Source organism: Gopherus evgoodei, chromosome 6, assembly GCF_007399415.2.
Source record: "Gopherus evgoodei ecotype Sinaloan lineage chromosome 6, rGopEvg1_v1.p, whole genome shotgun sequence".
NCBI lineage: Eukaryota > Metazoa > Chordata > Testudines > Testudinidae > Gopherus > Gopherus evgoodei.
This window is the reverse complement of record NC_044327.1, coordinates 70,962,637-71,034,725: the sequence shown is the minus strand read 5'-3', so window position 1 is coordinate 71,034,725 and position 72,089 is coordinate 70,962,637. Positions and strand designations below refer to the sequence as shown.

General features: G+C 40.3%; 1 protein-coding gene across 1 annotated transcript; it reads right to left on the bottom strand.

The window, feature by feature from the left end:
• Positions 1–21,230: 21,230 nt before the first annotated feature.
• LOC115653958 lies at positions 21,231–68,831 on the bottom strand. The gene is made up of 12 exons (XM_030567789.1): positions 68,556–68,831; positions 64,860–67,409; positions 60,787–60,978; positions 53,399–53,566; positions 52,420–52,521; positions 47,866–47,976; positions 44,445–44,623; positions 29,801–29,958; positions 27,954–27,996; positions 24,449–24,635; positions 22,129–22,264; positions 21,231–21,422 (listed from the first exon to the last, which is right to left on the bottom strand). Exons 1-12 carry the CDS (start codon positions 68,611–68,613, stop codon positions 21,323–21,325), a joined length of 3,984 nt encoding a protein of 1,327 aa, XP_030423649.1. The 5' UTR covers positions 68,614–68,831; the 3' UTR covers positions 21,231–21,322.
• Between the last annotated feature and the right edge of the window lie 3,258 nt (positions 68,832–72,089).

Genomic DNA, 72,089 nt, shown 5'->3' with positions numbered 1-72,089 from the left:
TGCCTTTGCCAGCAGTCTCTTGGCTGTCTTTATCCAAACTGTCTTTACGAACTTTACCTTCCCATTGCTTTCTGGGTACTTGGGAAGATGTTTTGTTCTCAAATTCTCATTTTTGGCATTGGAACATTTAAATGTTGATGCAGTGTCCATTGTCTGAGCATAGTGTGTTGGGTATTCTATAAGAACATAAGAATGGCTGTACCAGGTAAGAACAAAGGTCCATCTAGCCCAGTATCTGTCTACCGACAGTGGCCAATGCCAGGTGCCCCAGAGGGAGTGAACCTAACAGGAAATGATCAAGTGATCTCTCTCTTGCCATCCATCTCCAACCTCTGACAAATAGAGGCTAGGGGCACTATTCCTTACCCATCCTGGCTAATAGCCATTTATGGACTTAACCACCATGAATTTATCCAGTTCTCTTTTAAACGCTGTTATAGTCCTAGCCTTCACAACCCCCTCAGGTAAGGAGTTCCACAAGTTGACTGTGTGCTGCTTGAAGAAGAACTTCCTTTTATTTGTTTTAAACCTGGAGCCTATTAATTTCATTTGGTGACCCCTAGTTCTTGTATTATGGGAACAAGTAAATAACTTTTCGTTATCCACTTTCTCCACATCACTCATGATTTTATATACCTCTATCATATTCCCCCTTAGTCTCCTCTTTTCCAGGTTGAAGAGTCCTAGCCTCTTTAATCTTTCGTCATATGGGACCCATTCCAAACCCCTAATCATTTTAGTTGCTCTTTTCTGAACCTTTTCTAATGCCAGTATATTTTTTTTGAGGTGAGGAGATCACATCTGTACACAGTATTCAAGATGTGGGCGTACCATGGATTTATATAAGGGCAATAATATATTCTCCATCTTATTCTCTATCCCCTTTTTAATGATTCCTAACATCCTGTTTGCTTTTTTGACCGCCTCTGCACACTGCTTGGACATCTTCAGAGAACTGTTCATGATGACTCCAAGATCTTTTTCCTGACTCGTTGTAGCTAAATTGCATGTATAGTTGGGGTTATTTTTTCCAATGTGCATTACTTTACATTTATTCACATTAAATTTCATTTGCCATTTTGTTGCCCAATCACTTAGTTTTGTGAGATCTTTTTGAAGTTCTTCACAGTCTGCTTTGGTCTTAACTATCTTGAGCAGTTTAGTGTCATCTGCAAACTTTGCCACCTCACTGTTTACCCCTTTCTCCAGATCATTTATGAATAAATTTGAATAGGATCGGTCCTAGGACTGACCCTTGGGGAACACCACTAGTTACCCCTCTCCATTCTGAGAATTTACCATTAATTCCTACCCTTTGTTGCCTGTTTTTTAACCAGTTCTCAATCCATGAAAGGACCTTCCCTTTTATCCCATGACAGCTTAATTTACGTAACAGCCTTTGGTGAGGGACCTTGTCAAAGGCTTTCTGGAAATCTAAGTATACTATGTCCATTGGATCCCTCTTGTCCACATGTTTGTTAAGCCCTTCAAAGAACTCTAATAGATTAGTAATACACGATTTCCCTTTACAGAAACCATGTTGACTATTGCTCAACAGTTTGTTTTTCTGTGTGTCTGACAATTTTATTCTTAACTATTGTTTTGACTAATTTGCCCGGTACCGACGTTAGACTTACTGGTCTGTAATTGCCGGGATCACCTCTAGAGCCCTTTTTAAATATTGGCATTATATTAGCTAACTTCCAGTCATTGGGTACCGAAGCTGATTTAAAGGATGGGTTACAAATCTTAGTTAATAGTTCCGCAACTTCACATTTGAGTTCTTTCAGAATTCTTAGGTGAATGCCATCTGGTCCTGGTGACTTGTTAATGTTGAGTTTATCAATTAATTCCAAAACCTCCTCTAGTGACACTTCAATCTGTGACAGTTCCTCAGATTTTTCACCTACAAAAGCCAGCTCAGGTTTGGGAATCTCGCTAACATCTTCAGCCGTGAAGACTGAAGCAAAGAATCCATTTAGTTTCTCTGCAATGACTTTATTGTCTTTAAGCGCTCCTTTTGTATTTCGATCATCCAGGGGCCCCACTGGTTGTTTAGCAGGCTTCCTGCTTCTGATGTACTTAAAAAACATTTTGTTATTACCTTTTGGAGTTTTTGGCTAGCTGTTCTTCAAACTCCTCTTTGGCTTTTCTTATTATACTCTTTTACTTAATTTCGCAGTGTTTATGCTCCTTTCTATTTGCCTTACTAGGATTTGACTTCCACTTTTTAAAGGAAGTCTTTTTATCTCTGTCGTAAACAGATAGTTAACGGTTAATGTCTCTTTCACCTGTAAAGGGTTAACAAACAGTGAACCTGGAACACCTGACCAGAGGACCAATCAGGAGACAAGATACTTTAAAATGTCGGTGGAGGGAGGTCTTTGTTTGCGTGTTTCTTTGTCTGTTGTTCTCTCTGGGTTCTGAGAGGGTAACCAGACGTACCTACAGGCTCTCTAATTTTCTATTCAAATAGTAAGTAACAGTAGAAGGCGGTTTAGTCTTTTTGATTGTTTTCTTTATTTGCAAATGTATTTTTGATGGAATGATTTTAATGTGTATTTGTGCTGGAGGGAAGACTCCTCTCTAGTGTCTATAAGCTGAAAGACCCTGTAATATTTACCATCTAAATTACAGAGACAACTTTTACTTTTTTTTTCTTTTTATTAAAAGTTTTGCTTTTTAAGACCTGATTGATTTTTTTCCCCTTGTTGAGGCTCAAGGGAATTGAGTCTGTACTCACCAGGGAATTGGTGGGAGACAGGGAGAGAGAAGGGAGGGGGGAAAGGTGGAATTCCTTTGTTTTAGATTCACGGAGCTTGAATCTGTATTACCTCTTGGGGAGGGGGAAAGAGGAGGGCGAAAGGTGCATTCCTCTCTGTTTTAAGATTCAAGGAGTTTGAATCACAGTGATCTTCCAGGGCAACCCAGGGAGGGAAAGCCTGGGAGAGGCAATGGTGAGGGAAAGGGTTTACTTTCCTTGTGTAAGATCCAGGGGGTCTGGGTCTTGGGGTCCTCTGAGAAGGTTTTTGGGGGACCAGAGTTTACCAGGCACTGCAAGTCCTGGTTGGTGGCAGCACTACAAGATCTAAGCTGGTAATTAAGCTTAGGGGGATTCATGCTGGTACCCCATCTTTTGGACGCTAAGGTTCAGAGAGGGGATTTATGCCATGACATGGTGTGCAGCGTTGGGATCAGAATCCAAAAGCCAGTGAGTTAAAAGCAAAAGCCAGTAAGATTATTATTTTTCTTTTTTCTCTGCTAGCTGCTTATAAGCAGAGAGAAGGGGGGGTTTTAAACTACAGCCAGAACAATTTTTTTTTCTTTTCTCCTTTCTGGTTGTGCAGAAAGACTGCCTGAAGGCAAAGACATTAGTTTAACAAGGGTCTTTTGTTAAACAAAGCAGGCTTAAGCTGTGAACAGGAGAGGCCAGCAAAACATATTTGCAAATCAAAGGGTTTCCTTTTTTTTACTCTGTCCGGGAAAGGCTAGTTCAAAAGTGTTAAAAAAGACTCTGATGCTAAGCAACCCCAAGGAGGCAACAGAGAAGCAGCAGTTCAGGCAATAAACATCAGAGGGCACCCCAACACAAGAAAGCAGGAACCATGACTACCAAGGACGCACTGAAACAGGAACAAATCAAAGATGCAGACCACAAACGAGACATGGAAAGAAAACAGAAAGAAATAGAAATAAGAGAAAAAGAGGTGGAGCTGAGAGAAAGAGAAGAAAAAACCAAACAGGCAGCCCACAAAAGAGAACAAGAAGCAAAAGATGCGGCCCACCAACGAGAAATGGAAAAACAACAAAAACAGAGTGAAGAGAGGGAAAAAGAGAGAAAGCATGAAATGGACTTGGTGCAGGCCAGGCAGCAAGCTCCAGCCAACCCTAACAACCCTTCTCCAATTATGGTTCCACATCACAAGAAATTTCCCACCTACAAGGCAGGTGATGACACTGAGGCCTTCTTAGAAAATTTTGAAAGAGCCTGCCTTGGGTACAGCATCTCTGAAGACCAGTACATGATAGAATTGAGGCCACAGCTCGGTCTACCCTTAGCAGAGGTGGCGGCTGAAATGCCTAAGCAGAACATGAACGATTATAAACTTTTTCAAACCAAGGCCAGAATCAGAATGGGGATAACACCTGAGCATGCCCGCCGGCGGTTCAGAGCCCTAAGATGGAAACCAGATGTGTCATTCCCCCGACACGCCTACCACATTGGGAAGAATTATGAGGCCTGGATATCAGGAACAAAGGTTAACAATATGGATGAGCTACACCTCCTAATACAAATGGAGCAGTTCTTTGAGGGTGTTCCTGAGGAAATAGAAAGGTACATCCTAGATGGGAAACCCAAAACTGTAACCGAGGTGGGGGAGATTGGAGCCAAATGGATGGAAGTGACAGAAAAGAAAAAAGCTACTGTCAAGGGGAGCAAATACCACAGGGGGCCCATCGACAATAAATCCTATAACCGAGGGCAACCCAAGACCCCACCTACAACCCAAGGAAAGCCCCAGACTCCCTATTATCCCACCTCACCAGTCTCCAGTAACCCACCTCGGCCCAGTGACCAGTCAGCTGGACGATGCTTTAAATGTAATGAACTAGGACATATAAAGGCCAACTGCCCCAAGAACCCCAACCGAGTGCAGTTCACTACCATCACACCAACGATCCCCAGGCCCAGGTGCCTCTCAAATACCCTTGGAGCGAAGGGAAATTTTGAGAGTGGGCGGAAAGAAGGTTATCGCGTGGAGAGACACGGGGGCACAAGTGTCAGCTATCCACCAATCCTTGGTGGACCCCAAATTCATCAACCCAGAGGCCCAAGTAACAACTTACCCCTTCATGTCAAAAGCTGTAAACTTGCCTACAGCTGAACTGCCTGTCCAGTACAAAGGCTGGTCAGGAATGTGGACTTTTGCAGTCTATGACAATTATTCCATCCCCATGCTATTGAGGGAAGACTTGGCCAACCAGGTGAAGTGGGCCAAGAGAGTAGGAATGGTTACACGCAGCCAAACCAGGCAAGCTTCCACACCCATCCCTGTTCCTGAACCGTCCACAGAGGCCCCGTCTGTGTTAGCAGAGACCCAGACAGAGGTAGTGGACCCGGATCCCCTGCCTACGACTGCAACAGCCACAGTACCTCCAGTCCCAGACCCGGACCTGGAAAAGCAACCAGCACCAGAATCATTGCCAGCACTGATGCCAGCACTTGAAAATGCATCTTCAACCCCAATGCCAGAGGACGCCAGCGAACCTCAACTGGCAGAAGCAGCAGACAACCATACCAAAGAGGCTTAGCCAGAGCCTGAAATACCACCTGGTGCACCAGCGGAGAGCGGTTCACCAGCAACGAAAATAACCCCATCACCTACATCGCTTCCAGAGGGACCAAGCCCAAGTCCACAGTCTAAGGAAGAACTGGTGTCTCCAGCCTCAAGGGAACAGTTCCAGACTGAGCAGGAAGCAGATGACAGCCTTCAGAAAGCTTGGGCGGTGGCACGGAGCACCCCACCGCCTCTCAGCTCTTCTAACTGATCCCGGTTTGTTATAGAACAAGGACTTTTATACAAGAGACTCTTTCTGGTGGACACCAGGAAGACTGGCATCCGCAAAAACAGTTGGTGGTTCCAACTAAGTACCGGGGAAAGCTCTTAAGCTTAGCCCATGATAATCCCAGTGGCCATGCTGGGGTGAACAGAACCAAAGATAGGTTGGGGAAGTCCTTCCACTGGGAGGGGATGGGCAAGGACGTTGCCAAGTATGTCCGGTCTTGTGAGGTGTGCCAAAGAGTGGGAAAGCCCCAAGACCAGGTCAAGGCCCCTCTCCAGCCACTCCCCATAATTGAGGTCCCATTTCAGCAAGTAGCTGTAGATATTCTGGGTCCTTTCCCAAAAAAGACACCCAGAGGAAAGCAGTACATACTGACTTTCATGAACTTTGCTACCCGATGGCCGGAAGCAGTAGCTCTAGGCAACACCATGGCTAAAGCTGTGTGCCAGGCCCTGACAGACATTTTTGCCAGGATAGGTTGGCCCTCCGACATCCTTACAGATTCAGGATCCAATTTCCTGGCAGGGACCATGAAAGAACTGTGGGAAACTCATAGGGTGAATCACTTGGTTGCCACCCCTTACCACCATCAAACCAATGGCCTGGTGGAGAGGTTTAATGGAACTTTGGGGGCCATGATACGTAAATTCGTCAATGAACACTCCAATGACTGGGACAGTTGCTTTTTGCCTACAGGGCTGTACCACATCCCAGTTTAGGGTTTTCACAGTTTGAACTTGTGTATGGCCACGAGGTTAAGGGGCCATTACAGTTGGTAAAGCAGCAATGGGACGGGTTTACGCCTTCTCCAGGAACTAACATTCTAGACTTTGTAAGTAACCTACAAAGCACCCTCTGACACTCTTTAGTCCTTGCTAAAGAAAACCTCAAGGATGCTCAGGAAGAGCAAAAGGCCTGATATGATAGACATACCAGGGAGCGTTCCTTCCAGCAAAGAGTCCTGTGGCACCTTATAGACTAACAGACGTATTAGAGCATGAGCTTTCGTGGGTGAATACCCACTTCGTCGGATGCAGGTAGTGGAAATTTCCAGGGGCAGGTGTGTGTGTGTGTATGTGTGTGTATGTATGTGTGTGTGTATATATATATATGCAAGCAAGAAGTAGGCTAGAGATAACAAGTTATATATATGCAAGCAAGAAGAGGCTAGAGATAACAAGTTTGTTATCTATAGTCTGCTTCTTGCTTGCATATATATACCTGCCCCTGGAAATTTCCACTACCTCTTCCCGCCCTGCCCTGCCCCTGCTCTGCCCCAGCCCCACCCCAACTCCCCGCAAGCCTGGGAGCCAGGGGAGCAGAGTAGGTTGGGGCCCCAGACCTCTGCGGGGAACCAGGGGGAGGGGGGCTGGCCACTTTCTGTGGGAAGTGGAGTTACCCAGACCCAGCCTGCTCCGCTCTCCTGCTGTGGAGGCCTAGGGCTGGGACCCCCACAGCTCCCCCGCGGAGGCCTGGGGTCAGCCCCCATCCTTTCACCTGTGGAAGCCTGGGGCCCCACACAGCCCCCCTGCGGGGGGATGCCTAGTGCACCAAAATAGCTAGGAATAGCCCTGTCTGCCTCCCCCCTGCCCCCGCCTGAGAGCAGCATGGGGCCTGTGGTGCCACAGGGGGCAAGCCTGCGGGCTGGATCCAAAGTCCTGAGAGGTGGGATCCAGCCTGTGGGCTGTAGTTTGCCCATCCCTGGTCTAGATAATACTTAGTCCTGCCACAAGTGCAGGTGACTGGACTTACATGACCTCTCAAGGTCCCTTCCAGTTCTACAATTCTATTTTCTTGTACATATCAGCTATGACCTGGCTGGCTGGGGTTCCCTCTAGGATAGGTGCTGGAACTAGAGGTGCTGTGGGTGCTGCTGCACTCCCTGGCTTCAAGTGGTTTCCATCATATACAGGGCTTACAGTTTGGTTCAATGGCTCTCAGCACATCCACTATAAAAATTGTTCCAGCAACACTACCCTCTAGTGCCTATTTCAATTTCCGCTGGAACACCTCTTGGACTGGGCTGATGCCCATAGGTATTCGCACTCAATGGTACCTTCCAAAAGATGTGGAAAAAATTGTCAGGTGGCTGGCTCATCTAGCTTAATATGCCAGAATCCATTCTTGACATCACAAATAGTTACTATTTTTGGCCTGGATAAATCAGGTAGTATGTACTCAGTCATTGGTAATATATAGTGACTTCTTTTCAATGCAGGTCCTCAATTTACCTAAAGGTTTTTTTTTTTAACACAACTAGGCTTCTGGTTCACTCTGTGCTAGTTTCAATGTGTGTAATGATGCCTCTTGTTTACAGTCTTGCCAACTCCTCCTTCAGTGGCTCCCCCAGAATTCTGCATTTTAGTAGTCTAGCAAGCTGCACATGAGGGTCTATTTATAATTTTGTCTTGCCCCCTAGGTGTTAGTCTCCTTAAAATATGCCCTTATATTGTTAGACCGCTGGACAGGACCAGGGGCAGCTCTAGGTATTTTGCTGCCCCAAGCACGGCAGGCAGGCTGCCTTCGGTGGCTTGCCTGCGGGAGGTCCCCGGTCCCATGGATTTGGCGGCACACAGGCATGTCGCTGAAGGTAACCTACCTGCTGCCCTCGGGGTGACTGGCAGAGCGCTGCCCCAGGCACGTGCTTGGCATGCTGGTGCCTGGAGCCACCCCGGGACAGGACCCAGGGTGACAGTTCTCACTCCTCTCTCAAGTAGAGGATATTGTAGTGTTGTATTTGCTCATTGCCCTCAAAATGGTTTTGTTGTAACTTACCAGCACCTAGTTACATTCCTCCAATCTAATTTGCTGCTTATCAAGGTTGTTGGGATTATGTTTCAACTGGTTCTGCAATCCATCTGGAATCAAATTAGTTGTTAATCCAATAGCAGATATAGCAATAGAATGGCTGGTAATTTTCTTAGAATCATAGAATATTAGGATTGGAAGGGACCTCAGGAGGCCATCTAGTCCAACCCCCTGCTCAAAGCAGGACCAATTCCCAGATTTTTACCCCAGTTCCCCGAATGGCCCCCTCAAGGATTGAATTCACAACCCTGGGTTTAGCAGGCCAATGCTCAAATCAGTGAGCTACCCCTCCCCCCCCAGTGCATGTACATTGAGAGTTTTTGATCTGCTCAAGTCATGTTGCAAGATAGTCTACCGTTCATTGGAAGTCTCTATATTATCAGTCACTGCTTGTACTGCTGTTTTTATTTCATAAGGTTACTGTGGCATAGTGTTTCTGTTTCTCACATCCCTTACACCATTGCCCATAGGCCCAGCATTTTTCCATCTTTTGTATTGCTTTCCAAAATCTATACACTGGACCATGATGTAGCTGATGTAATGGCTGCAGCATTCTAATCAAGCATGACTGCTTTTCAGTGGTGGATAAATGACCTTGACTGCCTTTATACAGAGTTTGGGACTCTTATATAAAGTATGTAGTTCTTCTTCATGAGCCAATTATAATTTTTGGACTTATTTTTTATATACAGGTATGAGTTCTAGTCATAGTGGGTCACATTCATGCATGAATTTACTGCACTGTGAACATACTGCAGGATATAGGCTCAGGGTTTTTCAAATGTCTTAGTGTGGATCACAACTTAATGGAGGGTGTATTTCTTTTTGGCTCTTCCTCTTCCCTTCATGACCAAGTTGTCCATGTCCACCTATCAGTGATCACACCCAATCCTTGTGGTAACTACAGTTGTGTAACCCCTTTGGGGTTTAGAGAGCATGGCCCCTTTAAATCTTTTTCCTAGGGAGGAGGAGAAGAGTGACAAAAAAGGAGGGAAACTCCAGTGGTGGCTCTGGAGCTCAGAGGGAGAAAGAGGCAGCAGCCTGCAGGCCCTCGCAAAGGAAGCAGCAGAGAATCTGCCTGAAGCCTGAGAAGGACAGGGTGGCCAATCAGGGACACCCCAGGACAGGAGCCAGGAGGAGCACTGGGCCAGGGAGGAATCGCTTGAGAAGGACAGGCCGGAGCTGGACCCAGTATCATGGCTGCCCGGAGCTGCATGAGGCTCTGAGTACTGGGGCTTGTGACTCTGCATTGGGAACAAGGAAGGAGGTTGCTAGATAGTTAAGTGGGGAAGTGGTCGCTCTGTGTGGCTTTGCAGAGAGCGGCAGAAGAGGGCACCAGAGGGCTTTGTTGGGGGAAAGTTCACTGGTGCCAAAGACGACCAGGAGCACCCAAGACTCATCCCTGGATTGGAACTTTGCACAGGCCTCCTGAACTCTGTGTGCAGACACATTGCTCGGTGTCTGCCCTTCCAGACTGTGCTACCACTGGGCCCGTGGGGCCTTGGTTTGGATGCAATCCTGTTTTACTGCTCCCCCTATATTTCCCCAAGTTGTTTTTCTCCTCTCATTCCTCTGGAAATAAATATCTCCCTTTGTTATATCCATTGTACTTTTCATGTGTGTGTGTGTGTTCGTGTGTGTGTGTGTGTTCGTATTCGTGTTCATGGTCGTTCACTCTGGGGGGTTTGGAACAGGTGCCCCAGGGGTGGAAGGGATTTTTCCTGCTGCATTCCTGTGCACGCCTTCTCTTGACCAGAGCTGCCTGCAGAGCAGACTCCATCTTGGCCATGAGGGCACTAAAGTTACACTTGCTTATATAGAGAAGTAATAGTTGGACATATATTTAATTAGTTTATCTTTTAATGATAAAGCAGTCTAAAGCCACTGGCAAGTACTCCACAGTTTGAGACCTATTGACCTTGGCTTTTTGGCTATCACATGTGTGATGATGGACTCTTTGCAATTAAATCATTGCAATGTGCTATATTCATTTACAATTCCAATATGTTAACTTATACTCCCAAAGCGTCACGAGCATAACAGCAGTTCTGTCTAAACGCTGGGAAAGACAAAAGCTAAGGTTCTGTTTTAGTCTCTATCATCTCTGGCTTAATTTTGGATAATTGAATGGACAGAGTGGTCCAGATTTTGAGCGGCAGGAGTTTAATGTAGCTCTGACTAAAGGAGGTGGAGCTATGATGTCTAATACCAGCTGAGGATCTGGACCAGTGTAGTTGGCAAAATATATATCCCAAACTGAGTCAACTGATTTGTCTGTGTTGCATATTGTGTGTTCTATGATTCTTTTCTTGTAGAACTGATAAATGAAATTGTTTTCAATTGTTCACTTTATTAATGTAACATCTGTGCACCATTCACTACACTTGCCTATACTGTAACTTCTGTTCTCACTCCATTATGTAAAAGCTTCTTCCAACCTTCATTTTTGGAAACCCTGCTGTAATCTTATTAGTTTAGTTTAGATGTGTGAATGAGGTATGTATGGATGACGGAATCAACCTCCAGCCCCAGCCTGTCCTGATGACATAAAGTTCAAATACCAACGGCTGAAGACCTAGACAACAGCCCTAAACAAAGTAAGAAGCATCCACCCTAAAAAGAAAAGGACAACAGAACAACAGAAGGAAGATCAAAGCCAGGTCCAAGGCTGAAAGTCACGCCTGCAATTGATGGGTGATCAATCTAAACCCAGAGGCAGCGTGACACAGCAAGACCTATAGACTTTGAATCCAAACTAAAAGCCTATAAAAAAGAAGGGTGAGATGAGAGACTCTGGGTAACATTTTGCTGTCAACATGGAAGAACATCAGTGCCTGCCCAACAGAGATCCAGCTTGTCCTTGTGCCCGGCTTTCCTGGCCAGTTAGCTGCCACAAGCTACGAACCCAAGCTGCAAAATCAAGCCATGAACTTAAGTTATCTTCAGGACTGGTAACTATGCAGCAGCTGCAGAACACCTGATGAATATGTGTGTGTGTGTGTGTGTGTGTGTGTGTGTATATAGGTAATAGGTATAATGTGTGTGTATAAGAATTAAGATATTAGTTATTAGTCATAAATCATCATAATAAATGTGGCATCTTTGCCTTGTCCCCTTTAATAAGATCCTGCTGGTTTTTACTGGTCTAATATAATTGGTACAACATTCTCTGCCAAGGAATATGAAGGTAGAGAATGCCAGAATGCAGCGTTCATCTTTCTTTCTCTTACCAGCTGAGGCCTCCAGAGATTAGAGAGTTCTTGAATTGTGACTTTGTTTAGCTAATATCTGAGGAGGCATTTTTACGTGTGAAATTCTGAAAGATTATTCTGGGAAATTATTCCTGCTCTCTGATGGCTTATTTCCATATGTGTCCTGAAATGGAAACATTTATGACCTACCTGTTAAAAAAGAAGTGTTTGATGAGATGTGACCAGCAATAAAATAGCTAGGCAGTATTATGTCTCAGTAAAATTAGCTATCATCTTATTATTACTTAAAATGCCTGTGATTGTGACCGCTAGATCCTTCTTTACAAATTCAAAAGCCTCTCTAATAATAATATGTACTTGTAGGGTGACAAGTTTCATCATATTGCATCAACCTAATGAACCTCTAAGTGGTTTATTAATTATGAGGGAGACCTTAATAGAAACAGTAATTAACTAAAGGCCTCGGAATGTCACTGTTTAACACTTTGCACATGACATGCCTTTCTCTTTTCATGCTCAAAATTCTAGGCACCAAGACACTCTAGAAAAGAAAACAGAAGGTGAAGACCCTCATTGATACTATAACACTTAAGTATCAGCAGTGAGCCCTTATTCTGAAGTGTCTAGCCAACCCATTTTAGCATTATTTGCCTCTGAGAGGATCTTCCTGAATAAGCGATGTTAATTCCTGTTCACTGCAGACAATCCACCTGTAAACCTTTGGCTGCCTCTACTTTCTTAAAATTAGCATGCTATCATGCCAGCATAACAGATGTGCATAAGTGCTGGTATATAAGATAAGTCTGAGTATTAGGCAATCTGATTTCCATCCAAGAATGCTGCAGTGTCAGAGGTTTGGCTATTCCATCATTCCTGCAGTTTAGCACTAGATTAACTCTGGTAAATCAAGCTGAGGGAGCTGACAGAGAGGTGGAGAGGGGGAAAACAGAACCAAACAAATAACTGTCCTTGACCAGCCCTCTACTGCTGGCAATAATGTACTTGGCAAAAATGTTTTTGTGGTGCAACTATGTTTCCTGCTAATTGCTCAGCCCAATGTTGGAAATACATAGGTGACCTTCTGTGGCTTCCCCTTGTGTATATTTTCTGCTGAATAGGGCAGAAAAAGAGTTTCAGCTGGAAGGTAGCAAACCTGATGAATAAATTATGCTTCAAGAACATGACCTACAATATCATACTCTGCTAATGGAAGCATTCTTGTTTCAATATAGCTATCTTTTTCCTGGCAGAGATAAGAAAACCTTGACTATGGATGAATTTTAGCAATAACTATAAATTCTTGAAGGCAAACAAATGAGACAATATGAAGCACTGACAATGTAGTAATTGCACAGCAATGCCAGTCCGTGCTGCCCTGAAAACACCATCAAACTTAACTTGCATCTTCCCCAAAGTTTCATTTTAGAAACTTAATTGCAACAAAAAACTAACATGCTATTTTGTTTCTCTTCCTCCTCCCTTAAAAATTAAAAACCTAACGTAGAACTGAATCAAAACTTGGACTCCAAGCACCTCCACTATTGGGAAAGCCTGGATTGGGAACTGATATTCCTGGCTGACTGCTATTTCTATCCAATTCTGGTTCCACACACTGTCAACAGTCTAATGGCTGACTAGTGGTACAACAGCAGGGAGACCAGTACCTTTGTAATGCACCTATCTTCTTCTAATAAAAAATGGAGTGTCATGATTGCTTTCAAATTTGGACCCACATTACATTGGCTTGGTACTTTGACTATTAGATATTTTTGTAACCCTTCTGCCAGGTGCAGCCTTTAGCAACCAGGGCCAGGTTCAATATCTAGGGGTTCCTTTTCAACAATACAACACAGAACCAGCTTGAGCCCCCACTCAGTAAACCTGGGAAAATTACATACCACCCCTGGGTGCCTTAGAGGCAATACGTCCCCACTCATGAGCAGAGAGTCTGAGTGTGGAAAAGAAACTTTTAATGAAAGGAGGGAAGTCACCCAACATTAATTAGGGAAAATGTCACAAGCAGGCTTCATAATCATAAAAACTATGAACAGGACACCTACGCCAGAGTGTGTGGGGCAGCGCCTTCTGCCTCATGTTCTTGAGTTCTACAACCAAAAGTTCCCTCTCTGCTCCCTCACTATACCCCACTCACGGTGGTTGCCCTTGGACAGTGAGGACCCAACTCTCTGTGAGTTCACCTTTCACCTGGGGAAGAAGGCACCTTGCTTGATGGCCAATCTGAGCATTTGCTTGGGCTGGTCGCTCAGCCAGCCACTGTTCCTCAGCCAACTGCTTGCCACTCCAGATGGCCACCCATCAGTAACCTCCTGCTGCCACCTGTCTCTCTGCTGTGACTTCTGTAGGTCAGTCTCTTAGTGATTTTTAGATCTCAGCGGACTGAGCAGAAACACTGCCCCACCACAGTGATTTCAGCTCTTATTGAGTACTTAGGATGACAAAAGGCTCCTAATTAAGCCTATTTATTTCTCTCTTTGAACCGTGGGGATGACCAGGCTCAACCAAACTGGGGACCTTTAGAGTCCACATTGCCTGACTGGTACATCTGTCCCCACCCCTCTTACTTTTACAGGAGTCTGACATTAGAGCCCCTGGTTTAAAGAGGTCCTTTCAGCTGAGGGTGAGCTCCTCATTTGGGACAGGTGAAGCACAGGTCTGTTCCCCTTTATTTATACAATAAAGACAACAACATTTACTACCCCTACATTCAGTACTAAAGTGATTGGTAACTCACTTTGAGCAACACCGCTCTATCTGCTGGATATCTTGGCAGAGTAGATGGGTTCCTATAAATACAATTTGCTCCTGAAATCTCCCCCTCGCCCCCAAGATAGCTGTCAGGGAAGAACTCTGTCAGACCCTGCTTACCTTTTAAAACTTCTTATCTCAATGTTGTTACTGTTGTTGACTTGGACTGATATAGTCATGATGCTTTTAATTCCAAATGTATGGGTTGACAACCACTAACAAGTTTATTAGTACATGTTTAATTTATTTATCACCAAATTAGAGAATTGGTTCATGAGTAGTAGATCATGTAACAGAAAAGCAAGATATGGCAGAAGGGGTGGCTAATTTATTCATTTCAATGTCTATGAGTGCCTATCCAAGGCTTCAGTCACTTTGCACACTATACAGTACTAAAATATTAAAAGACTATATAATATAATCAAATGCCTACCTATCTGTTAAATTAATAAAATAATAATGCATTCCACAGCTAATCAAGTCTTCTGGCCTCCTACCCACAATGGCTTCAATGCAAGTGCTGTTCAAGAGCAGACATAAGCATACTGTTTCCTATATTGAACAAGTGTCTGCCCTCATCTGGACCACTGTCTCTAGTGATGAAACCCGCCCTGCCCTCCGCATTAGGGAAAGTGTAGTGGATGCTGAAAAGGTCCAGCGGCAGGCAATGATGACGTCTTAGGTAAATGGGAAAGTTAATGTGGTGTTGTGAGCTGGCTTAAACTTGATGGATTGAGTTAAAAACTTGTGGAGCTTGAGGGGTGTCTGATGTGAATGTATGCTTCACATAACTGTAAAGTTGAGTTAATTGCAAGCCCCCACCTTAGACAAAAGGAGTATGTGAACCCACACAGATTGTGTGGGTAGAGGGTTGATTTTGGGGTTTATTTGGTCTGAGTATTGTTTTAGAAAAGTGTGTGGAGGTGAGAGACAGAGAGAAGGCAGAACGCAGGTACAAAGAGCAATAGAGACAGCCTGAAGAAAGCTGTATGCTAGGTGAAGCCACAAGGGAGTATTTTGAGTCTGATGCTAGGCAAAGAAGCTATCTCTGCTTCTTAGTTCTTCCTGTGTTCAGAGAAGCAGGACTTTGTACATTCTTTGTAAATTAACAAGAGTGCATCAAAGTAAATACCAGGCTCCATCAATTTCTTCTCCCAGCTGGAACATCCCCAAGGCCCTAACTTTGACTAGCTACTTGGGTCGAAAAAGGGTAACAGTATGATGAGACATAACAACTACGACTATTTAGCAGGGAAAGGAGAAGACTCAGAGGGGACTAAACTGAAGTATTCAGGATTCTGAAGGGGAGACAAAAAAGTTACTAAGCCCTCCCTAGGTTATTCTGTCTTCCTAACTCAAGAAGGGTGGTCTTTTGATTAAATAAATGGCCATTAAAGCTAGAAAATTTAAACAGGAATGCTTCCTCCAACAACATGCAATCTGTGCACTTCACTGCCACAGGAGGTTAGAGAGTTAACTACTTTAGCTGGATTTCTAAAAGGATTGGCTAACTTTATGATCATGACTAACATTTTATGTTACAGTTCTATGAATGCTAAACTAAGGGAATCATATCTCATGATTCAAGGTGTAACCTGATTGCTACAAGGGTGAGCGTTGTTTTCTTTTGTTTGTTTTGTTTTTTTGTTGTGTGAAGCAGTGCACAATTGACAGGATACAATTTTTTCCCCCTTTCTCTGAAGCAACACAAGCAGGATTCTGGACTCGACGAATGAAAGGTCTGATAAATCCCATGCTACTAATTATGTGTTAATTTCTTTTAGTGAGCGAGCTGCAATAATGTCAAACTAATGCAGAAAACACACACACACTTGCAATAATATAAATGGATTTTTTTCAACCTCCTCCAACTTTTCAAATATAATTAAAATGATGAGGCATATTAAAAAAAATACCAAAACAAACCAAAATCAACCTCTACAGCCAGAGAGAAACATTGAAAAATCCTTAATCTCCCCTTCAGGTATCTAGGAGAAAAAACTCTTGAGAGAAAAATGTAATAAACACAACTTGACAAGTACCATCAATACATTTCAGTGACAAAAGGAACTCATAATTAAGCTGACTCAAATGTATGAATGCAGAATTACATACTGCTATTTATAATTACAGTTGTCCAATTAGAATTAGATTACACATGTAATTACAACTCCAGATGAAGGTGAAAAGTCAGATTGAGAAATTTGTGTGTGTTGAGGGAACATGTATTAAGAAAAATTCCTTTTGGACATCTGCAAGGGGAGGGAGAAAAAGTCCCAGGAGGAACCACTCAAACAAAATATATATCAGATAAGAGTGTTGTGAATACTTTAAAAAATGAAAATAAAATCAGCTACATTGATGACAGTTAAGTATGATCCTGACCCATTAACTAAACCTCTCTGGCATGGGGTCACCAGTTGGCATAGAGAGCTCCTTCCTATGCTAGCCTTCTCGATCCAAACACCATTGTCCCCAGCAGTGTTAGGAATGGGAAGGTGTGTGCACTGCTCTATGACAATTCCTGGCTGGCAAATTTCCACTCAGGCAATGCTTCCATTTGCCACTTGACATAAATTAGAACTCCTCCCAGAATTCTGTGATCTATGCAGGTATTAGTGCTGAGATAGAACCAGCTCTGACTCAGAGGAACGTGACAAGCCATCTTTTGGATCCTCTTCCTTTGTGTCCTGTAGAACCTGGCTGCAGCAGAGAGCTGGCTTGTTACTTTTAAAAGCAGTGACATATTTTTTGACAGATGATTTGTATTTATGATCATTGGGAGAAAAATGAAATGGTGATACTTTTCCCTTCAATTTGTTACTGATTTTGCTTCCATTTCAAAGCATCAGAATCACAAAATATAAAGAGTCAGATCCTGAAGCTATACTTATTTACACCAGCTAAGAATCTAGTCTTGATTCTACAGCATGGAAGTGTAAATCTCAACAATAAAACTAGTGAGCTAGACTTTTCTTTCATTTACACAGGTTTTATACCAGTGTAACTCCATTGACTTATGTTGAGTGAGACTATTTTTTGAGTTCTGAAATATTTGCAGTAGAACGTATGTGAAAATAAATAAAAAACATAGTAACGTAACACTAGTATGCTTCAGAGATGATGCCAAGTGTGGAGGAAAAGCGATGTGTCTAATTTGTAAGGCATCTATTCGGGGGCAAAGTCTGGTAAGGTCATAAGAGAAAAAGCCCAATTCTGTGACCGCTCACTCAGACTGAGTAGCATATACTCATGGAAGTATTTGTATTGAAGTCATTGAGCCCCATGTTTTGTGACCTTTATATCAATTCTCTGTGCCCCGTGGCCTAGCATTATTACTTTCATATGGGACTTAAGTGGTTTATACAACCATGAAATCTGATTCTGACATCACTTACACCAGTGAATCACTTCAGTGGCAGTATTTACACAAGAAGGGAGTATTCAACCTGAGTAAGGGTTGAAGGAAGAACTGGAACCAAACCAGGCATAAGATGATCAGGATTGTGAGGACCCTCGTGCCCTGCTGTCTCACATATCAATTTTTTTTGCAATTGTTTTTGAATTTCTGTTTAGTTTTTCTGCTTATTAATATGGTGCAATTTTTTCCTTCATGATTTTTCATTGCAGCTTCTCTACTTGCTAGATCTCGATGCTAGTTCTCAGGAAGTATTTGCAGTTGTCAGTCTCAAGCCAGTTGCACTGACCCAAGTAAGGCAATGCCTAGAAGTGCTATTTTGATATCTATGCAGAAAACAATAACAAAAAGGAATAATTTATGATCTTTCCATTACCTGCTCTAAAAGTTGTACAGAAATATAAATTCCATGGCTGTGCATCAAAGGAGTACAACATTATCACTAGACATGACCATTTCCTCAGAGATCATTTGTTTTCAAAAACACTTGTACCATTTACTTTTATATAAACTATGCTCTGTGGAAGAATTTGTTAGCATGAGCAGAAGATGTTACAAAAGATTGGTGCAAGAAAATGGATCATACAGCGGATTGCCTGTAATATTTCATTAAATATGGTGATTTCTGTATTCAACCGTTCAAACCATTGTAGCAACCCATTTGGAATGTTTAACAACTTTCCTTCCTGGGTGAACTGCAAACTAGCTACCTCAAGCATTCAAATATCAGAAGCTAGATCCACCCAAAAATCATTATTTTAAAGCAAAACATTCAGAGCTTTTGTCACTTGCCTTCTGGCTTTGCCTTGTCTAGGCTTTATGTTTTTTAATTTATTATCCACAATCCGAGGGCTAGAAACTTACTTTTGATTTAAAATTAAAGCTGAGCTCCTGATGTATTCAGATGATCCCAAGGTCTAAAGCCTTTGAGAAAAAGACCAAATATCACAAGATTCGCAATGAAATCTCTAGAGTTGGTAACTTTGCAACTGTTCTTCTTTCAGTTAAGTGATTGTAACAGTTATATATGTGTACCCACATCCAATTCACACTTATACTTCTGTTTTTACAACAGCTGCAAATTGCAAGGCTCCTGTCTAAAATTAGAGGTAAAGTCACCACTAGAACTGAGTGAATAACTGTGAAAAATCTTATATTTGTGAAAAATCATAAATTAATTGGCTAGCTCTATACACTGGAAGAGTGATTGATTCAGACTTTTCTATAGGTCCTTACATCCGAACTACAATAAAACCTAGCAGATTCTTTCTGCATAACATCTCTGTATTATGGCCTTTTCTGTTTCTCTACACAGCTAAAACTAGGGTGACCAGATAGTAATTGTGAAAAAATGGGATGGGGGTGGAGGATAATAGGCAGCTATATAAGAAAAAGTCCCCAAAAATGGGACTGTCCCTATTAAAATGGGACATTTGGTCACTCTAGCTAAAACTTTCATCCAGGCTTTCATCATCTTGCACCTTGGTAAATGCAACATCCTTTACTCGGGTCTTGATTAATGCAGTCTTAGCCAGCTCATATCCATTCAGCGTACAGCTGCAATGACCACTTTCCTAGCCCTTCACTTTGACTACATCACTCCTCTGTTTGCATCCCTTCCACTGTTTTCCCCGGCTCCCCCTTCTCTATTGCACCAAACATAAGCCATTTGTCTTCACTTTAAAGGCCCTTCACAGCCTCACTCACCCTGTCTATCATCTCTCATTCAGTACTGAGAGGCTGAATCTTGCCTCTGATCAGCCCATGATGCCAGCTTCCATTACCAACTTTTAAAATTTTCGAACAAGCACCATTGTGCTTTCTCTCATGCTTTCCTCTCACAGTTGAGAGGGATGTCCCATAAATATCCACTAAGTGACCTAATTATCCTCCAGAACCCTCTTTAAAGTTCTCCTTTTCAGTGACGCCTACCAAAAACTTGACAGTGGTTATGCCACTGGTGTGCTGAGACCACTGCCTATCATGTTGTCCAGTACTGGCTCATTGTTTCCTTGTCTCCCCCTTCCGTCTGTATCCATCTGTTGTCTCTTGTCTTAGCCTGTACTCCAAAGAGCTCACAGTCTGTTTGTTCTGTGTCTGTGCAGCACCAATGTGGTGCTGGTCCATGACTGGGTCTCTTAGGTGCTATGGTAATACAAAAAATTAACTATAATCATACTTCTGTAAAAATTAGAATTTAGAATATTACATCATTGAATAAATTATTAGATGACTATTTTTGACTCACTTGATGTAGGGTTATGGTGCTCTCTCTCATCCGTAGGTTGAGAAGAATATTTCCTCTGAGCCTCAAATCCATTCCTCTCCATAAATGTGGTGAGCTGTGATAGCAGTTGGCCAGACCAAAAATACTTTACAATTAAAATTTACATTAATATAGAGTGAACATGAACAACAACAAAATAATATACATTCAATTCCATATACACAGCATTGCCCTAGTGGATATGGGGCCTTTGGCCTCCCCATCAGTCCTCTCTGTCAAAATTCCTCTGACGTCAGTCAAAATGCCTCACAATGGTATTTTGAGCTTCTCTCTTTCATCAATAGAAGTTGGTCCATTAGAAGATATTACCTCACCCATGTTGTCTTTCTAATATCCTGGGAGCAACTTGGTTACAACTTCACTGCATGCTCAATTTAAATCTTTTCTGGCCCCAGCCCCATCTTTGAGTTAGACGCAGTCCATATATTTCAGAGAAAACCCAACTGAGAGATCATCTTATAAAAGTAAATCTTCACAAGGATTACGTGTGCATGATAAAAACAATATATGCATAAAAAAACAGAGTAAAATGTATACTGAAAGTCAGTGCTTTCTCCCTTGAGATAAATACAACAGAACTTCAGAGTTACGAACACCAGAGTTATGAACTGACCAGTCAACCACACACCTCATTTGGAATGGGAAGTATGCAATCAGGCAGCAGCAGAAACCAAAAAGGAAAAGCATATATACTGTATTACTGTGTTAAATGTTAACTACTAAAAAAATAAAGGAAAACTTTAAAAAATAATATTTGACAAGGTAAGGAAACTGTTTCTGTGCTTGTTTCATTTAAATTAAGATGGTTAAAAGCAGCATTTTTCTTCTGCATAGTAAAAAGTTTCAAAGATGTGTTAAGTCAATGTTCAGTTGCAAACTTTTGAAAAACATACCATAATGTTTTGTTCAGAGTTACAAACATTTCAGAGTTACAAATAACCTCAATTCCTGGGGTGTTTGTATCTGAGGTTCTACTGTACTATGATGCAGCAAGAAGTGTAGTTTATCAATTAAGGCAAAATCCCTGTTCACTGATATAAATCCAAAGTGACTCTGCTTAAGTTAGGGAACCACGGACCACAAATAGAAACATAAAAAGACCATCCACAATGCAGGTAACATAAATTAACTTTTATTTACTAATGTTTACAAAAGATGTGTGGTACATACCACTGCTAAAGTTCACCTGCTACTAAAATATCTGTGTGGGAGATATTGTCTTGAAATGTATTTAAAGAAAAGTATGAAGAAAAACTAGATTTTTTTTCACATCTTTGTCTCTTCCAGGGGTCGGTTCATGAAGTCTTGAATGGCCTGGTGTAGGGTTACCCATTTATTAATTGAGGTTTTCAAAGCAGTAATCCATCTGAAAGAAAGGAAAGACCAACAACTGCCACTGAATGGGAGTCATATGTTCACTTGGAAGATTAACTTCTCCTGAAATTGGTTTTTATAAATCTGTTGTACTGTCATGTCACTAAAAGTGCTAATAATAAGTGGACTGGAGAGGTGGGAAGGGAACAATTGGCTGTAAGAGCAACATATCTGGGCACAAGTTTCCAAATTATTTAATAGCTTCTCATTATAAGTCAAATCCTACAACTTTTAGTCTTAGAGACATCATTGTGAGTTTTTTTCTGCACCAAGACTACAGAATGTAGCCTTTAGAAAATGACTTCATAGGCTATTTTTTTAATTATGATGATCAGTGTTGGAAGTAATTCATCTGTGAGAACTAGAAGTACCTACTTTTCACTTAGTCTGACCTATCATGAAAGGCACTCAGGTGCCATTCCACCCACACATCCTTATGAAAGACACCATGACAAGGTTCCTTCTTGAACTGCTGCAATTCAGCCTTGCTATAACTCCAGTGATGACAGTAACAGAACTCACGACTCACAGATGCCAGCATATTTTGCTGCAGTGCGACTAAAACTAGCGTTACGGAGAGATGAAAGTACACAGGTGAAAACAAAATGGAAAGATGTTAGCAAATGTTCTTGAACCACAGTGTTCTTACTTGATTTAAGAGTGTGGCAAAGAGAAGTGAAACAAAGATCTCCATTTACCGTTTGTTTTCATTTACATTCTCTGCACATAGGTAGAAGGTTTGAAACTCTTCGGATGGGGGTTTCATTTCAATTACAGATCTTCTGGAGCCAAGCGACTGTTCGCTTACAGTGTAACCTTGCAGGTAAATCCCACCTAGAGAAAGGGAAACAGCACAAATAGAGAGTAGCATGAACCACTTGTTGGTCTACTATAAACTGCATATGTGACAAATTCTTTCCTTCTACTTAGCAGCGGAAAGGTTTTTACATTCTCTTTTCAGAGACCTAGGCAGTGATGCTTCCAAAAATCATGCAACAGAGAATTAAAATACACATAAATAGTTTGTGAAAAACCATTAATATCCATTTTTACTTTGAAAAGTGACTGGAGAAATGGCAGTTCCTCAATTGCAATGATTTTCAGATCAAATGTATTCAGTTTACATGTAAAACAAATATTTGTTTTTCTTATCTGCTAGCCCTGCAATTCAACCTGAGATATGAGAGTCAAATTGAGTTCTTTTAATTTTGTACATCATCACCATCAATGAAGGTTCTACAAATATTTGGATGAGAAACACTATACAACTGCTAAATATTTTTATTATTACAGTCCAAATTTTGCCCTCTGTTACACCTGTGCTCTCCATGGTGTTGCACAGATTAAACTGATCTGTCACTTATTGGAACTTAGTAAATAATTTTGTTGCTACATGAAAAGTATTGAAACTCAGCTCAGTCCCTTCTGGCTGTATTGACTCTACAGGGATAATGGAAATAAAAAGCATTAGAAAGGTACTTACGTCACCCAGGTCAGCAGATATGAATACACAGATAGCTGTTCCTTTGAGTAAGAAAATGCCATTTTTACATAGCCACTTTTCAAAGTGAAACTGGGCACCAGGGCTCTGACTTGAAGTGTCAATAATAGAGATATAAAGTTAAGACTTAAAATGATTATGAGTTCAAATACTCAGAATAGCCTCAACCCAAATTCTACATTCATACACAGAAAATCATGTAGCCAGCTTTCTGAATACACAGGTTTGGGCAAACTTCAAAATGTGCGTGTGTAATTTTGGTCGTGAGAATTTAGAAGTTGCTTTTGCAAATGTGGATCATTTTGTCAAGCACTTTAGACACACCATTTTACCTGCTTTCAGATACTTATTACCTGGTGACATTTTTCAAATTCATGTTGAATTCACCAAATTGTTTTTTCCAACTGAAATACCAAACCCAAACATTCCTTCCCAAAATGAAAACCTTTCATTTTGACATTTTTTTAAACTAACAATTTCAATTTGTTGATTTAAAAGGACTTTTCATTTCAAATTTTACTTTAATTTTATTTTAAAAGATTTTAAAAAATCCTCAAAAATGAAATGTTTTGTTCAACCCAAAAGGAAATTTTGAGATTTTCAATTTGCTGGAAAATTTAAAAAGTTTTTGTTTCAGGTCAACCTGAACTGTTCAGCTACTGAACTAAAACATATGCTGTTTACACAACTCTACTTAAATGTCCCAGGAAGCTGATCCAAAGTTTATTAAAGTTTGTCTTCCAGATTGTGAGTCCTATATTAATAGTCCTACTGACATCATATCAGGTATCAAGGAGACACCAGTTATTACAGTGACAGCGGACACTGTGTTTGTAAGGTACTATCTGCAATAAGAGTGGAGCAGTTCAGAAAAGGAGTTAGGGTAGCAAGTGAAGATCCACTACAATGTCAGAGAAAGCTGGTTTGGTTTATTTTAAACAATAGTGTATTTAAAGACCAGAAAGGCATGATACTGAGCAGTTAGAACACAGAACTAACCTCCCAAAATACCTGATAACTAATTCTAGTTCTGCTATTGATTCACTGTATGACTTTGGGCAAGTTTCTGTCTCAGTTTTCAACCTCAGAGAGATGTTGTAAGCACTAGTTATTTCATTGTTGTACAACCCTTTGAAGCTAAAGAGTGCTATATAAATGCTAAAGATGGAAGTTCCACTCCTCCAGTGGATAGAGGCGTTTCCCTGCCTACATAATTGGGAAATACCATAATCACAGGGACACCTGCTCCAAGCAATAACTCAGGGTAGTTTGCAGCAGAATGTGCCGTCGGTGCAACGAAGTTAAGGAACTTGAGCAATTTTTGACCTGCTCTGGCAGAGTGGCTCTTGTCACTAACATTCAGCCAATGCTGCTTCACTCTCCAACCTGCCAACCCCAATATGCTTTCTGCCAGTAAGGGCACTATTTCACTTTAGAATAATAAAATACTTGCATTAAATTAGTGTACACTCTTTCATGTTAATATGAATCATTTAAAAACAAAGAGTATCACCTACCTATGGCATGTGTGGAGCGAATGCCAGCATAAAAATACAAACAGCCATCCTTCAGAATGCAGTAGTGCTGAGTCCACATGTCCCTGGTTTTATCCAGTTGGTGGAGGAGACCCAGGCACTCTGGGTTTTTGATAGCGAGGGGTGGAAGGCTTGTGTTGTGCAGGGTGACATCTACCCATACATGATTCTATAGAGTTAACACAAAATAGTTTCATGAGGAGCGTGCTTTTATTCTGCAAAGACGTTAGCCCCAAATCCCTTATTCTAAAAATAGCTTTTATTGCCACAGTGATTTGGAATGTCAAGGGTTCTGGAAACGCAATTAACAAGCACACATTTTATAGCAACTACTCATTTCCTTCTCATTCCTTCTTAAAGGAATTATTTGTCTTTTTCTGCACTTCAAGTTTTGCTGGTACTAACAAGAATGGACCAAAGTTGTACTAAGAGGACTATCATGCTAGCTGTTTTGGAAGTTGCCTGATTTCATTTCTTCTTATGTATTACTTCAGTTCTCACTGTTGCCAAAGCTGGCACTACGGATCACATCCTGTCCTCAGATACTTGCACATCAACAGGAGTTTCACAGAAGTATCTGAGAACAGAATATGGCAATGAGACTTGGATGAATGCATGACCATGTGCTCGATGTCTGTGACATTTCTAGAAGATGTAAATGTCCAGGTGCTCATATTATAGAACAGGCCAAAGAAAGATAGCAGAGCTAGTAAAAATTAGGAGGAAATATAGAAAAAGTTATTTAATAGGCTGAACTGCCTAAAATGAGTTTAAACAGGAACCATGTAATTTCCCTCCCTCTTTTTTTAATTTTGAACTTCTAAAGGACATCTGGATCCAACTTCTACATCTAAACCTAACATGCTTTGTTTAGCTGCAATATCTAATGTTGCGACAACCTATGTCATTGTCATCTAAATTCCTTGGGGAGAGTGTCTGCAATATCAGTAGCATCCTGCTCTGTTTCTATAGGGGTTTTCTTTTTCACTCAATTGTTATTTCTTTCTCATCCTTGACAAGCCAGAGAGAGAGAAAAGAGTTGATGCTATATAGCTAGCTATATTCTTTACTGTGAACTGGAAACCCGCTGGGACTTACTGCAGCAGAGTGCAATAGATAAATGTAGTCTTACACTGTGCATTAGTGGAATAGATATCGTTAACTAGGTTCATTAGGAGGACATAGTGTCGGTGTATTAGTGTGTTGAGCCATTGCATTTGAGATGAAGTATTACAGCCCTGTAATATGTTTTTGCTGGTGGTTCTAAAAATTCAGGTACAGCACCTTGGATAGCATTTCAGACAATGCAAAAAAAGCTTCTCTGCAAAACTGAAAAATGAATGCAAAGTTCATTTTAAAAAATAGGAGAAAGCAATTAGCTGAAAACAATACTTACTAATGAAACAAGTTGTGCGATGAACTCAGTATATAACCCTCCTACTCAAAAAGGGTTATTGTCTGCTCAGAGACAATGCTAAAAAGTCAAATCAGTCAAAATAAGCACCCAGTAACTTAGAAAACAAGTCTAATAAATGGCTAATTATGCTGTTAGTGGCTGAATCAAAGTAAGGTCTTTCAATTGCAAGAGGTAAGATGAACACTGATAGCTTAAGGGCTTTTTTATTATTATGATATTTCCTATCAAACTAAAGTAAGATTTTTTTTTCCTTTTGCTTCTATGGCTTATTTTCTAAGCTATATTTATTTTTTATTTCTTTGGCTTTGGGTGCATAATTACAACTTTTTGTATTTATTTAATTGACTTTGTTTTCAGGCCCTGTAGATTAATTTGCATTCACATTCTCCGGTCAGATCTATTTGGCCCCAAATGTAGGTTTTGTAATAATAAGCTCCTATAAAACCTGAAACCAATAGAAATGTTTCTATTATTGATTTTATTCTAATGGAGATAATTTAAAAAGAAACAACTAAACATTTCCCTTTAATGTTTGCAGTAGTACACTGATTGGAGAAATGACTCATATGGAGAAATGGACTATAATCTAAAGCCTAACAAACTAATTTAAACTGTGAAAAATAAACAAACAGCATGAATATTGAAAAGTAAATTAGATTTTTTAAAATTCTTCCCTTTTTACTGATCTAGGATGTAATTTTTAACCTAAATAAGAAAATTGTTTTAAATTTTTTATTTATTTTCTTGACAGTGTCCTTTTAAAGACATTTAGATTTTTACCCTAGGCTTAACCCCCAACTTGTAGTCCACTATGACCCCAGATCCCTTTCTGCAGTACTCCTTCCTAGGCAGTCATTTCCCATTTTGCATGTGTGCAACTGATTGTTCCTTCCTAAATGGAGTACTTTGCATTTGTCCTTATTGCATTTCATACTATTTACTTCAGAACATTTCTCCAATTTGTCCAGATCATTTTGAATTTTAATCCTATCCTCCAAAGCACTTGCAACCCCTCCCAGCTTGGTATCATCCTCAAACTTTATAAGTGTACTCTCTATGCCATTATCTAAATCATTGATGAAGTGAACAGAATCGGGCCCAGACCTGATCCCTGCGGGATCCCACTTGTTATGGCCTTCCAGCATGACTCTGAACCACTGATAACTACTCTCTGGGAATGGTTTTCCAATCATTTTGCACCCACCTTATAGTAGCTTAATCTAGGTTGCATTTCCTTAGTTTATTAATGAGAAGGTCATGTGGGACAGTATCAAAAGCTTTACAAAAATCAAGATATACCATGTCTACCACTCCCCCACATCCACAAGGCTTGTTCCTCTGTCAAAGAAAGCTGTCAGGTTGGTTTGACATGATTTGTTTTTGACAAATTCATTCTGACTGTTACTTATCACCTTATTGTCTTCTAGATGTTTGCAAATTGATTGCTTAACTATTTGCTCCATTAATCTTTCCGAGTACAGAAGTTAAGCTGACTGGGCTGTAATTCCCTGGGCTGTCCTTATTTCCCTTTTTATAGATGGGCACTATATTTGCCCTTTTCCAGTCTTCTGGAATCTCTCCTGTCTTCCATGACTTCTCAAAGATAATCGCTAATGGCTCAGGTACCTCCTCAGTCAGCTCATTGAATATTCTAGGATCCATTTCATCAGGCCCTGGTGACCTGAAGAAATCTAATTTGTCCAAGTAATCTTTAATATGTTCTTTCCCTATTTTAGCCTCTCTTTATCCTACCTCATTTTAACTGACATTTACTACATCCAATTCTATACAACTCTATGAGGCAGAGAAGGGTAATGGACATCATTCCACAGATGGGGAAACTGAAACCCAGAAAAAGCAGCAAAGAGTCCTGTGGCATCTTATAGACGAACGGATGTATTGGAGCATGAGCTTTCGTGGGTGAATGTCTTGATACTTGAAACCCAGAGAGATTGAGTTGCCTGCAGCCCCCATTATGTCAGAGATAGCAGTATCACTCAGGAGTTTCTGTTTCCTAATCTTGTGCTGAATTCACTAAATTAGCTTGCTACCCGAATAATAAAGCATTACCTGATGGACAGGATGCACAGCTTTATCCATAGCCTCCAGCCACCTACAAAATGCCAGAAAACAAAAAAAAAAAGAAAAGAAAAAAGAATAGCTTGGCTTGGTACAATGGAATAAATATCCTTCACAGAGTCTTTTAGTTTGCTGATATAGACATCTTTCAAAGACATATGCAACATTGAGGACCATCTTAAGGCTTGAAAATGTATATATATACATGCACAGGCTTTGAGCATTATTTACAAGACGGCATTTCTAACTAGCAGCAGAAATAATTTGCCAGCAACAGACTAGGCTTATTATAAGTGCAGCAATATTACAGACAACGGATTCTTTTTAATACAGTTTATCTGTAGACAAATTAACAATACTTTCTGTTTCTTTGTTACTAGGCTGGGTAGGAGTTGGAAGTAAACTTAAAATACTACAACAAACTGGGTATTTTAAAACAAAAGAAACCAATTTCCTGACAAGGTTCTGCAATTGTTTGGTATGACCATCCCACCACAACTACGCTATGCGCACCACATATTGTTATTTCTAGATTTATCTACTTGGGAGGTGCTCAGATACTATGATTAGGGTGACCAGACAGCAAGTGTGAAAAATTGGGATGGGGTGGAGGGTAATAGGAGCCTATATAAGAAAAAGACCCACAAATCTGGACTGTCCCTATAAAATCAGGACATCTGGTCACCCTAACTATGATAATAGCTTCTATGTAAGTACAGAGCTATAGATGGATGGATGGATGGATAGATGAGATAGAGTGTATCAAATAATTCATCCTTCATCTCTTTACATTTCTGGAAGTACAGAAGAAAGCAAAAAACAAGGAAAACTGGTTTTAAACACATCCTAACTGCTCTGACAATAGATGCTAGATTGGCCTAAAATGAGTTAGGTTGTTTGAAAGTGTTGCTTAAAAGAAACATTACCTACATGCTGCTTTTTTAAAATAGTTTTAAACCCTGGCTGGCAGCAGAAGGAAAGCAGTAGATTTCAAAAGCTCCCTAAGATTATATCTGTACTGCAGCTGGGAATGTGCTTCCAAGCTCAGGCAGACAGACACACGGTAGCTCTGAGCTAGTGCACTAAAAACGCAATGTGGACTGGGATATCATGGACAGCCACTTGGCTAGCCATCCGAGTACATCCCTGGGGGAGACTGGGTGGGCGAGCCTGAGCTGCTGCCCTTGCTACCCCCAGCCTCACTGCTATTTTTGGTGCATGACCTTGAGCACAGCTAGCATGTGTCTGTCTACATGAGGTGGGAAGCACTCTCCCAGCTACTGTGTAGACAATATTCCCTAACTGAGAGACAAAACCAGTGCTATGGGCAGTGAGACCCAACAGACTCTTGTGGTGGGTTAAAAGTTTTAAACTTGGGTAAAAAACATGAATGCGACAGGGCAAGCAGAGGAGAGGGTAAGGTAGGGACTGTGCTCTTTTTCAGTGCTCTGCTGGCCAGAACATTGAGTGACATTATACTTGGGTGTGAAATGATGTATAAACAAGTACAAATCCATGAGAGAATTTACAATTACATTGAAGTAGTGGGATGACAATATGGGGGTAAGAATGTGTGTGTGTGTGGGGGGGAGGCGGGTGATTCTCTCTTAAGGTCACAAAACTCAGGCATGTTTTCACCCAGGGAAATCTTGAATGGCATGAGGACATTATTTGTTCTGAAAACCTATAGAAAGTTAGAAAGCTGAAAAATAATTTTTGGGACCTTTCAAAATCAAACCCTCACTCCTATAGGTGTGACAGGTGTCTTTTAGAGAAAATTTTGCACAAAACACCCCCACAAACTCTAGAAAAAAGAGTTACATAAATAGATTGCTTACCTCTTCATCTCTTGGTTTGAAGTTGCACAAAAGTAGAAAATCTTGTTTCCGGTTTGAGGCATGCATTTAAACACAAATGGTTTACCCAGGCTGCTGTCAACACCAATTTCTGCACCTTCTAACTTTGTTACATCTAGAGGTTTGCACTTTCCTTCATCCTGTAATTGATGAGATAAAGGTGAAGGAAGTTTTGCCATGTCTGCAGAGCACAATCTTGGGGAATTGAACTGTTTCCTGAAATATGAAAACTGTCACTTTCCCAGGGCTTGGGATAAACTAACGGAGACATTTCCATATAGAAGTTTGGTGTCAAACTGACATTTGTGCCTCTGAAAATATTCCCCCAATTTTCATATATTGTGGCAGCTGGAGGCTCCGAAAAACCTTCCCTATAGATTCACTCAAGACAAAATTTTCAAACGTGGCCTCTAAGTTTGCCTCTGCAATTTTGCTCTCGCAACTATTTTTGCTTCAGCAAAATGTGTTTGCACATCTTCCAACTTTTGGGGGCACAACAGTAATTTTAAAAAGCATCTTCATAGGTGATTTAGAAGTACAAGGCTCTTTGAGTCCCCTTATGTTATTTCTGCATCTTTGAAACTTTAACTGGGCAGATCTGAGGTACCAAATTCGTGCGCTCTCAAAATCGTGTGCATAAATTAAAAGGGTAGATTGCCATGCTTTTGAAAATGTGGCCCTTAATGTCAATCTCTAAGTCAGTAGTTTTCCCCATTAGCATCAGACAATTTTCAGGAGAGCCCATTTCAAAGTCTTTTGGAGAGTGTTTTAAACTGCTTTGCTTTTCACTATTACTGGAGCACTGGCAATTTGCCATCAGATTTGCCAGCAGCAAAATGGAAGCTGACAGTTACTTTTGGGAAACATGGACAGCATTAGTGCTATTAGAATAATGCTCAAATAATGGGATTTTATAAACTAAGAATGCATGAATTATGATGAAATTGCATGACCTTTATCAATAAGGGACAATTATTCAAAAATCACAGAAAGTGCTTATGTTGCATCTGAAAAATATACACTCAAACAAATTCTAGCATGTGCAAAATATCCAGCTATGTGTGTAAAATGAGTATTTGTGCATGTAATAATCTCTGGGCACATGTGATTACTCATTTGTATCTGTGCATGCCTTTTTCTGCAGGAGTAAAATAACCACCTAATTTTGAAAAGTAGAATCTAAAAGCACACTCATAAGGACATTTCCCAAATCCTTGTGCTTTTTTCCCTCTCTTTCATAGCATCCAAACGCAAAGCCAATACAATATCTGAAAGGCATTCCCAATAGTCAGTGCTGTGTGACCTACTTTATAAATAATGCTTTCAATCACAAAAACCACACTGAAATATCAGCATAACTGAAAGATATGTTCAGGCTCCAAACCTCACCGCTGAATAAGCAGACTTTGCACAAGGAATTCCACAGGAGTCAGGATGATGGAATTCTGACTTCAGCTCATGGTTTGTGTCCCCTGTTTCAGTCCACAGGCTAATAATGGTCTGTACAACTGCTGTGGTAGTGGGGGATAGGCTATAGGACCCATACAGGGGCAGATTCACACCATCCCTCCTCCATCTCCTTTTCTGTGCTATCATAGTGAGCCCATGCAGAACTCCTTCTCGCTCTCAGGTGTATGCTCCCTTTTATGGAACCTCGATGGCTGGCTCCCAAGCAATCATTTTCACTCCCTTTCAGCCTTATATGCCTATAAAGCAGGTGGGTCCGATCTGGGGTTTACACTTCAACGTAGGATCAAAGGTCCTAGTTCTGTTTTTGATTAGCCTAGTCCTCCAGCACACAAGTTTTACTGTGATGGTTTCCTTCAACAGTAACTGTAGCATGACTATGCCTCTTTTGGGGCAAACGTATTTTGCCACCGAAGGCACCAATGGCTTATTGTTAGAAAAATATCTTGATATCAGACATTGACCATACCTGGGCCTGGAATTGACCCCACTGGTGCTTACTGCAGCTGTGACACATAAACATAACTGTGGTTATGACACATTAACATAATTCTACTGGTAGGTAGAGGTGGAAGTTAAAGGTTCTACTGTTTGTGTTTCCTTGAGTTTGTGGAGGGGGGAAATTGTACGGGGCTGAGATTTATGTTCATTCCAATAAGTACCCAAGACTTGGAAACAGCTCTTTGCAGACCACCAGCAAATGTTCCATGGACCACTAATCCTCCACAGGACATAGCTTGGGGTCCTCTGGGTATAGGGCAGAATGTGTATTCCATGACGCAGGTGAAATAACCCCTCTTGTGGTTATTTTTTCTTAGCTGGCCTGAGTTTCGAGGAAACCATTTCACCAAAAAATGAAAGCATTTAGCAAAGTGTATCAGTCAGTAAAAACAAAGGCTTATTTGAGTCTTAGAAAGAGACCAGTAAAAAAAGATGGATGTGGTATCTAACACTTCATTGAATTAATTGGTCAGTAATATAGAGTGCACAGCTACATGTTCTCGAACCAGCCCTATTTTATTTGGTGTAAATACATCCAGTGAGTAAATGACATGCAGAGCATTTTCCAAGTGATTTGCTATGATCAAAGGATTTTGTTTGAATAGAGTCAAATTTACTATTCTAGTTAAGCTGCTTTGTGTAAGAAAAGGAAAGAATTGGAGAGCTATATGAGCACGTGAACTCAAAATCAACAAAAGGGATAAAAAAGAAAAGATTAAAAATAAGCTATTCAAGAGAAGGCAAATCCTGAGGAGATGGTGCAAAAATAACTTTACAGAGAAAGAAATCAAGTCCTAAAAAGAAAATATGAAAGGGAACCTGAAATGCAGTCAAAAAATTAAACAGCATTAGAAAAAGGGAAAGTGAGGGACTGGGTGGCTCAGAAGACTAGCAATGAGAAACATAGGCAGTCATCTCCAGGTCATTGGATCAGATTTGACTTAGTGGCAATTGGAAAGTACCTTTGCCTGTCATCTCTTCCTAAGTGTCCTCCCGTTTTCTGAAACTCAACATGTTAGAAACGGAACTCTTCTTTCTTCCTCAACCATTACACTTCTCCTCTTTCCCATTATAGCTGACAGTTCCCACCTAGTTCTCCACCTTGGGGTCAGCTTTGACTTCTCCCTATTTTTCTCCAACTTCCAGAATTTCCTGCTGACTTCTGTTGCTGCTCCCTGTATAACATCTCTAAAATCAGTCCCTTCTTCTTTGCCTTTGCTGCCTAAAATTTGGATTTGCATCTCAATAATTTCTTGGCTGTAGACTCCTCCTCTCTCACCTCCTTTTATCTCTCCTCCATAGGGTGGGGCACATTTGCTGGGAGAGCATGTGACCTACGTTTTCTGTCAATAAATAGAAGACTTTAGTCTCGAGAGCTGTATGCGTGGCACCTTTCACAAATATTAATTTAATGTAAAAATACTTATTTTTTGAAAACAATGGACATCTAAAAAGATAATAAATCTGAGTGAGAGGAAAAATACCTGAGACAGGGCAGGAGAAAAAAAAGGGTGAAAAAGTAACTCCAGTTTTCAATCTCCCATGTATACCACATATGAGCCATAGGTGCTGCCATCCATGGATACAGACAGGCAGTTTTGTTGCTGTCATATAAACACTAATACGATTAATTTTCAACTCCAGTTTGGGTCCTTTTGCTGCTATTTTTCTCTGTGTAGCATCAGCAAAAGTTAACTAATGAAAACACTGTTGATTGTTTAGATTTCCTGTAAGGATCAACTGCAGGATGCATTACCTCATAAGACGTAATAAGCATTTTACAAGATCCGGCTCCATAGGATGAACAATCAATGGACAGCATTTGGGATAGTCTGAATCAGGACAAGTTATGGATTCGTGTGTGTGAGACTAGTCTCTGGGTAAGAGCATGCAACCTGCTGGTCTGCCAACTGCAACTTATGCATCACATCAGTGAACGGTATTTTTTTTTATTTATCAATGAGAGGAATTCAGAGGAAATGGAGGAGACCCAGGAGTCAGTAGTTTTTTAAACATAAATTGATAAATATGTCCTGTAGCAGTGGGAGGCATGAAAGGTGCACAGAAGGAATCAGATTGTATGCTGTCTGTAAATAATGTGGCAGCTCCCTGACTGTGATGATAAAGCTCTGAGCAGGAATGAAGAACAAATACAAGTGGTATCTCTACAAGCAATGGGTCAGACCTAAATCTATTTATAGCTAAGCCTTTTATATAGAGAGCTTATGCTTAGCAATGAATACCCCAGGCCTGTATAAGAGAACAAAGGACTGGATGTTTGTCAGACTGAAATGCTGTGAAAGGTCCACACACAGTAGGCAGAAGATTTCTTTCTTATTACAATAATTGGAATCTGAATATATCGCCCCCCCCCAAAAAAAAATTAGGATAATTTAAAGGACTCTTTCTCTCATTCTGATTCTGTATTGAGTGTATGTGCAATCAACAGAGAGCATGCACCATATTGTCTGATTTTCAGATACCTACAGTTTTTATATTGCTGTTTACAAACCTGTCATCTCTGTAATGCACAGTCCCAAAATGGAGAGGCGAAGTGGAGGCTGCTTTGGCATTTTGGAAAGTAGAGGGCTACCTATGTTAAAGCTACCTGAAAATTGCTCTGTCCAATTAGGAAGTGATTTCACTTAAGCTTTATTATTCCTAACTGCGTAATTTTCCCCTGTTCTGTACAGCCTGGGAATGACTCAGATATAAATGAAGCAAAAGAAAGGAGACCTGCCTTCATTTGGTCAGAGGCATGTGTCTGTCTGTGTGTAAATGTTGCTGATACTGAGCACTGTTCAGACCATAAAGAAACAGAAATTGGATGCTTTCAAGGTATTCTGAACAAGAAAGATGTTGGGAGGGTAAATCTACTAACACAGGCATCCTGTAATAAAGACAGCTGCACACTGGCTAGCAACAACCATCCAAGAAACAAAGCAAAACCATTCCACTGAATGAGGGGGAGACCTAGATTAGGGTCCTCTTGGTTGGAACAGGTGCTTTATAACTATCTATATGGCATCTAGCTACCACAGAGTTCAATGTATTAAATATATCTTACATAGGGAAAAGAAGATAAAAATTGAGATGGATTGACATAGGCTTTGTAATAGAGACAGACATGATACAACATCTTTCACTCAAGGCAAGGTGATGTAATACTTGTTTATTAGACTGGGCTCTAATCACCTTTATTGGCTGGAAGGAGATTCTATTGTTGTGAAATGCACAATCCACTCTTTCTGCTCTCCCCCACCCAATACTCAAGCTGTCACTCAGTCACCCTGTGCCTCAGGGCTTCCTATAGGCACTAAATCTGGGAGCCTACAAAATGCAATTTTTAAAAAAACTGTGCTATATATAGCCAAGGTGACTGATACAAAGTGTATTGTATTCCCCTTTGCTGAGATACTGGGAGTTCAGAGAGACTCCTTAGTGAAGGCAGCAGTGTGCCTACTGCAGGTTTCTCTGTAGCATGTTTCAGAATACTACAACTGTGAAAAAAATATATGGAAGGCCAGAATTGTGAGGTTTGGGCTTTAAGTGCCAGAGTATTTAAATAGAACAGTGGTATCAGTTTTTATTCCTCTGTTTTCATCTTTACTCATGTCCTGGCCCTTCCTAGATCATAGAATTATAGAAATATATGTAGGGATCAAGAAGTCATCTAGTCCAACCCCCCACGCTGAGGCAGGATCAAATATACTTAGACCATACCCTAACAGTATGGGTGCAGCACCCCCTGTCTTGAAGTGGTTTCCATCATACACAGGGTTTACAATTTGGTTCAATGGCTCTCAGCACTTTCACTATAAAAATTGTTCCAGCACCCCAGCCTAACAGGTGTCTGTCCAACCTGTTCTTAAAAATCTCCAGTGACAGAGATTCCACAACTTCCCTAGGTAACCTGAACTATCCTTATAGTTACATTTTTTTCTTAATATCAAATCTAAATCGCCCTTGCTGCAAACTAAGCCAATCACCTCTTTTCCTACCCATGTCACTTGTCTTTAAATCATCTCCAAAATTTGTCCCTTTAATTAATCTGTGTTTTGGTAATTTCCTAGCCTAATTACCAAAGCCTCCTTCTCTCCACCGTCCATTTTGTCAATTTTCCCACCTCCTGTCCATCCAAAATGTTCCCATCAAGATCATCTTCCATATTTTAAAAAGTCTGATTACAAAGTTCCACACCATTCTGAACTGGTGGCATTGAGAAAGCAGATGGAATAAATGAAAAGGTAATACAGTATGAGCAAGTGAAGGGCACTAACTCACTCTGTACTATAATTCAAGTGGTCTGTAATTTCTGGAAATGCCAATTAGTTTCTTCTGGAGACATATATAAATGCCACATTTTCACATTTGAGGATGGTCATCTTTGTATCTCCCAGTATATTGCAGTTTGAATTCATTTTAGTTCAGTCTCCATTTCAATTACCTGCCTGTCTGTCTGTCTCTCTCTCCTTCCTCTTTTCCTACATGTGCTGATGGTAAAACTCTAGGCAGTAGATATTAAGGACATATCAAGACACTATAGATTAGTGTTTTAAGTTCTCCATTGTTTTAAATACATGTTTTCTGTTGGTTTCTCGAAATCCTATAAAGTCCACTTTTTTTCTTTCTAGAATCATGGTGTCACATGCTCTATTTTCTTTTAATCTTTTTTATTCTGTGACAAATTGATTATAAACCCAAATTGTCAAAGTCTTGAATTTGGAAGTTATTTTCAGTAGTTTGGTAAATTCTTGTATGATCCTCCATCAACATTTTGTTTGTATTCAACTCCAGTGTGTGGAGCTTCTTGTATAATAAATAATTGGAATGACTTCTTCAAATCTGTGAGATCTGTACTCTATTGTTGGTAGAAACCAAACATTTCCATGATGGGGAAGAAGAATTGCATCCCATCACTTACCCAGGGAATCAAAAATACTGTGTATGTAGTTCATTAACAAAAATATACCAGCTATAAATAGAGGAATACAGATTCCACAGACTTAACATCCTTTGGGATATGTGTGGGTTAATTTGTGCCTAGTAGAGTAGGGGAAGAGAGAGTTTAAGGGTCAGATTTGTAGAGCTTTTTAGATGCCTAAAGATGCAGGTAGGAGCCCAGAGAGATTTTAAAAAGCACCCAGGTGCCTAACTTCCCAGGGGAAGGACCTGGAAGCAATGGATCAGGTTCTCAGCATAAGTAATTATAACTCCATTGAAGCCAATGGAGCTGTAGCAATTTATGCTGAGTATCTAGCCCAATGTTCCTACTCTGACCCTGATACTGCAAACATGCCCATGAATAGACCCTGTTGAATCCAATGAGATCACCACTTGTATAAAGCTACTCATATACATAATTGCTTGCAGAATGTAGGCCAGTGACATCTCTCTGAAGGGAAGACAAAATGGCCTTGCAGGCAATGTGACTGAAATCTATTGCAATACATATCATTTCACAAATGTGTGATAAGAGAGAATAAGTCTTCAACAACCACCATATGGGCAAATTATTAAATAAACAACTGCATGAACATCAGGGCAATTAGTATAACTGTTGGTTTTTTTAATTCTGTAGGATGGAAAAGCAAATTTCAGGTTGGATAACTTCTGTATTTGACCTACATGCCTGTAAAATAGAGCTGAAGGAGGACATCCTCCACCTCTCAGTGTTTGCTGATATGAACTAAAACAAGAGCTGAGCTCAAAAATGCAATCTGTACCCCACCTGGTGTAAACAGAGGATCCAATTCTCTTCTCACTTACCTTGCTGCAAATCTGGAGTAAACTAGTTGAGGTCAGAGGAATTACATCAATGTAAAATTTATATTTTTGTGATCAGAACCTGGTCCTAATTATACTTAGAAATTGGTAAATCCAACTAATTTGTTGGAAGGAGATATGAAAATGGACCCCAGAAAGTACTTTTGTCCTCTGTGTATTATTTTAAAGAATTCTTACATCCACTAAGTAGAAGAATCTGTCTTCATCAGTGAGCTGAGGAAGAGGACATAATATTTCATGCTTTATCTTATAGTTGACATGGACATATAATTCTTGAGTAAAAATGAGAGCGTAATTTGTAATTCTCTTGGAAAAGAGAGAGGGATGAGACAGACTTATCTATTGTTCTTCCCTTCTCCTGGCAGAGATCATACCCAGAAGAAATTACACTGCCAAAAGGCCTTATTCAGATCCCACTGACTTCATTTAGAAACTGGATCTATCAAAAAGTGATGAAGTGCCTTATTAGGAAGACCAGATTGAAAAGGTACCTATGTTAAGAGCTCTTCAAAGGACCATCAGACCACAAGAAGCAGTTGAGAGGGATTCATGTTTTTTAGGTGTTTAAAAATAGTTTAAATAAATAAGTATTGCAACATTGTACTTTAAGGTGTTCTTTGGAGTAAAAAAAAAGAGGGAGGGCTGATGGTTGTCAAGAACTGTATGAACTGATGCAGCATGTGTCCCTATGGTACAAAGACTGCTAAGGTAAGAAGATGAATAATAATTATTAATACAAAAGATTCATGTGGTGCTCTAGATTTACACACCCTTTCCTAACACAGGTAAAAGCATGTCTCCTGTCCCAAAGAGCCTACCATCTAAACATAAGGTTTGTATTATTCAGATAAGAGTTTTCTTTGAGGCAATAAACAAGGCAGGAAAGGTTGTGAAAAAAGCAACATTCTTTAAAATAAATCAGGTATTTAGAGGAAAAATATGGAGTCTTTATGTGGTCAAATACAAATGACAGTAACAATGAGGTACACTTTCTTGTCACTAGTTCATGTTAGTTAGAACTCTACCTGATAGAGCTGCCAAGGAGTACTGAGTAGCTGTTGAGTGAGAAAAGAAGATTGTGTAGAAGGCATGACTACAGTTTCTTTAGTTCCAAAGGGCAGAGATGAGTGAACTGGTTTGGATGAAATAAGAAACTTTCCACATATAAAAAAAACAACTGTAACTCAATAATAGTACTTAACTCAGTTCAATCCTGGTGAAGGTTTTGATATGGTTTGATACTTTCTTTGTCTGAGGCCAGAAGAAATAATTGGAGGAAGGCTGAGATATTTCTGGATTCCCCTCAACTGGCCTACTAGCCATTCCTGGAAGCAGGGTGGGAGGGTGTATACTGGAAAGCAGTGACTTTGAAAAAGATTTGGTAGGTGCAGTGGATAATCAGCTGAACATGAACTCCCAATGTGATTCTGTGGCCAAAAGTGCTAAAGTGATCCTGGGATGCATAAACAGGGGAATCTCAAGTAGGAGTAGAGAGGTTATTTTACTGCTGTATTTGGCACTGGTGTGGAATACTGTTCAAGAGACACAGTTCAAGAAGGATGTTGATGAATTAGAGAGGGTTCAGAGAAGAGCCTCTGGAATGATTAAGGGATTAGAAAACCTGCCTTATACTGATAGACTCAAGGAACTCAATCTATTTATCTTAACAAAGAGCAGGTTATGGGGTGACTTGATTACAGTCTCAAAATATCTATATGAGAAAGAAATATTTAATAATGAACTCTTCAGTCTTGCAGAGTATAACGTTAGCTAATGGCTGTAAATTGAAGCCAGACAAATTCAGACTGAAAATAAGGCATCAATTTTTGACTGAGGGTAATTAACCATGCAAACCATTTACCAACGGTTGTAGTGGATTATCCATCACTGAAAATTTTTAAATCAAGATTGGATATTTTTCTAAAAAATATGCTCTAGAGATTATTTTGGGGAAGTTCTATGGGTTGTGTTACATTGGGGGTCTGATTAGATGATCACAATTGTCCCTTCTGGCCTACAGGTCATTGACTGACAGGGCAATGGGGAGGGAAGACATCCTCCCTCTCCCAAGACCTAGAGAGGGCCTACCATGCTGTTACCTTCCCCTGCTAGATTATTATTATTATTATTATTTGTATAGTGATGGCTTCTGGAGACCCCAGTCAAGAGAGAGGCCCCATTGTGCTAGTAGTTGTACAAACACATAGCTTGACACCCTTCCCCCACGAGGTAAAAATCTATTATGCAAGAAGCAAGGATAACAAAAGAACAGGGGCTTATGAGAGGGTTAACAAAATAAGATTATGCAGTTGCATAGGTGAGCTATGTGTACAGTTTGATGGGTCTGAATCATTTAGAAGATTTTTGTTTTATTAATAATTAACTAAAGTCTGCTAGCTCTAATTGCCCTCTAGTGTAACCATTACTAGTTGGTTAGTGTTTGATAGGAATCTCAATGGAGGCAGAGAAAAAGGCCTATCAGGTTGCCTACTGACAATGCCAGGAGAAAGAAGGTACAGCAGGCTCTCCCTGCAATTGTCCGAGGGGGTAGCAGAAAGCAGGATCAAGAAAAGCAGGATCACATAGGAGAAGCCATGGCCTCTTGGGGAAATGAGTTTTGTGGGGAGGAGGTTTGAAGGATCTTTCAAGGATGGGATTGTTCAAATGATTGTCCAAACTACAAAAAATAAACCTGAACTCAGACCCTTTTTTGAAGTTTTCCCCCTCACTCTCTGTGAGGTTTGTTCAACATTCCACACCGAGAATCCTACTTTATATGCAAACTTCATAAGGATGGTGACTGAAGGTTGTTGCTCTCTTAGTGTAACTACCAGAAGTTAATCAGTCCCGAATAGAAAATTAATCCTTTCTAGAGCAGTGGCAGCAAAGAGTGGGTGGTTGACTCTGAATCTGATCAGTTTCAAATATGAATTTTCAGTGAAAATAAAAATAAACTCTGCTCCAGATATTTCAGAAAACCCATCCTTTTTTTTTTTAGAAGCATAGAATCATAGAAGATTATGGCTGGAAGAGACCTCAGGAGGTTATCTTGTCCAACCCCCTGCTCAAAGCAGGAACATCCCCAACTAAATCTTCTCATCATCTTATACTCGTGTTTTGAATGTGAGCTCTTGTATCTATGGTAAAAATTTTGAAAAATGATTTTTTTTTTTTTTTTGCAAAAAGTGCCTGCTTTCCATGGATTTTTTAAAAATTTTTTTGTCAAAAAAACAATACCTGAACACCAAAATATTTCTGTTTGAATATGCTACCATGGTACTGCATGGGAGTTGTCATTTGGTTTCCTCATGTCTCCATTCTCCTCTATGGGCTGTGCTCCTCAGCTGAACTATATGTTCCATTATGCACCATAGCCAGGGACTCAGGTTATATATTGCCTCTGCTCAACAAGAGGAGAGACTGTGGTGCGTTATGGGAGATGTAGTCCAATCCTGAAGCCTAACCTATTCAAATGGAAGCAGGAGGTACCACGGCATTTCTGAATCAAAATATCTTGATTTCCTCCCACCCCTTGAAAAGGAGAAATTTCCACAGAAATCACTTCCATTTTCTATCTAGGCCTAAAATATTAATGTAAAAAAATGGCTAAACAATAAAGTAGACATGCAATATCTTCTGCTACTGCCAGGACAGGTATCAAGTTACTATTGTAACTAGGGTGACTAGGTGTCCGGAACACCTGGTTGAAAAGGGATCCCTGGCGGCTCCGGTCAGCACCATTGACTGGGTCATTGACTGTCTGGTTGATTGTCTGGTAGCAGGCTCCCTGCTAGCATCTATGCTGTGCGGCTCCCAGGAAGCATCCGGCATGTCCCCACTCCAGCTCCTAGGCATAGAGTCAGCCAGGGGGCTCTGCACACTGCCTCCGCCCCAAGCGCCACCCCCAGAGCTCCCATTGGCTGGGAACTGCAGCCAGTGGGAGCTGTGGGAGCAGCACCTGTGGAGAGGGCAGCGTGCAGAGCTGCCTGGCCCTGCCTCCATGTAGGAATCAGAGGGGTGACATGGAAAGCACCATCTAGAGCCTGCACCTCTGAGTCCCCTGGCACCCCAACCCCCTGCCCTACCCTAATCTCCCTTCCACCCTCCGAACCCCTCGATCCCAGCCTGGAACCCTTCTTTACCCCACACCCCTCATCCCTACCCCTACATCAGAGCCTGCACCCCCACCCAGCACCCTCACACCACTGCATCCCAACCCCTGCCCCAGCCCAGAGACCTCTCCTGTACCCTGAACCCCTCATTTCTGGCCCCACCCCAAAACCCGCACCCCCAGCCCAGAGCCCGAACCTCCTCCCACATCCCAACTCCCTGCCTCAGCCTGGAGCTTTCTCCCATACTCCAAACCCTTTGGCTCCACCCCCAGCCCAGAGCCCCAAAAATCTGTTCCGAGTCACACCAGTTTACATTGGAGTAATTCAAATCTTTATGTAAAAGCATAATAAATATCTGCTGTCAGATGTTACCACATGAAGGTGCAAACTGCACTGGGACCAATGCCCACCAGGAGAATTCAATGTAGGTGGTATTTCTTCCACTTAGGGCTCCATGGGAGTTCTGCTAGCTAGTGGAGGCAGCTGAGGAGATGTGCTGATTCATAGCATCTCTCCATCCCCAACTGCTTTGGCAATACGCCTTCCCTGGCCTGCAGTGTACATATTTTGGCTGGTGGCTGAGGGGTTCTGGTGCTATGTGCTGCTGCATTCCTACTCCCATGAATTGACTTTCCATTACAAGGGCCTATGCCAGGACTATGTTGGTGGAAGCTGGCACAGGCCCTGGAATAAGTTCCCAGAGAAGACTGTTGAAGCCTAAAGCATAAATTAGTACAAAATGGAGCTAGATTTGTTTCCTTAGAAAAATGGGATTAAGGGTTGCAATTATGCAAGAGAAAAAACCACCTACACAAGAAGGTACAATTACGATAGATCAGTTAAAAGCATATATGTGTTTGGAACAGTAGACTTTTTCCTGTTCCTAAAAGTTCTATACCGTGGGCACAAGTTAGAATGCTGCAAAAGGGACCACAGTTTCTGGGTGATTGCTTATCTGTCTGAAGTTGACATATTAGTTCTATGTAAAGGACATTTTATAAAATATTTGAGAACATTAGGAACAACCGAGAACATGAAGAGTTGAATTCATCCCTGCATTATTCCAGTTTTATGTCAGTAGTGCTTCAGTGATTTATCATTCAGAAGGTGTGTAATGTACATCTGAGAGAGGGTGCACTGGAGGGGAGGAGAAATGGTAGTAATAGGAAAAGCAACTGAAAGGAGGATGTATGTTAGAGAGTGGGGCTTGCTGTATATTGCATCTTCCTATTATTTTCTGCCTGCTATGCCTCTCATTGCACCCCTTACTGTATACATTACACTTACGTTGCACATCCATTGACTGCCAATTCACTGGGAATTACTCTAATTTATCCCTTGCATCTACTTACAAATATTTTCTGGCCAGCTGACACCATCATTTATGTTATTTGGCCTAGAGACCACTCTGAAAGTTGGGTTTACTCCAGAGTGAGGGATGGATAGATTCTCAGCTGGTGTAACTCAGCATGGCTCCACAGAGCTAAGGCTCTAGCCCTGAATTTGACCCTCATATCTTCCTGCATTTAATTTTGCTTTAAAAGTGGGGAAACTAATGTCTGAGCTCATTGAGGTGTATCTTTTTATAAGCTATGAAGTGTTTTACTATAAAAGACCAAAAATAGACACACTTAGAAATCAGTATATTGAATTTTGGAAGCATAACTTTCTGCTTGAGTAACTTTGTTGCAAAGTTACATAAGGGAAGGGACTGGTAATGTGTCATTATATGCAGCACCTACTAAAGCGCCTTGCAAATTGTGCTATAATAGGATTGTGTAACAGATGAATTCAGCTGCTCTTCTAGGCATAGCAACTCTGAAAAATATCCGTTATCAAAATACTCCATCTGCTGGATACAGGTTGAAATGCAACCATTGGAACCTTTAGGAACTGTCCAGCAGTATTTAAAATATAGAACTTCTGTTACAGTGGTGCTCCGGGTAAGCAGATTAAAAGGAAAACTGTAATTCATGTTAAAGATTTTTGAATCTCATCATATAATTACAAAGAAGAAGAAACTTAGAAGCACTCATATATTTATATTTGACACAAACAGTAAGCCACCATCTTGCCAGTCTGCTGATTTATGCCTAGATTATGCCATTAAGAGACAGCATGTAAGAGTGCATACAGAGGTCCACATTGTGGTGGAAGTCTCGAGAGAACTTTTGGCCAGTTCAAACATTATCCCTTATGGGGCACCATCTGGCTTTCTTTTTGGGGATCCTAGTGCTAACTGTGACATAAATTTTATGCAGTACCTGTACATCCGAGCCTTGCTGTTGCTGGCCCCTCCACAATTTTGCACTTGTGTGCAGAAGTCCCATGCTCATGGCTAATTTTAAAAATATTTATCTCAGTAGGTGGGTCTAGAGCTCCTGCACTTCTAAAATTACCACCTCACTTAATGTCTCTCTGAGTCTGTGTTCTGTCTTCGTTCATAACACACTGTAGAACCCTAACCACAAGATAGAATTAGAATTCACCAAAGCCTAACATTGCTATTCTTGAAGTAATGTCTTCAAAGGAGTTGCATGGGTGTAAATGAAGGTAGAATTTGGCCATGAGCTTGAAGTGAAGGAGCCTCCTGTTAACCTCTATGCAGAAAATACCTATCCAGATGATAGCAGTCCTAGGCATTAGATGTCAATATATCTGAGCACACTTCCATTACATGTTTGAGTACAACACTGCTGCACCTCTCCACTGTAAACTATGGCACTGTTTGCTTTCTCATCACACCCTCTTCTCCTTACCTTCTTGTGTCTGTAGTAGTGAAGGCAGCCATCATGTTTCAGCACAAACCATCTCTTCCTCCAGCCCTTCAGTATCCCTGAGTGAGTTCTCTTGTGCAAATATCCTCGACATGTTGGCCTGGGAGTGTTGGGGCAGCGGCTAATGTCTGATCCAACCAAGAGGGTCAAGATATCAGGGCCTGAAATTTTTCATTACAAATATTTGAGAGTGGAGAAGAGATGGAAATAACAATTAAACTAAACTAAAAAGTGTATCCTCCTTCCTTGTAGAAATATAAAACAAGGAATGAACAGAAAAAAAATCTGAACTCATTTTGTACTGGAGACAGCACTGTACCTTCAGGACCCAGTTTCCAAAGAAGCCCCTGAAGTTAGGCCTGCACATTTTTCACGTGTACCTCAATGAGGTTGCAAAACCTACATTTGAGGGGAAAAGCTGGTAACTGCATATATACCTGAAGGAGACACAATCCAAATCCAGATTTGTATGCAGAAATGTTAGTTCACACAGAAATGTTGTGGGTGCAGCTTAGGAAGCTCCTGTGAAACTGTAGCTTTTAATCTCTTAAATATGTTCCTTGGGAATTCTTTCTTTGCACATAGGGGTCCTCCTGGATTGCCACAACTTCTGTCTCAACCATCCTCCAGGCTATGCAGTATTGGATATGTGTCCCATGTGCACTGTCCCTGCCCTCCCACCTGCTCCTTAATTGGCTGATGGGAATTGCTCAAAAGTGATGTTAGACTGCTAGGCTAACTGAAAATACATTTTCGTGATCAGATTCTCCTATGCTCCTATGATACTATTTTACAATAACCATACAATACCTTGATGCTATCAGCACATGTATGTATTTACCCCCCAAAGACCTGAAATTCTTATTACACAGATGGAACTTCTAAGCAGCACCAGCACAGACAGCAATCCCTAAAAAAACCTTGAAAGCTATGACTATGACACATTTTCATTTGCAAAATGTTTGCTGTTAAGGCTGCATCTTTTTATGGTGACAGTTGATGTTGGAAATACTGCTGTTAAGCCAAAATTTAGACCATGGGGAATTTTCTTGGGTGAGTTAAACATCCCTCCAGCCCATGAACAGAAATTTATCCAGGAAATAACTGGTGCACATTTAAATTTAACAGTATGAATCAGTCCTCTATATTTAAAGAACTTGCTATATGTCAAGATAATTTTGACACTGTTTTGTAAAAACATTTCAATTTACTGAATTTTCCTTGAGTCCCTATAAAAATCATATGTGGGAGAATTAAAAAGACTACAGCAGATTGACTCTCAACATGCAAACATGAATGTATTTTGATTTTAGTCACTACTGCTACAGGAAAAAATATGAATGATTATTATCACTGACAATTTGTTTCTGCAAAATGCTGTGCCCTGAAGTAACTTTTCTGTTGTCCATCCAAGATCTGGGTCCCCAGTAACAAAGATATTGCTAATGGGTGCATAGAACCAGACTGTGAATTTTCCCCGTGAGGAAACATCAGACATAAATAGCATATTGGTGTCTCAGAGGCCCCTGTCAACAGACATCTCTCTTTGAGGCATGAGTCCCAAAACCCATATCACAGAATGTGCTCTTTGTCACATGACATTTTAGCTCAGGTTTTAATGATAGAAGTAGATAAAATTAGCATCTAGAGCAAGGATAAAATTGGGGTCTTTTATCTAAACCATATCTTTATCCTGTCATCAGGATATCTTTATTGTACCATCAGGTTCCAACTCCACTCATATCACACCCCTGATGTCAAACTCAGACACCCACAGAAAGTAGAGACAGAATACAAAGTTTGTCTTCTTTCTAAATATTAGGAGAAATCAAGCTTGCAGTGTTTTCAAACATCACAGGAGTGGAAATTTTAACACTTGTCTGAGTTCCTTTCTGTGATTTGCTACCTCTCTCTCTCTCCTTTTAATTACAGAATGTACTCACTAACAATGAGACATTTGCAAAACATTCTTCTGAAGGGTATAAACAATGCAGACATAAGAACATAAGAATGACCATATTGGGTCAGACCAATGGTCTATCTAGTCCAGTATCTATTTTATGACAGTAGCTGGTGCCAGAGGCTCCAGAGGGAACAAACAGAATTAGGGCAGTTACTGAATGATCCATCCGCTGTCATCCAGCCTCAGCTTCTGGCAGTCAGAGATTTATGAACCCCCAGAGCATAGGGTTGTGTCCCTGACCGTAACAGCCATTGATGGACCTATCCTTAATGAATTTATCTAATTCTTTTTTGAACCCAGTTATACTTTTGGCCTTCACAACATCTCCTGGCAACAAGTTCCACAGGTTGACTGTGTGTTATGTGAAGAAATACTTCCTTTTGTTTGTTTTAAACCTGCTGCCTATTAATTTCATTGGGTGACCCTTGGTTCTTGTATCATGTGAAAGGGTAAATAACACTTCCTGATTCACTTTCTCCACTCCCGTCATGATTTTATAGACCTCTCTCATATCTCTGTTCAGTAGTCTCTTTTCCAAGCTGAACAGCTCCAGTCTTTTTAATCTTTCCTTGTATGGAAGCTGTTCTATACCACTCATCATTTTTGTTACCCGTCTTTGTACTTTTTCTAATACTAATATATCTTTTTTGGGATGGAGTGATCAGAACTGCACACAGTATTCAAGGTGTGGGTGTACCATGGATTTATATAGTGACATTGTGATATTTTCTGTCTTATTATCTGTCCCTTTCCTAATGGTTCCTAACATTGTTAGCTTTTTTAATTGCTGCTGCACATTGAATGGATGTTTTCAGAGAACTATCCATAATCACTTCAAGTTCTCTTTCTTCAGTGCTAACAGCTAATATAGATCCCTTCATTTTGTGTATGTAGTAAGGATTATGTTTTCCAATGTGCATTACTTTGCATTTATTAACTCTAAATTTTGTCTGCCATTTTGTTGCTCAGTCACCAGGTTTTGTGAGATCCCTTTGACAGCATACTACCTGCTCAGACAGATCTTTAACTTGTGCCATTTATCTTTTATCCCAATATTTTGTTTGTTTAAACAAAATTATCTGTTTTCAAACAAATATTATAGTCTATTCCAGAAAAGTCCAAAATATGTCATAGCAGCAATATTCTGAAGCAAATTGTTAAAATAGTTTTTAAATTCAGCTTCTCTTTTTTCTCATTCTTTAACTGTAGAGAATTTGTTTGGTAAACTGAGTAAATGAGAATAATTTTGCCTGTTTGTCCATTTCCCCATATGTTTTGGCAAGGCCTAGAAAAACAAGCGACTCTACACTCAATTTAGAGGGTCGACATCTTAAATTGCTAATTAAGTTTTCTATAGTGTCTATTCACCATCATGTCCAATTGCTCTCAGTACTGTACAATTATCCTGTCTCATGGAATTAGTGATGAGGTCAAGCTTACCCTTTCTTGCCAGATTTGCAGCTTGTGAATGTGGCATGCTTGTGACGTCCGTTCCATTGACAGACAACACAATATCCCCCACCTGAAGCCCTGCTTCCTCAGCCGCACTGTCTAGAAGCAAATAGGAAAAAATTATTTTATTTAGGGAAGGTACCACAATGCATATAATTCTGTTACATTAGAAATACTGTTTGTATTTTGAATTATAAACTTCTCTAATATTTAACAGAAATCTTGTTTCTCTTAAATATGAGGGGACTTGACTCCCCATACCTGCAGATATATATTGCAGCAAGTTCAGCCACTCTTCAAACACAATTCTTTTGTCTATATGTTCATGAACTCAGGGAACACATGAGTCAGATTTTTTAAAGTGGACTATACCTGGTCTGTAAGGTTTTTATTATGCAAAGGACTCAGTGAAGATGCTGGGATCTATCTGTGCTGAGTTCCTTGGAGAGCCTAACTTTGTACCCCTAAAGTTCAATGCCTGTCTCCCTGATATGTAATCATGAAAGCTATCTGCATACGCTAATTTGTAATTTTACATGTGGAAAATCTTGGGCATAAAATCTTGGGTACACACATTTTAAGGCCCTTTTGAAAACGCGCCCACACACACACACACACACACACACAAAATTTTACAGCATCTCTCCCTTTACAAGACAGAGTATAGGACTGTTTAGTAAACATTCAATAAAAAATAAACCTCAGAGAAAGCCCATGCTTAGCCTAAGATGATGCATCTTCTCACAGAGATTTTTTTCCTCCATCTTTTTTTAATTTTTAATTATTGTACCTTGTCCTGTGGGCATGAAACTATATGAAACACTTCAGAATCAAGAAGCGAAAGGGGGGATTTTTAATTTACTTTCAGAAGAAAAATATCATGCTGTGCAAACATTTCCATTTGAGCAAGTCAAAAATGGTTTTAAAAATATTATCATTATTAATACAGTAGAACTTCTTTTAGATAAAATCTTCATTGTCCAAAATAGGGTTTTAGCCTTTGCCACGAAACATTTACATAAACATTCACACTCTTACCTGAAATCCCAACCAGCAGAATAAAGATCATCTCCCCTACTAGATTGGAATAAATAAGGTTCTGTGGTACTACACATCTAACAAAGGGCTGAGGCAGGGGGTGCTGGAACAACTTTTATAGTGAGGGTGTTGGCCATTGAACCAAACTGTAAACCCTCTGTGTAATGGAAACCACTTCACGCCAGGCACAGCAGCATCCCCAGCACCCCTAGTTCCAGCACAAATGGGCTGAGTGTACTCGAAGAACAGGCTCCCATTGACTGCAACGGGCATTGGATCAGGCTTCTCTATACCAAGGGCTAAATCCTGCTTGCCTTATTTCTGTCGTTACCCCTTTGTTTGGGGACTACTTATGTGAGGAAGGCTAACAGGATTCTGCCCTAAATATTTTAAAACTCTTTTTCCTTTAAGAGAAAAAGCAACTGACACATGGATAGTAAAATTGTGGCTGCTTCAGAACTGTTATGGGATTACTTATTTGTTTATACATTAGTTCCTGAAAACCACACGTACAAAAGGCTCATGCAAATGCCAGCTAGGAATATAGGAAAAGTTATATAAGCAGAAAATATGCTCCATTTAGGTACACTAATGCCTAATCACTTAAATTCTACCTACTTGTGCCTCAGACTTATTTTTCTTCTTTTCAGCGTGTGATTAAGCATTCCCAAATGTACCATGCAAAAACGTTCTTCAGAAAAATCACTCTATGCTCTTATTGTTGAAAATACGTATAATTTTAAATTACCCAAGCACCATCATTTAGTAAATGTGAGCCTACAATATATTTCAGAGGCTGTTTATAAGCAGTGGGGAGCAAATTAGAAGGTTAATGGTAAGTAGTAGACACAGCAGTAGCATGAGTCTCTACCAATTTCAGAAAAATAAACTCAGATTATAGATCAGCTGTGTATAAAATGGCAACTCAGCCATTTTGAGTTGTATCAGGCTAGAAGATGCCATGCAAGATTTTACCAGTTGAAAGGTCATTTAAGCCCACCTCTCTCCATCAGTCTTCTATTTCAAATGTTAAAAAAAAATCATAAGGGTTTCACATGCTGTTCCTTAATACAATTAATCACATTCTGAAGAAACAGAATTATAAAGCAATCTGGCCTTAAAGACTAGTCTTTTTTTTTTTTTTGCAAACAACAAAAGTGTTTTAAAAAACCAAGTTAATAGCAGAGATAGATAATTTACAGTAGCTATTTAATTTTTCAATTTCTTTTGCTATACACAGCATTAGTGTTACTTCTCTATGTATCATCCATGATGTATGTATTCTTCAGGCCAAAACTGTCCCCTCATCCTAGCCCCAGATACCTTACATAAACTCTTATTATGGGTTACATTCACTGATGGAAGAGGCCAGGAGGAATGTTTCTGCAGAGCAGAAGAAGGCAGAGCTATTTAGTACCAGAGACCTTTTCTGCTATGTTCATGGTTCTGTGCATCGGCTTCTCTATACTCCATTTCTTTCTTGCAATCCTGATTTTTTTCTCCAGTGCAGTTTTAGTATGATACTGTTTGGTAGCACTACACAGATTGACTTGAATTTTACTTTTTAAGGGTTCTGTATGGTCAACAGATTTGCAGCCCTCTGAGGTTCAAACTCTAAAGCCTATATAAACTGGCTGCATGTCGGGCCATCATATTCAGGAGACAAGACAGTTTGGGATGTAAGGCCAGGAAAAAAACCCAGCTGTACAGTTATTCTTGGTAAGGGCTTGTCTACACTTACATTTTATAGTGCTCTAACTTGCTGGTTCAGGGGGGTGAAAAAGCGCTAGTGTGGACAGGTTCTGAGCACTGGGAGCCGTGCTCCCAGCACTCGGCACTATTCCCCTCATGGAGGTGGATTACCAGGAGTTCTGGGAGAGCGTGACCACACTCACTCTTCAAAGTGGTCCCATGGCAGCGCTTTTAAGTTTCTAGTGTAGATGTAGGCTGTGGCTACACTTGCAGATGTAGAGTTCCAGGAGTTACACTAGCCCTTGGAGACAGCAGCAGGGAAAGCGCTGCCGTGTGTTCACGCTGTCAGCTGCAAGTGCAGTGGTGTGGCCACATTAGCAGCTCTTGCAACGCCACAGAGAGCAGTGCATTGCGGTAGCTATCCCAGTGTGCAAGTGGCTGCAACGTGCTTTTCAAATGGTGGAGGGAGTGTGACAGGAAGTGTGTTGTGTGTATGTGGGCGGGGAGAGACAGTGTGTTTGAGGGGCACAGAGTGTGTCAGCATGCTGTCTTGTAAGTTCAGACAGCAGCAGGGGGAAACCTCGACATCAGCCCTCACCCTCCGCCTCTCTCTCTCTCACACACGCACAAACGGCTGCCTCTGCAGCAGGAGCATTCCACAGTAATGGTTTGCTTTGTGTCCTGGAGCAGATAAGCATGCCGGCTGTCAGAAACGGAGCTTTGAAAGGCGATATCTACATCCCTGCAGCCCAATTCAAAACAATGACAACAGTGGCCCCTTGACTTCAAGGGATTATGGGACGTTTCCGGAGGCCAATCACAGCGCAGTAATACAGCATGTCGTCCACACCGACACCTGGGCATTTCAGCCAGGGCGCAGCAAGCTCTTGTGGACATGGATTACCAGAGGTGCTCCAGCCGTGTAGTCCAGGTGCTCTAAGTGCCTTGCCAGTATGGACACCTCAGGAGTTAGGGTGCCTGGGGCTGATTTAATGCGCTCTAATTTGCAAGGGTAGCCAAGCCCATAGTCTCCCTCCATGCTAATGGGGCCACACAAACAGGGGATAGTAATATGCCCAGGGCCAGAATAACATTTATCGTGTAGCATGCGGGAGGAGCAGGAACAGATACTGGATAGTCTTTCTTTTCTCCCCTGAGTTTCTGCTGTTTCATGTGGGAATAAGGAACCTCTTCTGTGCCTCGTCTGGTGGCTGGAGGAACTCCTACATTCTTGTGCAGTAAAGAGCTACCCACTGCCAAACTGATGTTTGTGCTACGAGCAGAGTGGGTAGGACTTGCACAATTAAAGGAATTTTTTCTCCTGTCCCTTGTTAGGCCTTTTGAGGCTAGATTTCACCAATCGTTAACTTGTTTTTTTGTGCATCTCGTCTTCGGGATTCCTGCCCGAATGGAAGGCAACTGGGGAAGATCTGTCCCATGCTATAAATTGGGGGAATGTTCTTATCATAATCAGTGCATCTTCTATGTCAGTCCCAAGGGTTTAGTTGCCATTTATGGCAGTCAGACTAGCAGAGTTTCAGACCCCATCTTTGGGAAGAGGGTTGATTCAGGCAACTACATACAGCAGAAACTGGCTTTATTTGGCCACTTCTAAAGGGGAAGAATTCCTTCCAAATAAGGAGGGTGATAGCATCTGTGCTGTGAGACTTGTGGAGCTCACAGCTGACTAGATTCCTTAGATAGCTTGCCACAATCAATTCATGGATCTTGTTAGCTTGTTTTCTTGAATACTATGTAAGTCACTTTGGTATATTTTCATAATAGAAATTAACATGTACAGGCACCACTTACTAGTATCCACTTCAGTCACAAGGATGGGCTTTGAGAACTGGATTCGGAATCCCCAGGGGTAATCACCAGTTCCTTTTGCAATCCTCACTGTTCGTTCACGAACTGTAAAGTAAAGAAAAGGATTGACCTCAAAGACTCCCTTTATCTTTGCGAATCAAACCCAGTTGAACAAATAGACGCACACTTTTAAAGCTTGCCATCGAAGTTGCATCTGCAAAATATGGGCTGAATTCTTGAACAAGTATAACTCCATCTCTTCCCAGGGCTATCATTCTTTTTTCATGCGGAAAACCTATTTATCTTCCGGAGATGTGTCCCTTCTTCCTCTTCGTGGCCTCTTTTCCCCTCCTTTCTCGTCCATAACCCCCAGTCTGACTCTCCACGGCCTTGATCCTACATTTGGAGCTGCCAGCACAGACCCCTTTAAAGTCAGTGGAATTCAGCATTGATACAGGAATCAGCCTCAATGCGAGATCAGGATCTAAACTTCTATTCAAATCCAAATCTGTCTCCCCAATAGCAATTGAAAAGGGATAGTGTTAAGTGGAACTTACACATCTCAGAAGGTCTGATTTATTAGGAAATGTTATACTGACGAGTGGATTAAAAATATCCTAGAATGCACTCCTTAGAACTTCAGCTTATAGTAGCTTGATTCCTTCACCAAGTATTTGTTTAATGGGAACCCATATTAAATTATTTATGATAGCTTCAAAGGTTACTTTACATTCAGGCAAATTGACTCTTCATGTGTTAAAGGAGGGTAGACACTGCAATAAATATTGTAAATGGTGCGCTTTGGGAGAAATTCTAAACGTTTATGCCTTTTTGAACTTATTGGATTCCTCCACTTCCTGCCCTCAGCATCAGTGTTTGGGGCTCTGCCCATAGCTGGAGTTCTCTCAGCATGACCATACATCCAGAGAACACCTAGACACACTGTGAGGACACTTTGTACTTGTAAGGTTAGAATGCTTACCTGCTACTGGCCTAGGCCTTTTGCTGAGACATCTAGGGCTATTATCCGGACTGCTGTCATCCCCTCTGAAAATCCACGAAGCTGAATGAAAGTTCTCTGTGTAGAAACCTCTCTCCTCATTTTCACTACAGAGACTCAGATCCACTGAACGGGCTTCCTCTGAGTTTACTGGGAAGATACAAATGGGAATAATTTAGTTTCACTGCCAAATTTAAAAAATGCCATATGTGTAAAAGGAGTGGCAGCAAAGGATGGAGAATACTTGACACTTTATCATGCGAGAATGAGGATGGAAAAGGAAAAGGATTTTAAAAAATAAGGTTGTGTTCTTTTTTGATTCTTTGTTTATGTATAAAGACATTCTGAAAGATTTTTATTTTTTCCTGTATCAGGTAGGATGGGATTGGTTCATAGAAAAGACAAAGTAAGGGACAGGGGACATTGAAATCGGGCAGGGAGGAGGGGAATATATGAGAAAGAGGGTGAAGCTGACTATGAGTGGAAGGATGCGGGAGAGGGAATTGGAGCAAATAGACAATCAGCAAAGGAGAAAGAATGTCCAAATGTCCTATAACAGGGGTTGGCAACCTTCAGCACATGGCCCATCAGCGTAAATCTCCGGCGGGCCGCAAGACATTTTGTTCACGTTGACCATCCTCAGGCACAGCGCCCCACAGCTCCCAGTGGCTACGGTTTGCTGTTCCCAGCCAATGACTGCCTAGGAAGGAGTACTGCAGAAAGTACTGCCTAGCTGCGAAATGACTGCCTAGGTAGGAGTACTGTGGAAAGAGATCTGGGGGTCATAGTGGATCACAAGCTAAATATGAGTCAACAGTGTAACTCTGTTACAAAAAGAAGCGAACATCATTCTGGGATGTATTAGCAGGAGTGTTGTAAGCAAAACACAAGAAGTAATTCTTCTATTCTACTCACACTGATTAGGCCTCAACTGGAGTATTGTGTCCAGTTCTGGGCACCACATTTCAGGAAAGATGTGGATAAACTGGAGAAAGTCCAGAGAAGAGCAAAAAAAATGATTAAAGGTCTAGAGAACATGACATATGAGGGAAGAATTAAAAAATGTGTTCAGTCTGGAAAAGAGAAGACTGAGAGGGGACATGATAACAGTTTTCAAGTACATGAAAGGTTGTTACAAGGAGGAGGGGAAAAAATGTTCTTCTTAACCTCTGAGGATAGGACAAGAAGCAATGGGCTTAAATTGCAGCAAGGGAGGTTTAGGTTGGACATTACGAAAAAATTCCTAAATGTGAGGGTGGTAAGCACTGGAATAAATTGCCTAGGGAGGACATGGAATCTCCATCATCGTCTAACCTACTCTTAAAAATCTCCAAACACCTGTCAGGGATGGTCTATATCCTTAGTCCTGCCTTGAGTGCAGGGGACTGGACTAGATGACTGCTCAAAGTCCCTTCCAGTCCTATGATTCATATAAACTGTTGTGGCTTACAGAACAGGTCTGAATTTGGCCTATTATGTGCACACCTTTCTCTGCAGTCTTATTGGTTAGGAAACTGAGTACAGTTTCTGGAAATTTGGTATTATGATTCAGTACTGGAGGTGCTTGGAAACTGCAAAACAGCAGGCGTGTGTGGGAAGGAAAAATCAGGAGCTAAAATAAGTGTCATCACTCAAACAATGATTGAAACGTTTGACTGCCTGTAATATTTTTAGTACTGTTGTAGCCATGTTGGTCCCAGGATATTAGAGAGACAAGGTGGGTGATGTAATATGTTTTATTGAACCAAATTCTGTTAGTGGAAAAGACAAGCTTTTGAATTTACACAGACCTTTTGTTCAGGTCCGGGAAATGTACTCAGGGTGTACTCATTTCTGAGACCTGAAGAAGAGGTCTGTGTAAGGGCAAAAGCTTCTCTCTCTCACCATCAGAAGTTGGACCATTAAAAGATATTTTAAAAAGATATCACTCACCTTGTCTTGCTATTATAAGTTTGGCTCTTTTACAAAGATAAATCATTATATTTACTTGTCCCACACATATAGGTTTATACTCTGTATATTTACTGACTGTTACACTTTAGTCCAAATTTGAATAAGTTTTTAATTGGACTCAGTGTTACATTTGTACTCGTGCAGGTTTCATAAAAATATAATTAATGACTCTCACACATAGTATATCCCACTCCAAGTCAATACATTTCTATGATGACTTCTGCTGATCCTTCTTATTAAAAAACACAGCAGATTTATAAATATTGTAAGTGGCGTATTACAGTACACAGTATTTTTATGTGACTGTCTTCTTGTGTCAGATTTTTGTTGCCTTCTCTTAATACACAACATTACTTTGACTGTGGAATGCCAAAAATAACAATAAACATTGACCCACAAGTACACACCAACTTACCTTTGTGTTCTCCTCTTGACCACTGATTTCCCATGTGTATTCAGTGCATTATCTCTGTGAAAATCCTGAGATTCTGAGCCTTTAAAGCATAGTGATCGTTGTTTATGTTCCACTGGATAATGTGTTTAAAATAGGGAGTTTCTTAGGAACAGATCTGATTATGTGGATGAGTGATTCACTGGTCATTCAGTTACAAAGACAGCACTAATCAGCATATTGTTACATAAGCTGCAACTTAAAATCTGTGCTGAAGTCTTATGAACCAGCAAGATATTATTTATGTATATGACATAGCTGCATATGCATAGCTGCATACAGGACTGTGCTTAACTTCTTTAACATGGTAGAATATGAACTATTGATTGTGATGTATTGAAAACAATGTTAAAATCATAAACTATCACTTTAAATTCTCAGGAGGTTTCCTGGTCCTGCTTGCAGGCTAGGGGACTCTGTAGGGAAGTTTATGAACCAGGGCTTCAGCAGTCAGTCTGCAAAGAGCCAGCCTAGAGCAAGGTGGGGTGAGTTGTGCCTTTCTGCTTTACAGAATAGATTCGAGTTGTGTGTGTTAGGTGTCTGGATTAAAAAATGAATTCAGTATTTGTGAAAGATGCCAGAATGGGACAGCTCTGAAAACTGTAGTTTTAGTCACAAAACAGGGAGAAGATGGGCAGCAGAGAGCAATCTTTACCAAACCGTTACATCAAAATGAGGGAATCTGGAATAGGGAAGTTATATTACCTGTGTATCTGGCTTGAGAATACTATATCCAGTATTTATGTCCACACTTCAAGAAGGATGTTGAAATATTGTAGAAGTTTCAGAGAAGAGCCACAAGAATGATTAAAGGATTTGAAAACATATCTTATCGTGAAGGAACTAAGGAGCTCAATTTGTTTAGTTCAACAAAAAAATGGTTGAAGGGTAACTTGATCAAAGCCTAGAAGTACTTACAGGGGGATCAGAAATTTGATAATAGAGGACTCTTCAATGTCTGGAAGTTGAGGCTAGACAAATTAACCCTAGAAATAAGGTGCAATTTTTAACAGTGATGTTGATTAAGCATTGGAACAATTTATCAAGGACTGAGATGGATTATGCATCACAGGACATTTTAAAATCAATATTGGATGTTTTTCTAAAAGCCATTCTCTAGTTTACAGCAACTATTGGACTTGAAGCAGGAATTAATTCAAGGAAGTCTGGTGACCTGTGTTATATAGGATGTTAGACTAAACAATCACAATGGTCCCTTCTAGCCTTATAGTCTATACATCTGTGAAAATGCTAGCTGTGACCTGGAGGGTATTCCCACAGGATGGAAGGATAATCAGCATGCTAATTCTATCTTTGGCTTCTCTGCTGAACCTGCCAAAAAGTTGCCAATTAGTGCAAACTGTGACAGTGATTTTTGTAAAGTGAACATCTATCTACTAGGTAATGAGACAACTAACTCATTTCTCAGAGACACCTGCACAGCCATCAGATGAGGTAGTAGAAATGTTGTACAGACTGACTATCCCCCAAATATTCAATTGTCTATGGACTTCATTGGAAGGTTTTCACATAGGAAGGTCATGTGCAGAACACTCAACCCTTACTTTTTCAGATACCAGGCAGTTTGTCCATTGAACCTTTTTAACAAGTGGCAGTATCCCATATCTACACCAATACCACTGACATGCTAATATCCAATGCTTCTGTATGGAGAATTGTTTCATATTTCTTCAGTAAGATAACAAAGTGCCACAAAACAATTTTCATTCTAGAACAGTCCCACTGACTGTATACAACGTTGGGCTGTATATTTAAAGATATTATGGAATAGTCCCACGTAAAATGACAACGAGCCATAGTCCATCCAGCAGAAAACAGCTGAAGTAATTCAGGCATATTTAAGAGATAAGGGCAGGGTTTGCCTTGTTTAGCATGTATTTGAGGGCAGAATTACATGCACCTGTCATTTCAGAATTGAAAATACAAAAGTTAGATTTTTCTTCCTCAGTTTATGTTCAGCAAGTTATTTACCAGATGTATGTTACTCAGCATTTTCTTTAGCTCTGACAGATTGATTAACTATGTTTACAGATGTAAATGCATCATATCTACCGTCTTGTTATGCAGAAAATTTGAATTGAGCAAGACTACCAGTTTGAAGAGCACCAGATGTAAAGTTGTCATTTTAAAGCACATCTTAGGTTGATAGCATTTCCTGAGTCTAAAAATGAAGGATAACTTAGGCCACACACTAAACAACTGCCCTACTTGCTGGACTGGATATTTTATGTGTTATGTAGATTTTTGACAATAGTTCATATTTAATTATTAAGATTGCAGTAGCATTCAAAGTGCACTAGAAACTTTCCAAACACAAGTGAAGACATAGTGAAGAAGAAGGCCATATTCTGTGTTCCATTTCTGTCCCGCTCACATTACCCTGATGGTAGTAAATGGGCTATATACCTGAGGGGACCAGCCCTGGGAGAAATTCCACAGGTAGTGCAGAACTGCAGGAATGGCTCTACACCACTCTCCATCACAGCATACCAAGAGTAGGGTAAGGAAGGTGGGGGCTGATCCAAGAGCATGCTGCACTTTGGCTCTTAACTACTGAAACAGCCACTGGGGTACATCACAGACAAGTACAAGTTAGAATTGTTCTGAGTGCATACACCAGAGAATGGGCTAAGAATACAGTGAAGTGCAATGATGGCTTAATGACACATTTCTCCCACTAAATCTATTCCTGAACCAAGTAGAGTTTGGGATTAATAGACTCTAGCCGACAACAGTCAGTCTAAAAATAGGGAATACCATAATTCATAATTAAGTGGGTCAGAGTCACTCATGGGTTCCACAGGCAACAGGCAGAGAGAACCAGGGTCAGGACACTTGATGGCAAAAAATTAGTCTGGAGGGAAGCATCAGTAGTGCAAGGCTCCTGCAACCCCGGCTCCAGTAAGTTGCAGTTTTGGATGTTTGTTCCTCCTGAAATTGGAGTGTATTTGATCTATGGAACATTACAATATACACATGATCAATTCCCATTGAAACCAATGAAAGTTCTGCAGGCAAATTTTGCCCTGCTATGTGTGCTTTTAGATTGTTGTGGTTCTTTTACTCAGGAGATTTGTAATAGATACCTTCATGTATCTTCAGAGCTAGTTTGGATCTAGCCTAGGTTGGTAACAGCTTGCAGCTTGCTTCTGTTATGACAGCTTTTGGTGGTCTATGTAAAATGAGTTAGTCATCTCAGTCCAGTTCTTAGTAGATATCTAAGACTCACTGACTTTTCACCTCCAGCAATTATCCCTCCAGTACAAGATTTGTAGATACAACAGAAGCAGTGGCAGAGTGAATTGTAATCATTCTGTGAATAAACTGAAGACATCAGTCCAAGGGCTATCAATCTTTTATGAGTACTTTCAGTAAATTCATTTTAGTAAGCCAACAACCAAAACAACCCCAATGACAAGTATTTCTGCTGAAAGTGGAGCAGTGTGTTCTGCACGTGGATAAAATTTTCAGTTCTTTAAAAGGATAAAAAGTTCATTTATCTGTTAAGACAGTTTGTTTAAATTAGCTAATATGACAAACAGAGGCAAAACCAGTGTTGTGTGAGAAGTACAACATATGTTGTTTCCTAGCTGCGGAATCCATCTGCATGAAGCATAAATTCAATAAACAGCTCAACTTGAAAATTCTGCCCAAAGAAAATTCTGAGACAAAGAGCCAATGAGTTTGATGTACTCAGAAACATGTGAAAAGGTGACAAATTTCTTAATGAGACAGTGTGATGGGAGACTGTCTTCCTACACCATGTCTCCTAATGGTCAGAGCACTGGTTAGTCATATCACTTTTGTGGGTTCAAGTCCAGGGGTTGGCGGTAGGAGAATCCAGGCCTTCCTGTTCCTCCAGGTTTCATCCAGGGCCCTAGGGCATGCAGTTCAGGTGTGCAACCTGGACCAGGGTATCACCCAGATTAATCTCTGGGTTACAGCCCACAACTTGTCCTCCCAGGAGGAGAGTCAGGAGGTTCCCTTCTCATGAGGAGATACTCAGCTGTCTCTTTTGCCATGCTTGTGGTTCTGAGTTGAGGTCTGCTTCTGGAGGTGTGAGTCTCCCACTGGATTCCTGCAGGACCTACCAATGCAGGTCTGCTCCCCTGGACTGACTGCCCTAACTGGGTTGTGCATACCCAGCAGGCACGGCTGGGCAGAGACTCTTGTGACCAGAACTGCTCCTTGTTCCTCTGTCCCCCAGTGTAGGTTTGGTATATCCCCTAGTTACAAGAATAGCTGTTCCAAGAGCAGAGGGACAATGAAGGGCAATCCAGGTAGCAGGACTTAGGAAAAAAGGGCTTGATGAATGAATATAAGGATTATAGTGATGGGAAGAGGACAAGAGCAAGAATTCTATATTATACATTTAGGACCAGACTCTACCACCATGCCCCTTGTGGAGCAAGCCCCACTGACTTTTTAATAAGACTACTTACAGTTCAACTCAATGTGAGAAAGGGTGGGAAAATCTGGCCCTTAAACAGGCTTTTTGTTCCTCTGTCATTCAGAGGAATGACAGAGGCACCTACCTCATATGAGGGAGAAGAAGGAAACATAGCTCATTTGAATCAGATATAATCACAAGAAGTTTGGGAAGGCATACTTCTTGTATCTATTAATATGATTTATGTTTGTAACCTCAGTCATAATCCTGGTGAAAACAGAACTAGAGAAAAGCCTCAGGATCAGGAAGTTATTTCTGGTTTAGAGTGTGTACCCAGTTAAGGATTAGACAGACATCCAAAATTAATGAAAAATTCAATTTAGAGGACAGTATCAATACATTCAGCAGTGTATTCTTCAGCGGTGAACAATAGAACCTCTCATGGGGTACATGGGCTGTGTAATCTGAAGATGAAATCTCCTTGGCTAACAGTTCTGATGGCGGTGTCAGTCACATAAGAGAAGAGGTACAATTGCAAGACCATTATATACTTACTTGATATCTCAGTGATAGTGCTGTTTATGGAGCTCCCTCCAGTTGAACTGCACTTTTTACTGTCTTTGAATTGTTTCCGTTGCCTGGCCCATCGGTCTATTGCTTCTTCCTGGGAGCTGTCACTGGCTCTTGTATCTTTTAACACTGGTTCACCGGGTAGTTCTATGGTCTTATTCACTTCTGACTTCAAATCTAAATTAAGATCAGATTTTATCTGAGAGCTAGATATGTGAGATATGACAGTTCTTTTACAAAATGTTCCGTCAATTATACCTTTTAAAAATTGAGCTTTTCCTCATTATAAATGATGAAATAATGTATATAACAATAGTCTATTTGCAAATATATGAGAGACATAAAATAAAAATAGCAAATAGCATTTTAAATAGTCATGGGCCACATTTAACAAAAGATATCCAAGGTGTATATGAAAAAAAAAAATGTGTGTGTGTAATTGTCATGCTTGTATAAATAAAGCAGATTGTGCACGCAGATAGCCAGTTAAATACCTACATAGCCATCTGCCTGGATAATCCCTCAATTTGCAAACACAAGCATGTTAATTGCATGTGTAAAGGGATCTCTGCATTTATGTGTATGCGTAAAGCGTGTCTCAGGTGCCCTTATTTAAAAATTTGGCCTTAAAAATATAACTAGAAGAAAAAGCATTTAAGAAAGATGATACAAAACTCAAATTAGAATACTTCCAAATTAATTTATTTCTAAGCAAATTATAAATGTAGTAATACTACTTTATTGCTATTTCAGACATTAAAAACAAATCTAGAAATAAAGACCCTGAGTAGATTCATTTCCATAAGTGCAAGGGGTGCTAGCTGCATCCATTTACACCTGGGAGGACAAAGATGTCTGAGCAGAGAGGGCAGGTAGGACTACCAGGAGAGGGTAGCACTAGGGAGACTTAATCTAGCTGTAACTCCACTGGAGATGAGCTGAATGAGTGCCTCTTCCAAGCATCATTGTCCCAACAGCCTCTTTACATGCTTCTAAATCCCTGAATGATCAAGGTTTATGCCACTGTGCCTCTATTCCAGACAGACATTCTTCTGCTGAGTGGCAGGAAACTAAATTCTACTAGGGTAGCTTGTTTAGTGGCAAATGATGGGAATATTTTTGATATAATTTAATGTTTGAAAAAACTTTTCCTCCATACATTTTATATCCTTAAAATGATAATTTAGTTTCAATAACATTCTGAAAACAACTATTCAAATTAAGGAAGCTTTTTTCTGTGTGGCATACTTTAAAGATAACATATTATCTGGAACGCTGACGCTAGATATATTTATTAGAGCTATCATTTCATTTCAACATTTTAAATTGAAATGGGATGATTTGACATTCCTGAACTGAACTGGTTTGGTTTGTTGAACCAAATCAAAATGTTTAGTGTTGGATCGATTCAATATTAAACTACGTCTGCCTGAGCCATTGTGGTACGTCATGTCAGCTGTACTTCATGTGCTTCACACTCCCATTCTCTTCTCTGAGTTGGTCTCCCTGGCCAGACTATATGTTCCATGATGAATTGAAATCACTGATATCCCATGATGCATTGTTGCAGCTCATTCAGAGGAAAGACTACATTGCATCATATGATCTCCAACCTGAGATCCCACCCCAAAAGGAGAATAGGGGCATGAGTTACCATGGCAGTTGAGGCAGGCAGACACAGATTAATGTTGAATTGACCCAAAATGAAATGTGTTGATATGGTTTGACAAAACAAAATTTTTTGATTTGAATAATCTGATCTGAAACTAAATATTTTCTTTCAATTTTTCGAACGGAATTTTTTTTTTTTGAAGGGGAAGGTTGGGAGGCACAAAATGTCATTTTCCTACAGAAAATTTTGATTTTGCAGAAACTATAATTTCCACTGAAATTTTTTTGATGGAACATTCATAAGCAGCTTTAATATTTATGTTATAAAAATTGATACAACTTGGTTTTCATGTACAGTATGGATGCTGAAAGATTAAATATTAATATTAAACAAACAAACAAGGATATTTCCCCATAATCAGACCTTGTTCTACCTAGCCATTGTTTCACATGCTACTCTTCATTAGTGCTTATTACAACATTGGATGGTGGTATCTTTTCTATGTCATGGAGGTACAACAACACTAGATTATGGTGTTGGGGGGCTGTTTTTTTTTTTTAAACTTTGGAAGGCCACCGTGGGTTTAAGGACAAATATAGTAATTCACTTATTCAGAGTTTTGCCAGGAAACATGGGAACTGCTGCTTTGTTTCAATGGTGATCTGTAAATAAAATCCTGCTGCTACCAGGAAAAGTAAATATAACTAGAGGAAACATATTACTGGAATTTTAAATGGCCTAGACTTTTTTTTCTCCTCCCTCTTTTCTAATTTTTTTCATTGAAACTGCCGTATGTGTCCCTTTCAAGTACCATTCTGTTGTGGGTATGGCAGGCGACATACTGCCTCTCTATCTGCAGACTGTTCAATGAAATGGCTGCACTTGGCCAGTTGCCGGATGGAGCAGGATGTTGCCATATCCTAAAACGATTAAGTGCCTGATTTTGTGACCCTTATTTATGCTATATAGTATCTTATTCCACAGTAAAATCAATGGGAGCACTTGCAGATTAGCATACTATTTCTCGTAAACGTATGTGGTAGAATCAGGATCTTAAGAATTATTTTGGATTCAAAGAAGAAAGAAAAGGTCATGCTTTTCAGGCTATTCAAAAGGACTTCTAACAATCAACTGTGTGGCTCTGAGGCAATTTTGCCTGTGTTTCTGGGGCATTGTTTCAAACAAATTCAGGGGAGGGCAAAGTTGTGTCAGCATATAGAACATTACATTGTATCCTTCAAAGTTGGGAGACTGGGTTGGAGGGTTGTGGAAGACATACTGGAACACATAAGCCTATGAAAAGTCAAGCTCCCTGATTTACGCTTGTCACCAAACAATCGCTTGGCCCCCTCCCTTGTTTTGGTCTGTAATGGAATGTTAATTTTATATAGGGCACTATTTTCAAGAGTGCATTGCACTGACCTAACTCTGCTCCCATTGAAGTTAATGGTAAAACTCTCATTGGCCTTCCTTTGGTCCCATTAACATCAATGAGAGTTTTACCATTAACTTCAATGGGCACAGAGTTAGACCAATGCTGAGAATTTGAAAATCTAATTTTAAGTGTGTAAAGTTATATATATCTAGAAAAATTTAAAACAGAATTAAGGAGGGACCACAGTAACCACATTGGAAGTTATAAAATTAAACAAAAATAAATGTCAGCTGAATTTCCTAAGGATAATCTATATATAGTTGGCAACAACTCAAAACTGTTAAGGAAAGGGACTAGACAACTCACTCTTTTACATTGCTATGTTTAAATTGTTTAATTGTTACCTAGGTATTCTTATGGGATGTATGGATGGTAGAAAGGAAGATAAATAGGAAATTTCAGAACAGATGCAGCATCTTGTTTAAAAAAATATTTCTCTGTACCCCATTTTCTCAGATAGGTAGAGAGAGGCAGAAGGGAAGTCAAATGATTTGATTAAGGTCATCTAATGTGCTGAAGGCTCAGCCAAGATTAGAACCAGGATGTGCCTGGCTTTCAGTCTTTTGCTGAGGTCACTAGACCACATGCATTCTTAAACATACTTACATGGTTTCTAAATACCGTACAGAGCTCTGAGGACATGTCTTATGGCACCTATATTAATCCTGCTCTGGTATTTGGTATTTACTCACTAGGAGGATCACACTGGTACACTGTTTTGTTAGGATATGTCAAACTCTGTGTAGCAAAGCTGTTCTAAAGGGTTCTTTTTTTAAATAAACTACTGGCCTACCCGATTCTACAGAGAAGGGAGTGGTGAACAGAGAACAATCAAATAACTAAACATACCGCCAGGGAGATGACGGAATGGGATTAAGAAGCAGGATGACCCTTGTATATTAATAATTCACCTCTGTTTTTTCCAAGCTATCAGTCAGCAAAACACGAAGGGCTTAGCATATGCAGCATATGCAAAAGTATTAATAATGCAGAAAATTCTGGAATGCCTACCTTTTTGACTAATCTGCTTTCTTGGTGACACTGGTGTGTCTGTGTTCTGGCAGCAATCCTTTGTCTCACATTTTTCCTCCGTTTCTTCAGAGCTGGATTTAACTAACTGCTCTATCTGACATGCTACAGGCTCTGTTCTTAAAAGATCAGATAATTGGTTTGTTATCTCTTGTTTACTGCAAAGGTTTTCTTTTGTTTCTTTGGTAAATGTACCCTCAGTGAAAACTTGCTTATCTTCAGGATGCATTGAGGAGCTGGACATTGAAGTAATATGTATGGAATCATCATGGAAATTGGCTTCATCAGGAATATTCCTGGATATGTCCCGAATCTCAGAAAAGCTCTGTAATTCATTATCTATATCTGACTCCTCAGCATCCAACAAAGGGGACATAAATGATTTTTCTCGTATGCTGCAGGGTAGCTTAGGCTCATTTTTTATCCCAGAGCCATAGGAATCAGCTATCCCCTTACTGTCGTCTTGAATGATAAGTCTTCGTTCTCGCTCTCCAGTTATTACAGTCATCACCGATCCTTTCTGTTTCTTTATTGTCACCCCAGGCTCTGTAGTAGCTGGATGAACATACTTTCTTGGCTGTAAAGTTGAATGTTGGCTGTGGACACAGTCTATGGCTACTGTATTAGCCATGCTTTTGTCACTAACATGGTCATTTGAAGGACTTCTGGAAGGAGAAGGGACTTGAAATATCAGGGCTTTATTCTGTACTTCAACATGGCCTTGTACAGCAAAGTGATGATCACTCTCTAGTGTCTCCTCATCAAAACCACTTTCTGTAAACTCAGTGTGTTCATCACATACAGCAAGGTTCTGCAGAGGCTCTGAGTATCTATGCTCCAGTTTCTGTTCTACACTTGAATTGATGCTGGAATGAAATGTTTCCACTAATGTCTCTTTTATTTCTTTACAGTCCCCTATATAGTCTTCATAGTGAGTCAAGAAGAAAGCATCATCTATACTTCCTTCTGGCTCAGAATGGTAAATGGTCATGTCATGATTGTAGGAGGTGAAGGCATATTGATAAGATTTGAGAGCTCTCAGACTGCTGAATGATGTGAAGCTGGAACACTTATAAAGTTCTGTACAGCTGGTATGAATCTGAGTATTCTTGCTGTAAACATCTACTGCTTTGGCCTGCTTGGGTAGTACTTTTAAGGATAAAGATGGCAATGAATAAAAGCCAGAATCCCTTCTGTGGTGAACTGGTGATAATACATCAATGGTGGCATCTGGAAAAGACTTTCTTCTAACTTCTTTTGTCTCGAGGTGTGATGCTAACATAGTATTCCTTATGTCAATGAGACTGTTGTTTCTTATTTGCCCTGCTTCACTGGTCTCGTCAATAGGTTCCTTACCAAAGCTTTTTTCACTTGAACCATTAGTATCTAAATGACAACTCCCATTATAAGTAAATTCTGAGAAAATTATCTTGTCTTTACAGAAATCTTCCTTTTCGCTGGCAAGATCTTCAGTCCCAGGTTCCTTCTGTTTACAGATATGATTTCCTTCCTCCCAAGCTGGTAAGACTGCAGGCAAGGTGTCAGGCTCTTTTCTATCACTAATTGGGTGTAAGGATGCAACCTGTGTAGTGGTATCTAAACATATTTCTTTGCTGTCAGAAAACTCTTCAGGTGGAGGAAGAAGTAGATACCAGTCTGGACATGTATAGTTTGTAAACGACTCTTCCTTTTCATGAAGGCTAAAATCTGACTCATAATCAGTGCTGCGAGATACCTCTGTTACAGAATAGTCTGTATCATTGGAATAAATGTTTCCATATTTCCTGCTGCAAGTTTTGCCACGTGGCTGTGTGTGTTCCCCTGGTTCTATATGAATTATTGGATCCTGCTTTCTATTGTTGTATTTCACTTTAATTTCCTTTCCTACAATGCTTACTTTCAGTGAGGTGTTCTTGTTGCTGGCAATTTGTATTTTGTGTTTAGAAGATGCCTTGTAATTCTCATTGTCATCTATAGAATGGTCAGTTGATGGATCCTGACACTTATGGCACATAGAGTAGTGGCTTTTCTGATATTTCTTGTCACGATAGCACTTTCTGTTCTTTGGACATTTCCTTTTCTCAATTACAAAGCTTGTTCCAGAATCAAATAAGCCCGTCTTAATTTCTACATTCATATTAAAATCACCACATTTTAATTCTGCAGTAATTACTTCACTAGCCAAATCAAAGGGCGCTGCAGAGCTTGGGTTGTGCTTCAGTGTAATTTTTCCTGTTGATAAGACTTCTGATTCACTGAAGGTTACCACTGCTAGGACCTCTTCCTGCTGATGAGAGAATGCTGGTGGAGGGCAATCTTTTTCCTTCCCTCCTTCTTTTTCACTGTCATCTGTATTTTCTTGTTCTTTATCTTCACATGCACCCGAGTTATTCTGTTGCCCAGCCATTGGTGTACAAGAGTGATCTTTCCTGTTTTCTTCGGACCTCTCCATGTCCATTAGGTCCTCATCTGCTTTATTTTTAAGGCCTTTTACATTTTGCTGGCATTTACAAATGGCTGGCAAATGTTCATCTAAATTGGAAAAAAGGAAGAAAGGCTTTTGCAATGGTTTATGCAAGCAGCATCTTGAAATGTATTATAAGGCTTTACAGTGTTTTTCATATTCAATGTTTATGTCACTGATGGACTATACTTTAGAAATACTGTATATACCATAAGAACTGACCTATTTTTCTTCTTCTTATTATCGATTGACTACACATTTTATTTAACTGTTAATTGTTTTATAATATAAAGCCAAGTAAACAGTGTATCTCACACTAAGAATCAGCCTACCCACATGAAATTAGTAAGAACCATACAATTTTGTCTTTAAAATGCTCACTCATGAGATTTTACACAGTACAAATGTACTATGCTATAACATGTTCATTTAGAAAGATCTACTTTTCTTTCTCTCTCCCCCTGGGATATTTGTTCCTCTTCTCAGCACACACTGGAATAATCAATATCCTATTGCATGGTTGCAATTCTGGGTACATTACATGGGAGTTGTACTTATTATAATCCTTTTACAGATGAGCAAACAAGGGGATTAATTAATTTAGTCAAGGTCACACAGCAAGTCAGTAGCAAAGTACCCAGGCATTATAATGTTCTAACTATTAGACAATACTGTTTCCCAATGGGAGTTGTACTGTGCAAGATTTCATGTGTAAATTACATGAAAATCTGTCTTGTTTGAGCCCTTTTCTAATAGATTTTAAATAGCAAGGACAATAGATTATAATAACATCTACTTAACCAGGATTAGTTCAGCTATTATACTTCATTAATTTTCAGAAATATATTGTTCTCATTTTTGTCCATACTATAATTTTTACACACAATAAGTCTGAAATAAATTTGGGACATTTAAACACCACCACCTATGCCTGCACTTTCCCAGAAAGAGACAGGTTAGCAACACAACAAGAAATCAAGTCTCAGGAAGCAATCACCTCTGTTTATAATTATTTAATATGGATGTCTTGGCATTAGCAGAAAACTAATAGCCCAAACAGGAAATAGTTTTAGGGAACTAAGATGTACTGATATCTGTCTTTAATCTTGTTTTAATTATGTTGCTATAACTCAAGTATTTCTAGAAAATGTCTGGAAAATGACCAGCTGAGACGCTTGTGCTATACATTCAAACTAACCATTTCATGAACTTACATTCTCTGACATCTGAGCTTTTTCGGCCCTTGCAGCTTTTTCTTCTCTTTCTGCTCATTTTTGAAACCTGAGGACATCCAGAGTTTTACTCTCCTTGGTGGGAAAAAATAAAAATAAAAACCACTGAATCATTAAAATTATTCCCTATTCAACTGCAAGGTTGCTTTCTGTTCTCTAACTTGGCATGTTTTCCTGAGTCCATAAGCCCACTGACTGGAATTCTGAATTGGAAATAGGAGCTTGAGCATCTGGCTGTTTCATTTGGTCATTCAGGGCCAGATTTTCAAATCTATTTAGATATTAGGGTGACCAGATGTCCCAATTTTAGGTTCTTTTTCTTATATAGGCTCCTATTATCCCCCACCCCCATCCCTATTTTTCACACTTGCTTTCTGGTCACCCTATTAGATGTTAAGGATGCAGATAGGGCCTAGTCAGATTTTCAAAGGCAAAGTCACAATCTGATACCTGGTTCCTTCCTCGTTTTAGGATGGATGGTGGAAATAACTCTTACCAGCCTCATACCTGGTGCAGCTTACTTCCTCATCAGTGTTGGGGGTGCAGTAGAGGTGGGAGGGCTGAGCCAAAGCTCCACCCTTGCCCTTTTGAATTGGAGTGGGTGTAGCAACCCCAAGGAGGCTGCTTTCCCACAAAGGCTGCTACCCACAATGTGGGTAGTCCAAGCAAAGGGAACAAGAGAACAACTTACATCACCGTGTACGTATGCAGTGTACTTATAACCCTTTTTGGACTCGCACAGGAAAATGATAAAAGAAAAAAACACCCTATCACCTATGGGTGAACACTTTTCACAAAGAGATCATTCCATATATGACCTATTAATCCTCATCTTCAAAGGAAATTTGCACAACACTTTCAAAAGATGAGTCTGTGAGCTCTGCTAGACACTAAAAAATCATAAACTGAACAGACACACTGGATTTATGGCTTATTAAAACAATCTGTAATCCCCTTTTAGTTCTATAACTGCAGAGGTGTTAACAAGCCACTTTACCTTGAATGACCCTTTAAAATATGTGCTAACTACTCCTTGCATTGTGCTCTACTTTTCCCAGACCAGCATGGCTCCCAACGCTGTAAGCTAATCCCCTCGGGGAGGTGGAGTACGTGCAGCGTTGGGAAAGCTCTCTCCCAGCGATGGCGCTGCGACCACACTCGCACTTCAAAGCGCTGCCATGGCAGCGCTCCCGCAGCAGCGCTTTGGAGTTTCGAGTGTAGGCAAGCCCTAACAGAAGTTGGTCTAATAAAAGATATTACCTCACCCACCTTGTCTCTCTGATCACCTTGTCTAGTCACATAAGACAGCACACAACTGAGCCACCAACAAATTAAAAACCCTTGTGAGAAGCAGTACCCATCTTCCCACAGAAACATCTCCTGCAGCCTTCAAAGCATACTCTGTGTTTTGTAAAGTGCTGTGCACATCAGGAGTGCCCTATAAATAAACAATAAATGCATTCATCAACAATTAAAATCCTATGTGATTTGAGTATGGCCTTGTAAATTGCCAGTGTGGTTGTTGGTGCTTACACTGCCTGGTGGCCACTGTTTAGTGATGAGGTTTGTAGGAAGGCTTAGAAAACATATTGGTTAAAAACTTGAGATTGTTAGCGCAAGTATTGACATTAGCACTGGAATACAATATTTTATGATGCAAGCTGAGTTTTAGAAAGCAGTTGTGCAGTGAATATATTGCTTTCTGATGGGGCATTTCAGCCATATCATTTGTTTGATGTGCTATTTAAAGAGTACTTTTTTTTTTAAATGAACATTTTACCAGACCAGGATATGATGCTCTGTAGTTCAAACAAAACAAAACAAAAGGTTGAATACGAGCTGTGTGCACATATATAGAAATATCTCCTCTCCTGATGTAAAACTTGCTAAATGTAAGATTTGATTTCAAGTTAAGGCTAGTCTGGCGTGTCAAACAAAAAAGAGTGCTGCTCACAATTCCTCGGGGTGAAGCCCCATTACAAAGTAGAAGTTTCATTTGCGAGGTCCTTTCAGAGTTTTTTGGGTTTTTTTTTTTTTGTTTGTTTTTTTTGGGGGGGAGAATTTTCTAAATCGTTTCCTACAGGAAGTGTCACTGTCTGAGTGTATTATGCTCTGAGTGTATAAGCTTAATTCAACAAATATCACTACTAGGGAGGAAGTGTGGCCAAGTGGATGGTGCACTAAACAGGCACTCTATTCTGAGCTATTTTTCAAGCTTCATCATGCAATATGGTATCAACCAGCAAAGATTGCCATGGCTTGGCCTAATGGCAACTCTAATTCCTTCTTGATGAAGCTAGAGATTTTGGCTTGTGGTTTAAGGCTAGGGTCCTGCTCTGGATGGCCCAGATGGTTAAAATTGTCTTGGTGGCTTCTTTCCCTGACAGGGAAAGCTAAATCATTGTGTGATTTAGTCAGGGTGATTGGTTACAGCTACCCCGTTGTGATAAAGACTTCGCTTGTTTATCATTTTACATTTGTGCATTGTTATTTATTAAAGTTGTGGACTCTTTGTCTCTGTTCGATTCCTGGGGGTCAGAAAACAATTGACAAGTAAATCCTAAAAAGCACATACATGATCCACAATAATGTTGCTATTTCTGCTACTTCTCCTGATATTATTTATGCTTCTCCCTCTATCCCCCGATTCATTGCTTCAGGTAAGAGAATAGGCAAAGGTGACTACTGGGTGTCTTTTCCTTCACAGCTTTTTCACTGTGCTTCTTCTCATGTTATTTTTTCCTTTCACTGTACCAGTGTACCTACTTGTTTTTTGTTGGTTCCACATCTTAGATTTGTAATTTTGATGAGAATTAACAGTCTTATCACCTGTAATCCTTAGTCACATGAGCAGTTTCATTGATTGCAGTAAAGATTACTTGAAGGGATAAGGATTGCAAGATAAGACCCTTAACTAGGACTCAATTCTGTACATTGCTGTGAACTTCCTGTGAGACACTGAGCATTGACAGCTTTCATCAGCTCAAATGGGAGTTAAGGGTGCTCAGCACTTTGCAGAATTGAGCCTGAGATGTACTGGCATAGAGCTCTACGTGCTAAAGTTATTCCTGATATAAGCAGCAGCACTCTGCCTGGCTCAGAATAAGTGACTAGTATTTATATCTCCTTAACTAACAGACATGAGTGAAAGATTATCCACAACCATAAAGCTAATTAAAGCTTCTGTCCATATCTTTGTTGTGAATACCATTCTAGTTCCTGTTCATAAGGGGCAATGTATTTCATTTCTTCTTACAAGCCTTGGTATTAACTCTCTTAGACCAAAGAAACAGTCTTAATAACATATATTTTTGAGATCCCACTGTTCTTTGTTAGGTATGAATTGCTGTAAGAATTTTTTTTCTTGTTTAACTGGTAGTAGGAATTTAAATTTTAGGCTGTGGAACATAGTTAAATCTACTTTATTATGTTTTAAAACGTGAACTTCTTCAAGATAGCAATAAATATTAAAAACATGTAGTGAGGTGACATTACAATAATGGTCATTGGCTTAAA

What these genes read in the sequence shown, in the direction of transcription:
- LOC115653958 (XM_030567789.1), bottom strand. Translation starts at nt 68,613, where the DNA reads ATGAGCAGAAAGAGAAGAAAAAGCTGCAAGGGCCGAAAAAGCTCAGAT. An exon ending in TGCAAATCTGGCAAGAAAGG is followed by an intron (nt 44,624 to 47,865) that starts GTAAGCTTGACC and finishes GAAAAATTTCAG; the next exon opens with GCCCTGATATCTTGACCCTC. An exon ending in TCGCTCCACACATGCCATAG is followed by an intron (nt 22,265 to 24,448) that starts GTAGGTGATACT and finishes CCCTTTCTCTAG; the next exon opens with GTGGGATTTACCTGCAAGGT.